The 72,089-nt window shown below is 31.6% G+C and overlaps 4 protein-coding genes across 4 annotated transcripts; 1 reads left to right on the top strand and 3 right to left on the bottom strand.

Annotated features, from left to right (window-relative positions):
- The first annotated feature begins 37,819 nt into the window (after nt 1-37,819).
- Nucleotides 37,820-41,944, top strand: LOC129891558 (shikimate O-hydroxycinnamoyltransferase-like). Its single transcript, XM_055966956.1, has 2 exons — nt 37,820-38,385; nt 40,700-41,944. Exons 1-2 carry the CDS (start codon nt 37,978-37,980, stop codon nt 41,579-41,581), a joined length of 1,290 nt encoding a protein of 429 aa, XP_055822931.1. The 5' UTR covers nt 37,820-37,977; the 3' UTR covers nt 41,582-41,944.
- A 3,512-nt stretch (nt 41,945-45,456) lies between these two features.
- LOC129891557 (F-box protein SKIP1) lies at nt 45,457-53,408 on the bottom strand. The gene is made up of 2 exons (XM_055966955.1): nt 53,026-53,408; nt 45,457-46,337 (listed from the first exon to the last, which is right to left on the bottom strand). The coding sequence occupies exons 1-2, from the start codon at nt 53,379-53,381 to the stop codon at nt 45,773-45,775; spliced, it is 921 nt and encodes a 306-aa protein (XP_055822930.1). The 5' UTR covers nt 53,382-53,408; the 3' UTR covers nt 45,457-45,772.
- A 908-nt stretch (nt 53,409-54,316) lies between these two features.
- On the bottom strand, nt 54,317-56,448 carry LOC129891556 (pentatricopeptide repeat-containing protein At1g50270-like). Its single transcript, XM_055966954.1, has one exon. The coding sequence runs from the start codon at nt 56,307-56,309 to the stop codon at nt 54,879-54,881; it is 1,431 nt and encodes a 476-aa protein (XP_055822929.1). The 5' UTR covers nt 56,310-56,448; the 3' UTR covers nt 54,317-54,878.
- Nucleotides 56,449-58,793: 2,345 nt separating this feature from the next.
- On the bottom strand, nt 58,794-64,389 carry LOC129891555 (translocase of chloroplast 120, chloroplastic-like). Its single transcript, XM_055966953.1, has 3 exons — nt 64,277-64,389; nt 59,837-63,949; nt 58,794-59,163 (listed from the first exon to the last, which is right to left on the bottom strand). The coding sequence occupies exon 2, from the start codon at nt 63,936-63,938 to the stop codon at nt 59,928-59,930; it is 4,011 nt and encodes a 1,336-aa protein (XP_055822928.1). The 5' UTR covers nt 63,939-63,949; nt 64,277-64,389; the 3' UTR covers nt 58,794-59,163; nt 59,837-59,927.
- Nucleotides 64,390-72,089: the final 7,700 nt, after the last annotated feature.

Raw genomic sequence — 72,089 nt, 5'->3', positions numbered from 1 at the left:
CCTTCTGAAAAAGCTTCAAGAAAAAAGGAAAATAACTTGTTTCTGTAACTACACGCCCAAAGCTTCAAAAGGTTCAATTTTTTATTATGTATTTTTTTATTGTTGTTTTAAATACGATGTGAAATAAATAATAGATTTATTTTGTTATTATGAGTCTTAATCCAATGTATCATCATCAAATCAATGTATCAGTACCTGTTTTTTTTATCACGCATCTTATTAATTTTGTTTTAAATATAAAGTATTAAGACTTATGCAGATGTATCAAAAACAATCCAATGTGTCATTCTATATCCAATGTATCAGTCTTAAACTATTGTATCAATACATATTTAGTATATCAATCATATTGTCTTTTATCAAAATATATATAATGTATCAATTGTATTCAAATTTATCATTCTCATATTAATATATGTATCAGTATATTATTATGTATCAATTACACTTAAGATGATTTTTAGTATTCAATATTTTTTCTCCTGTTTTTATGTATTTATAATTTGTTAAGTATTTATTCTTGTGTTGTTAATGAAGGGTATGAAATATGGTATCAAAAAAATTTCCACTCATTCATTAAGGTTTGGTATAGGTTATAACCCAAATTTTTTGATTGATTTTTTATTGTCGATCAGAGAGGAAGGTATTGAATTATTAAGCAAATCATATTAGGTCCCTACCTCAACATCCTTCAATGTAATTTTCAAGGCCAAATCACAAAGTGCATATTGCTTCTTCAGTTGGAGCACAACTACCCCAATGAAATGCTCATTCGTCACATAGGGGAGAATGTCTTGCATTTTTTCATCAAGAAATTTGCCATCATTATCGGGTTGAGATGCACGGATAATATTTCAGAATTTGTATATCCAAACTCTCCTCCTAGTAGGCTACTAGAGAAGTAGTTTCCAGATGCAAAATTCGATATTAATAAATCTCGTTTGGTTCAACGCTTTGTGTTGGGTAACTGAAAAAGTAATGAAGATGCAGTTCAAATGGCTATTCTATACTTCATTCATACTTTTCTTTTTTTTAACGCAGGTGATACAACCATTTCAATAGATGATTTTAGAATGGTTGAGGATGGGCATTATCAACAGTTTTCATGGGGACAATTGGTATTCTCTAAGTTAATGAAAAGTATGAGACAAGAATTTACAACAGTAAAACAGTTATATCATTTAGGAGGCATGCCATACGCACTAAATGTTTGGATATATGAATGTGTTTCGATGGTGGATCCCGTTATTGCGGTTAGGGAGCAAAATCAGATTTCAAGAATAGTCAATTGGAGAGTTGTGGGTCTAAAGCCTAAGTATGAGATATTTATGGCTAGCATTTTTAGCGAGGTAAATTTCGAATACACACTGATTTTATACACTCATTATCCAAATGAATTATTTTCATTATGTTTCAAGTTTTCATCAAAAGTATTTACAACATATTATTACATTTTCTTGTTTTGGCTGTTTAATGATCATCTTAATATTTTCAGAACGATGCACCAACATAGTGCCAACTCCTAAAGAATTGGTGGCACTTGATCTGCCAGTTAGTGATGTTGGTGCAGCTACCAATCCGATCACATCTTTTATCCCAACCACATCGACTGCCAAGTCTAATCAAGATGTACCTCGAGATCTGTCAGGATTTGATGATTTTACTACAGAACCTCCTGAAGAGTTGTTAAGGAAATCAACCTGTGTTGTTGAGAGATCATCTCCACCCCCACCCAAATGGAGGAGGAATATTCAAGGAAAGAAAAAAGTTCTTAAAAAGCCACTGCACAACAGCAACAAGATCAAAATCCAAAAATTGTTGAAAATCTATGTCACAATTCTGAAATTCCATCAGCTTCAAAAGTTGTACCTGATACATTACCTAAAAAAATGTTAGTTCCAACTCTACATGGAAACACATCGGAGTTTGAATCACTGAAGAATTTTATGAAGGATTATGTAAGTTTTTGATATTCAATTTTATATTGCCTATGTATCTAACTTAAGTTATACACTAATTATAGTTGTTTTTTTATTAAGGTTGACCTCAAGCTTGATGATCTTGAGAATTATGTAAGTTTTTGATACTCAAATTTATATTGCCTATGTATCTAACTTAAGTTGTACACTAATGGTAGTTTTTTTAAAATTAAGGTTGACCTCAATTTTGATGTTCTTGAGAATCTAATCAAATCAAATCATTGTGTGTTGTTAAAAGCCCTTGGAAAGAAAAATGAACCATGTTTGAAGGTAGTTGCTTATTCTTTTTCATCAATAAACTTTGTTTTATGAAAGCTTATTAGTTTTTATTGTATCTACCTTTGTAAATGCAGGATATGACCATGCCGGTAGGACAACAAATTCTGGGAACTACAATCCTCATCCACTGTAATGGAAGTGTTACACAATGATCCAATATCTTCAAATGTTGGTAAAACTCAAGAATCAATTCATGTTCAAAAGACATTGAGGTATTTAGTATTATATAGACTGATACAATAAAAATATATGTATCATGTTCAATTATTACTTCTCTGATAAATATAGCTGTGAAGTAACAAATACAAATTATTGGCTGAATTTCCTTAACAACTGAATCATGCAAATTGTATAATGCAACTTGTTGGCTGAATCTTTTTCAAATTGTTAGCTAAATATAGTTGTCATGTATCAAGACATGTGTATCATGTAAATTGGTGGTTGATTCTTATTTGCAAGAACAATAATTGTCTGATTAGAGTTTAAGTATCATTAATTTCTGGTTTTTTTATGATACATATGGATTTGGATTGATGCATTATCAAAGAACCAACAAGTCATGGAGGATAGGGAAGATTAATCTTTTTTATATGATGCAACTGAAATTCACACAGCAGTAAAAGATTTATTGAGTAATGTTAAGGTATTTTGCAGTATATAATTATTGATACATCACTAGTTGAATGTATCATATTAACATGTTACATGTCCTCTAAGGATGATACATCAAAAATTCTGCCGACCATCAGTGTTCATGTATCTGTTGAACCACAAATAGTTGATACAATTGTAGTTGATCCTCGGCCTGGTGATACAACAACACATGCAATTGAATTATGTGAGAATGCAGGAGGTTCAATGAGCAAAAAGAAGGTTTTGTGCAATTTTAGAGTTTAATGATACATTAGTATTTGTATGTACTAGTCTAACATTTTTATTGTATTATAGTGCCCTTCATTAAATATTCTGTCGAATACAGAGAAGGATGTATCAGTTCAACAAGGAATAGATGCTATAAGCGAATTGAATTTTGTACATGATGATACATATTCATTAAAGTGCGATACATTGGTAATTCTTATAGATATTGATATGATTCTTATTATTATTACTTCAATAATGTGTACATCACACATTATAAAATAATAATTGATTTTAACGTCCACATTTTCATACAGAAGTTCAGTCATTCAACTTCAATTTCATCATCAACTGGAGACCATATACATTACAAATCTTCATCAAATCCCAATTTCATAGATGTTCAACCTTTAAATATTGTTATTCCTTGGAAACCATCCGAAGCAGATTGTCTTCTCCGTAACAGTCAGTTTCCAACAACTCTTCCATCTAAGCAGACTGTTCTCCATGATGATACAAAGATTTCAGCTCCACGTAGCACAATGCTTTCGATGATTTTCCAATCGCCTTACTTGACATTCTTTGGTTCAAGAGATAAAGGCAAGGAGAAAATGTCTCTTGATAATCGCCAGAAATATCCATTCGAAGGATTTGGTATATGTTATGAACCTCCAAATGACATAATATCAGATTATTGTCAATGGATAGATAAAGGCCTCTTAAAAACTCATGCTTTGAAGTAAGTCACATATTTTCATGTTCAACTTTTTTTTATCTATCCTTTATAATTAATAAGTTGATTAGTAAAAATCATACAGGAAGCCAAAAGATGATCATTACTGAGCGAGATGTGCTTCTCTTAGAATTGGAAAAATTGATTTTGTTGTTGCATATCCTAAGGATAAAAATTAATTTTATTTAATGTCTCAGCCAAGTAGGTGCTGGAATGATGAGGTTAGTGATAGAACTACATGTTATACATATTCGTGATAATTTTATTATTGTAACTGATACACAAATATAATGTATCAGATTCATAATTACAAAGCAATGTTATAGGTTGAATATATAATTATGTACAACTATTATATCATTTAAATTTTTGATACATTTGTGCAGCACATCGATGTCATATTCTACCTTCGCAAAAAATTCAAGCATCAATTTGATAACAATTACAAATACACCATAGAAAATTATGTCTTCAAAGATTATGTCAATACTACACATTCAAGGTACTATAGTCATGATGATATCAGTACACAGGAAGACATGGCATGCGGTGATGTTGTAGCTAGGCTTGAGAGGTCAGTCACAAACATAATAAAAGGAATTTCTATCCCTGCTGATTTGTCATGACATTTAGTAAACGATGTTTATATTCCTGTTAATTGCGATGGAGATTACCATTGGGTGTTGATTGTAATTGTGATAAAAGAGAAGCTTATTCGCGTGTACGATTCAACAATGGGATCAAGAAAAAAAGAACCATCTGTAGAGATAAGAAAGATGGCTTTAATGTTGCCTACCTATATTGAGGACATTGGCTTTCTTGAAGAAAACGATCGCACTGATTGGTCTCTATGTGATAATTAAAAGGACAAGTCAACGGGCATGTCTTTGGGATCACAAATTCCGTTCAATGTTGAATATGTTCAAGGCATCGCTCAACAAGAAAGTGACAGCTTGTAAGTGATTTATCGCTTTCTTTTTATTTGTATGTATCATTTTCTTTATTTGACTGATCTTATATGATATTCAGGTGTTTATATAATTGGTTAACTGAAAAATAATTTGGTTAACTGATGTTCATATGTTTTTAGGCTAGTTCATCAGAATAAAGATTTTTTTTCTAGTTGACGCATGACCTTGTAGTTTAAGTATTTATCTGTTGTTTGGTGTTTTGTTTCAATTAAACTATATTGTTGTTATATATGTATCAATGTGTATCACGTCTGTTTATTAATGTTATATATGCTTAAAATATTACAGGAACTGTAGTGTTTTTGTAGCTATGTTTGACGAATATCTTAGTGATGAAATTTCAATTCCTTCTCAAGGAATCCCAGTTGATTATCTCCGTGCAAGATATGCTGCACTTTTATGAAATTATGATTGTGAAAAAGCCAAAGGAGGCTATGCCAATGAAAACGATGATCCACCAAAGTCCAAGGGTGATTATGTACCGCCTACTGAGAAAAATTTGATTGATTTAGAGTAATTCTGTGTCAACTATCTACATTTTAACTAGTATCTTTTGTGTTTTATGACTTTGTTTTTTGCTATAGAGTAGTTGTGTCTTAAATACTCAAACTTAACTACTAGTGTTTGGCTTTAAGTCAATGATATAGTTATTTTCTGACAATACTCTTGTCAACACATATATATTTCTAATGTTTTCATTATGTTATGTTACTTACCATATTTTTTAATTGTGTAATTTCTTACACTATTTAAAAGATTGAAAATAAAATCTACTATGATAGATTGTACCAGATTCAGCAGATTAATAATGATACATTACTTTAAAATTTCTTCAATAAAGTAAATAAAGTAATACGAATTATATTTACTAGTTATGATATGTTATATTTAAATCAAAAAAAAATGAAGATACATAATAAAAATTAAAAGTGATATATTGGGTTGAATTTGATACATTTGATTAATACTCATAATAACATAATAACATCATCATTAATGATACATAATATTTAAATCGCAATTACATAATTGTAGAATATGATACATGGCATTTATACTTAAATTAACTAGATACATAAAACATATGTACCTGTAGTACTATTGATCGTTTAATGTTTGATACATAGTAAACTTTGATACATGATTAACGATACATTTAAAAATTTATGTGAAATCTAATGTAATAAAGCAGGAATGAAACATTAAATAATTTTTATTGAGTTCACTGATTTTTATACATTTTCAACTGAAACCTCCCATTAAAAGTTTCGTGAGAAGTTATTTCAATATTATATTATAGATACATGTCATTATCTGAAACACCTGGACACCAAATATAATTAAATATTGAAGTTCAATAGTAAAAAAACAAAACTAATATATTATTTCGTGTAAATTATTTTTAAAATGAAAGACACATCAATAAAAAATTATTCAAAGTAAACATGAATTTATCCTAAAAAGGTTCTTCTCGCTACTCTTTTGGAAAGAAATTACAGATTCATCGGTTGTGATCCTCTTGTCCACAACGTCCGCAACTGTTTGTGTTTGATGTTAGTTTTTCATCCGGATTCTATTTCCTTCGGGCAGCATCAAAATTTCATTTAAAACCTCTTCAGGAACTAACCAATCTTCCTTGTCAGGAATTGGAACCATTGGAACTTCATATGTGTTTTCCAACGCAGCTGATTTGTAGTAATCAGAGTAGTAGGGATGCATGTCTATAACATTCTTGTTCTTTAAAACGACAATCGCATGTGCACAAGGTATCTCATCAAATTGAAATCTCCTACAATTGCATATTTTTCAATCAAGACAAACGATGTATCTTCTTCCAAATTCATCAACTGAAAAAATAATTTCAGACGATGAAACAACCTGCCAATATTCTAAAAGTTAGTGATTTATTAGACAAAATATATTACTTTTTAGGATTTTTAATAAAACATATAAAACTTAACACTGATAGATCAGTTGAGATACATAATATATTTATAATATCATACATACCTTCATCCTAGAAGATTTAGATGTGTTTACCGTCAGAATCTCTTCGAATCTTTTGCTTAATGTTTCCTTCGTATATGAGGCTATTTCCCTATTTTTACAGTTTCAAAAACTAATTAGGATCCTAACCTCTTCCAAGAAATCTAATATAGGTAGTTGTCGCGCCTCAACAAGGCAAGCATTGATACATTCTACTATATTAGAAGTCACCATTCTTCCTCTGTTGATTGTTGCATGAACTCTTGGCCAATTTTCATACCGGAAGCTTCAAGGTACTCTTTAACCCTGTGATCAACTTTTTCCACTTTGGCCATCAATTTTTCAAAATCTTCCTTCCTATAAGACTTTGCCATTGAATAGTACAAATCACTTAAGGTGGTTTTGCTCCTCCTGAAATTTGTAAAAACATTTTTCCAAAGATGCCATATACATGCATTATGAGGAACTTTTGGAAACACAATTCTTACTCTCTTCATTATACTTTCATTTCTATCTGATACAACACATTTTTTTACGTTCACCGAATGCACTTTTGAATTGCTAGAAGAACCATGTCCATGAACAATCATTTTCAGTATCGACGATATCATAAGCTAATGGCATTATGCATCCTAATCACAAAACAATCCATAATAAGGTAACCTACATAGAATATTATTTTTAAATTCATAATAAATAAAACAAAAACCACATACATGCACCATCTAGTGTGCTTGCCGATACAAAGGTACCTTTGTAAGCCCACCAAGATGTGTTCCATCAACAACAACCCCCGGTCAGCAGAACTCAAATCCCCTTATCAATGGCCTTAAAGCTATGAATAAATACATAAATTTATTTTTTCTAACTTGTGCATTCTTATATATGAATTTGGATACACAGAATTTACCATATATATGTATCGGGGCAGCTTTCTATACCCATCAGAAGATTTGCCTCTTAACATCTCCAATGCACGTTCCTTAGCACACCATGCTTGATGGTAAGAAATATCAATCCCGTAGAGTTCTCTAACATCATCAATTATATCATTTGGGGTGTAAATTCTTTTATGATTGACCAATTTGGGAGCTGTCACACCACTGACAAATTCAACTTTGGCCTGACCTTGATTAGTATCCTATCTCTCAATGGACATATATGTTCATCATTGAAGTACCTCACCTTGAATATATCTAAATTTTTCGTACAAGATACCTTCATACAACAATCACATTCTTTCGTAAATCAAACAATACATAGTTATGCCAGGTATATCAGATACATCATCAATTAGCAAAGGAACAAGTAAGTGTGGCAGCAGTACAGAAATCGGGACAATTGGATCAGAATCGGCCATGAAAATAGTGGTTCCGTCCGAAACCGGACCGGGACCGGTACGGACCGGTAATTCCTCTAATTGTCGTCCCAGTCCGGTACATACTGGGAAGGACCGGATCGATATTCTGAAATTTATTTTTTTTATTTTTTTAATTAGTTAAATTAACTTAATAAATGAATAAAAAAATCTAAAATACATTATTAATTTAAGATTTCTTTCAAAATACATTTTTAAAGTTTAAAATTTGAAGTTTAAACTATGAAAATTTTAAATTTTAAAAGTTTAAAATTCAACTTTTAAACTTTGAAAATTTAAAAATTTTAAAGTTTAAATTTGAAATTTGAAATTTTAAACTTTTAAATTTTTAAATTTTTAAAGTTTGAAATATTTGAGAATTAAAATATATAAAAAATACTTGAATTAAATTGAAGACAATAATAAATAAAAAAAATTAAGGCGAATAGCCTATCATTTTATTTATAAAAAAGTAATTAGTATAATTTATTTTACAATTTACAACTATTAGAAGAGTACATAATCGACGCAGCCACCTTCTAGAAAGGGTTCTGTTTTAATTAGGCCTCAAATTATCTAATAGTTGTACTCTCTAAAATAGTCTCGTCTTAATTCTTCTAACATTTGTCTAGTTACTTGTTCCGAAAGTGGTTGTATAGCTTGTTCCTCCAATGCATCCATTCCGTCTTCACTTGAATCTACCAAAATATTGTCAACATCATATTCAAATTGGGCAGGTAGTGGCGGACGTCCAAAATTTTTATGCTCCGCATTAATCCAATCCTTAAATAATACTGATATCTCTAAACTGTCAGATGCCAACGAATACCTATGTTCTCCTATTTGAAATCAAGCTGCGCTAAAAACTCCCTTCGAAGCTACTGAAGATGTCTGAATAGCAAACAAATCTCGAACAACCCATTGAAGCTTTGGAAATGCCTTGTCGCGGTTCCTCCACCAATTCAAAAGGTCGGATTTGCCTTCTGCATTCTTAATGTTTTCCGTTCCCTGATTACGAAATTCATCAAAATTATTTTTTTTGTTAGAAATAATTCCTAGATAACTTTCTAACATATCATCAATATTATCTTCAAAATATTTACATTTACATGTTTGGGGTTCTTCTTGACGTACTTCTTCATTTAAAATAGTAGAATATACAAATCATATAATTTTCTACCTTCATTTTTAATACTATATTTAACCGCGGATAAATTAGGTACTTCATCATCTTTAATACCTAAATTTAAATAATTTTTTTCAACCATTAGTGATGCACCAACATTTTTGTACGTTGAATTTAATAAACAAGTAGTTAAATAAATTTGAGGAATAGGGAAAAACTTTTTTAAAATTTTTTTCAATCATCTTAGCAATAGAATCTTTAAATTTTTGTTTATTTCGATAATTATAAAATTTATTCGAAATTGCACAAATATTTGATAAAATGGAACAAATAGTAGGGTAATAAAGTCCAAAATTTTATTTTGTAGCTAAGAAAAAAAATTTTAAAAACTCCACAAGTTGTTTTACGTCATCCCAGTCTGTTTCTGAAAGTCTATAATCCATATCTGCGTTATGAGCATTCCAAACCATTTGCAAAGGTTTTCTATATTCATAAGCTACCTTAAGCATTTTATATAAAGAATTCCACCTAGTAGCAACAATTTTTGGAATTTTTTCTATAAGGGAGATTAAATTTATAGCACCTATTTTCAAATTCTTTACGTCTAGATTTTACTTGACATTTAAAAATAAAATGACATGCAGCTTCACATTTAAAGCAACCATTATTATACATTGTTATACCATCTCTAACGATTAAATTATATATATGTGTAGCACATATAATATGAAAACCATCATCATAAATAGGGCTACGTACACCTTTTAAAATATCACTAGCATATGTATTATTAGAAAAGTTGTCTAAAGTGACACTCATTATTGTATTAGTTATTCCAAAAAAATTTGTAACTCCTAAAATAGTTTGAGCAAAATAAGCACCGGATTTTGAAACTTCACAACTTTTGTAACACAAAATACAATTTTGTAAATTTAAATTTTTATCAATTCAATGACCGACAATTATAAAATAATCATTATCATTTATACTACGGCCCATATCAACAGTTACAGCTATTCCGCAAGTATTATAATTAAATAAACAACGAATATAATGAAAAAGTTGGTCTTGGTAATCAAAAATGGCCTTTTAATAGTGTTTTTTGAAAAATTATTAAACGATGGATTATACACTAATATAATATAATGAATAAAATTAAGATTTTCACCAAAACTAAAAGGCAATCCAGTAACAACAATCATTTTAGCCAATTCTTCTAAATCTTTTTCTCTACTATATGATCGTTGTGTACTAGGGTCAGAAATATTAGAAGGGTTTAATGTCGATTGTACCATGTTAGAGCCCTCTACTCCAAGAGATGCATCAGGAAGGGGCGTACCATTTTTTATTGCATCTGCTATCGCGTTAGCTTTCAAAAATTCTCTTTTACAACAACCCACCAAATGATTTCATAAATGCCCTGTACCACCAGCCTTTTTCACAGTTTTATGGTTCATGACATGCTTATATTTATTACAAATTGCTTTTATTTTATCTTCACTTTGAGTCATAAATTGCCAAACAACGAATTTTTTTTACGTTCAGGCTTAGACTTAGCTCTACTAGGATGTACCGGGGAGTGAGAGCGGGAGTAAGAAAAGGACTAATAGCCGTAGGTGGCTCAGTTTCATCATCATCAAAAGTATCAATATCATCATTATCTACATCATCATCATCATCATCTAGTGATTCATCAAAAATATTATATCTGCTATCTAAATATTCATGGTCTAATTGAGTATTTCTATCAATATCAAAACAAGTATCATTTACATGCATATAATCATTCGTGTCAATACGTAATGATGGATGTCTAGTTTTAGATTTAGAAGAAATGCCACCAAATTTAGTTTTTCCGGTTAAAACATTAGCAACACTATCCAAAATTGATTTTTTACCCTTTCTAGAAATATTTTTGTCTCCGGAATTCATATTAAAATTTTACAAATATGCAAATTAAATATAATACAAATATTAAAAACAAACAAATAAATAAGTAAATCAGTGAAGACTAAATAAGTGAACTATTAAAATCTTACAAATATGCAAATTAAATATATTACGTTAATTAAACACAAACAAATAAATAAGTAAACTAATAAAGTCTAAATAGATGAAAATTGTAAGTTGAAACGAATGTACCCAACGTCTGCATAAAAGCAGACGTAAAAGCCAAAAATTGATGAACGTGAAGCTTGAAGATGCTCCAAAAATTTCCAACTAATATAATTTAAGAACACTTAATAAAGTATTTTAGAAATAACGAAACTTGAAAGAGTTGAGAGTTGAGAGTTGAGAGAGTAGAAAGTAGTGTGAAAAAATTGTAAAGGGGTTGGGGGTTTCTATAGTTAAAAATAGGACCTAATTGTATTTTTTAATAAACATTAGGGTATCATAAAAAATTAGGGGATAGAGGGGTGTTTAGGGGGCTGGTGTGTTGATGTAGCCGTTGGGGTGGCCCTCAAAAAAATTTAAATTTTTCTGGCGGAAAAATCCGGATCAGACCGGACCGATACCGGCACAAACCGAACCGGGACGGACTGATAAACCACCACCCTCCCGTCCCGTTCCCCCTATCGGACCCCCCATACCCCTACCCCTATCGGAACTTACCGGACCGGGATGGAATCAAACCACGAATCGGGATGGACCGATACCAGTATTGGTAAGTCCAGATTCCGCTGCCAGCCATAGGATCAAGTATTGATATGAAATAAATTTGTCAAATAGTTATGCCATGTGTATCAGATACATTATCAAATAAATATACCATGTGTATCAGATACATTATCAATTAACTAACATGTATTTAATATCATTTGTTTTCATACCAATAAAACACTAAAGATGGACCATGATACATTATATTGTCAGTTTAATTAATATATTAAAACAACAATGCATCATTAATTATGTATTTAAAGAAAACAAAATTTGAAATATACAATACATTACAAATATTTACATACCTTTTTTTATCAGACCTCTTGATCCTAAAATTGAAATTATGCACAATTTTGTATTTTGCCATTATGGAGACCAGTGTTGCTTTATCCTTATACAATTGTTTCTCTTTCACATCAACATTGTTTGCATCTTTAATTTAATTTATTATTTCTAATTCCGGTATATAGTTGTAATCACTAATTCTTCATTCAACCACAGCAAGAGCACGAGTATCCATGTCTGAACCTTCATCACAAACAATTTCACCGAAAGTACCATCAAAACTACGTATCTCTCCAGCCAATTGTTCAGTTGTATCAATGCAAAGTGGATACATTAAGAATCCAGCCACAGATTTTTTCATTTCAAAATACAATTTTACTCTCATATCATTCCTAATTTTTAATGGAGATGAATGACCATCTACTATGCATCGGATTTTAAGATTTCTCCTTCCATCTTCGATATCCAATTCAGCTGCAATGGCAGATTTGAGATTTATAAAAGAAATATTCTGAGCAACTACTATTCCATCACTCTTGTATTTTTCATATTTCACCTCTTTTTTCGAGATCCCTGAATGTCTCAACAATATGGATATATTCATCACGTAGCTTGAACTCAATTTCGTGGTTTCTTTGATTTTATGATTTTAGGAGAGAACAACAATTTGAATTTTCAAATTTTTCTGCAATTCATACAGTTTACAGCTTGAATTGGAACCAATTGCCTTGATTAGTGGGTTATTATAATCTCATTTACGTTTCTTTCCATAAAAAACGTAACTAAAAATTAATAGTTGATGTATCATAACTATGTATCTGTTTTTTCACTATGTATCCGGATGGTTAAAAAAATGAGATTCTTGTAATTATTGAAAGGGTGGGGATAGGATGTAATTTTATAATCACACTATGGGATTCCTTTAATTTTTATAAAATGAAAAATTTCATATATGGCAAATTTTTAAAGCATAATTACTCTATATGAGTATAGTTTTCCTAATTACTTATAATGGCAAACATATGTTTGACATTATACAAATGTTGTAGTGAATTATACAAACACTATAGCGAATTATATAAATGTTATACCCCAAATTATTTGTATATCAAAATTTATAAATACCGCGAATTATATAAATGTTGTACACGAATTGTATAGCGAAATATACAAACTTTATACTAAAATTGTGAATTGTATACCAAATTATACAAACGTTATACAAAAACTGCGAATTGTATAACGAATTATACAAACGTTATTGTCACGACCCAAAATGAGCCATGAGTGGCACCCACACTTAACCTCTAGGTGTGAGAACCAACGATACAAACTCCAACTAATAAATATGACACTAATGCGGAAGCTCAAATAAATACGTTTTTCCCAAAACCTGAAAGTCATCACATGAAGGACATCTAAATTCTAAAACTAAGTCTCGAATTATCAAACACCAAATAAATAAATAACATAATGTGTCCGAAAACTAAGGACACCATGCCATGACAAGAGATTTCATCGCCAGCTAGAAGGATAGCTCACCCTGAAAACTTATGAACCGGAGACTGACTAGAGCTGAGATCGAGTCGAAGTCGGTGGAACACTCGCTACACTCCACAAAATAAAACAAAAAAAGATACAAGTAGGGATCAGTACAGGACAACATGTACTGAGTAGGTATCATCGGCCGACTCTAAATAGAAATCAATATACATAAAGTAATAGCAGGAAATCAACAATAACACTTAATAGGTGGAAACCAATGAACAATTACATAACCAATCAACAATATCAAGATCACACATGAGAACTCAAGCCTCCACATCACACTTTTTTTTGGAGAATGAGTTATTGGAGATTGGGTAGCATTAAGTCATTTTAATTTTGTTTTCCTTTAATATTATCGTGCCGAAACGTGACACCCGATCCAAATATACCGTGTCGGAGCGTGACACCCGATCCAAATATACTGTGTCAGAACGTGACACCCGATCCAAATATACCGTGTCAAAATATGACACTCGATCCAAATATATCGTGTCGGAATGTGACACCCGATCCAGATATAATTACTTTATCATTCTTTATTATTACATTCCACTTCATTAATAATATTTCATCAAGCCTTCTATATTCAAGGCACCATTTTTGATAGGGCAAGTTCAAGATTATGGATTTCATGACCTCGGGATTTCAGACCAATTACAACAGCATATCAACCATCCAAACCACAACAATTAAATGTGTAGTAAACTTCACACATTACTCAATGAATATCAATCACTATTAAGAGTCTATATATGATATAGAATAAAATCATAACCTACCTCAACCGAAGAACCGAACTCAAGCAAGCTAATTCACCAACACTTTTCCTTTCTTCAATGCCTCAGACCATTTCCAATCTATCAAATATATAATATTTATAAGTAAACTAGCCCGTAGACACCAATATTATTTATATGTTTAACCTAGACCCCACAACAAACCCAATTCTAAAATCAATTCCCTAAAACTCAAGCCTAGGGTTAAGTCTTAATTACTCCAATATTATAACTCTAATGGTATTTAGGTAATACAATACACCTAATATTTAATTATCTATCTCAATTCATCAAAACTTAAATTATCATGCAATAATTATGTGGAAATAAAGACCGAAGTCACATTTTACCATTGGCCGTGATGTTACTGTATAAGAAACCAATATTATACTTTAATTAAGAACCCAATATTATGCCTCCTGCAATTACATCATATATGTATATAATAATATATAACCTCTAATGAATAGTTAATAATTTCCTCACAACGCTTACTTTTGAAATTTCCAATTGCCTTCCTTCTAACTATTAAAATAATCAATTGTATAAACAACAATAAAACAAATAACAACTACTTGCTAAACCAATTTTTTTCCTTCTTTCTAATGTATGGCACTGTAGTACTATTTACACTAAAGTGACCTCTACCATATACATATAATATAGATTTAAGGCATAGGTACCTGATGCAGTCGGCGTTCTCTTCTCTTTTTCATATTTTTGTCTCTTCCTTCATTTCTTTTCTTTTACAAACTAGGGTAATTAAATATGAACCAATAAATAAATAATAGTTCAATTTCATAACTTATTTTAATAAATATGGATAAGTGGTATAATATATTAACTAAATTATCAATTTAGTCCACTAATTAACTTAATTATCTAAACTTATCCCTCAACTAAATAACTGTAGTTATCGACTAGTCCAAATACCCATTAAAAATTTACGGGATGAGTCTTTTATGAAATAAAAAGTTATAGTTCTCAAAATGACCTAATGGGTCGTTACAGTTATTGTATAGCGAATTATACAAACGCAGTACACGAATTGTATAGCGAAATATACAAATAGCAAATCTTAGCAAAATATACACATGCATGGTAATAAAATGAAACTCTACCCATATGGAGTAATAAACTAGTAATGTTTGTCATCTCATATAATTTTTCCTTTTTAAATAGGCTCAAAAACCTTAGAGAAAATTACGCTGATTGACAAATATTCCTATTATACTATGCGATAAGGGTATAATTTTAATTAATTACGCGAATTGGTTACAGTTTAATGAAATTTGCTATTATACAAATCTGGAGGCTCATATACAAATCTGAAAACGAATATACAAATCTCTAAAGTAAATCCGGAAGCGAATATATACAATCTCTTTGAAAGCCCAATTTATATAATACAGCGAGATATACAAACAGAAAAGCCCAATTTGTATAATGCAATAAGATATACAAATGAAAATTGGCATAACAACTAAAACTATAGTTATGAAACGTAATTAAGCAAACTGTAGCTAAAAAACCTAATTATATTTCAAATTTTTGCTATTTTTGAAAGTTCCTCAAAACGTTATCACCCTACTCGAGTGACAGGTTGGATAGGGCCAACTTTACGGGTCAAGCCCATTTGAACGACCCATATTAATAGATATAAGGACAGAAATTGTGACAAAAATACCTTGGACTTTTAAGAACGGAAATATTTTACCGGAATGACAGCCTTGTCTTTAGTCAACATATGTTCTCAAATTTTGGCAAGTTGTCCCGAGATAGTTGTTGAGTAAATGACTCTCTTTTTATCTTTTTAATAATTGATGGACATTTTAGAACGTAGTTAAATAATATATTATTCAATCTTACGGACAAAACAACCTAAAGGTTGCTTAAAGTATCAAACTTTTAGCATATATATATATATATATATATTCAAGCTGAAAATGTGAAAAGGGGAAAAAATGTTTATTTTTTTGTTATTAAAACTGTTGTATTCTCACATTCACATGGACAATATTTTGAATCTTTATCACATGCTTACCAACTAATAAATCTACACACATAAAAATATATAAATGTTTATGTAGATCCAAACAACAAGTAGCCAAAATATAATAAAGAGACCATCATATAATTTATTTAATCTAAAGTTCAACTGAGGGGCTAAGAGATTTTTAAATGTTGATAATTTTTTTATTCCCATTTGATATCTTATTGACATGCTTGAATACATGACGATATATGTGTTTAAGAGAATATGATCCATTCTATTTGAAACTAAAGTACAAGTAAATCTTTATGATAAAATTTATTAGTAATCTAATAAATTAAGAGATAAATGTCAAAAACATACATAAACTATCCTTTTTTTTTAGTTTCATACCTAAATTATTGAGAGTGTGAGTTTCATATCTAAATTATCACTAATATGAATACAAGTTAAATTATATCTATATAGCATAAAAATAAAATAACTCCGGAACTTTGTTTAAAAATCAAAATCCCTCCTCTATTATTGAAAATCTATTACATAGATGAAAATATAAAAATTCATGATTTTAAAGAAGTAAAACGAGAAGAGAAAGGTTGATAATGTAAAGGGTGAAATGGGCATTTTAAAAATTCAATTAGATTAAAGGAGGAAGAATGTTTATTGTTCATAGTTGAGAGAGGAATTTGATTTTTAAAGAAAAATCTGGCGGGGAGGAGGAATATTCCTATCTTATAAAGATAAACAAATTATTTTCGAAATTCGATAGATTCTCGTTTGATCAAGTTGAGCATATTAGAAAAACAATTATGTTAAACAAGTACAGTAACAAAAAGTCACGTCCAAAACAATGAGAATAAACAATAATTAGTATTAACGGGGGCAGAACTATGGTGGCAGAAAGAATTCATCCAAATCCTCTTCGTCGAAAAAGTACATTATATAAATAAGATTAAATCTAATATTTATGTGTATATATTACATATTAATCCTCTTAACACAATTTGAAAAATTATTTTGAATTATTTTAGCAAAAATTTTGCTCCTCTCACAAGGATTAATAGTGCAAATAATCCCAAGATATAGTAATCTTCATCATTTTAATAGTACAAATAATTCCAAGATATAATAATCATATCATTTCCCAGTATCATGTTCAAGATTGATCTTGCGACTTCTTTTTCATCTTAATTAGGTTCAAAGTCACTAGATTCAAGATAAACTTTAATTTATATACTATAATGATATTTAAATTATATAATTTAAAAATTCATGTCTCTTAAAATAAAAAGAGGCAGAATTGTCATGTCTTGGCTGTCAAACTGTTGATGACCACTAGTTAATTTTTTTTATACTAACTAAGCACGTGATTATGCTTAATTAAAGAGATTCATTCAGTCTCTAATTGATCATAATGATTAATTTAAAAAGCTTAGCCACCTTTAATTTATTTCTATTGGAATGATTAACTAAAAACATTCACATTCTTTATGCAATATTAATTGATTATTATAAATCTGATTATTGTAGCACATAAGATAGTATTATACTTGATTTATTACTATAATCAAATCAATACTGAAGAAAACTGAAGCATCAATTAATTAATAATGAAATGTAGCACTTAGGGATCTTTTGGTCGGAGGTATTAGAAAAAATAGTCCATGTATTATGTATGATAGGAAAAATTACTTAAATACACAACTTATTTTATCATATTTTTTAAAATTTTCTACTATTTGAAAAAATTACAAAAATTCTTACTCTTTCCTTTTCTCTGATACATCACTGTACGCGAAGTATCAGGACGTCAGATACATTACTATACGCGATGTATTGGTCGGATACATCATATACGTGATGTATCAAGACATCGGATACATCACTTTACGCGTGAATCGGTCGGATACAAAGTGCAGAATGTACGCGATGTATCCGAATTCCACCAAAAAGAAGGGATTTCGGATAGTTTTTAAAAGAGGAGGAATAGAGTGTAATTTGAAAGAATCACTACGGGATTTAGGTAAAGTTTACTATTATTTATTACTATGTTTGGTAGATATTTTGGGCCTATGATTAGTTATATATCCTACATGGTATTAAATGATGGATAGCTAATATTTTCTATTTGGTGGTATTAGTAATACATAGGTTTAATAACTTGTGATTAAGCTATGTAAAGACAAAAATATCCCTCAAGTCCTTTTAATCATTTTATTTATTTATTTCATTTTATGTTTTATATTTGTACTAATAAATTTATTTAATTAAATTAGCTTACAAATTTTATTATTCAAAGAGAGTTGTTTAAATTAAATACAAGTCAATATAATATTTGAAATGTGAGTTGTTGATATTTACTAATTGAAAAGACAAATATATCTCCACAAGACGTTTGTGATTTTAATTGAATATATTATTTGTTGATATATATGTGGTTTTCTAATTATTTATATTTTGAAACAAATTACAAAATTGCATACATATTAAACTTGCAATTTTTATGTGTAAATGTAGATAGTTTATTTGATTTTACAATCGTTTCTCATTTTTTCGGTTCTAAAAGTAGATGGTCTATTTTTTAAAAAATTAAAAATTGATATTTTGTGAGTGATCAATTTATTAAGATGATAATTATTTACTCTCAAATTATTCAAGTGAGAGAATAGCAAACATTATTTTTGTTATAGATCAAACACCTGAAAATTATTTTTGATAATGCGTGAGCGTGAACCATTGAGTGTTAATCTCAAAATCCCTCTGTTAATTCTGATATCATCACGTTGAAGTGTGTGATCATCTTATCAGTCTAAAAACTTATGTTATTAAAAAAAACATACTTTTATCCACATAATTAAATTTTAATAATTTGATTATTAAAATGCAAGCATATGGTTAAATTTGACGATACGCTAGATATTACAATTATTAAAATTATAATGAAGTAAATAAAATTTTAACTCGCCACCAAAATGTTGTTTTTTTGTAATTTTATCAAAATTTGAGCCTCAAAATATCTATATATAATATATAAAAAAATATTATCAGTGTAATAGTACCAAATTATTAATTTTTTTTAACAAAGCCTCAAAATCATGAAAGACTTTAGTCCCTACACATAGTTGGAGGGAATATACTTTCACGATTAACGCATGTAATGGAATAAATAAAAATTTTCCTCATTTAATTAAATATTTTAATTTCAAATTTTGAAATGAAAAAACTTCGTATAGAAATACTTGCTTAACACATGAATTTTCGATAGAGATTTCTTAGTCGTTGGAAGCTTTTGTGACGTGTTGAAAATCCCAATTATTGATGGATCTCTCTTGGAAAATCACATGTTTTAAGTAATTACGTCATAAAATACTTGGTACTATGATCATTGGGAGAACAATATCTAATCCCAAAGATGCTCCAGAATTTTTTCAATTGCTCAATAAATCGTATACGACACGAATTATAATTAATTGAATTAGTAAGTTATAAATATTGAATAATTATATCTGATCAGTCATTTTCAATTTTTATCATACAAAACTTTTTACTTTTAAATAATTAAGTGGGAACCCACCTTGGTGTAATATTCAATGGGATACATTAATCTGTTTGTGCTAACACAAATAAAAGTCAAAAGATTATGTCCACACTTATAATCATGATAAAATTTCAAATATTACTTAATTGGTTTTGTATAATGTTCTTTTGCAGACATATTTTTCTTACAAATTGTTTTGAAAAAGTCAAATTACTATCGAAAATAATTTTTCTATCTTACAAATAAAAATAAAGTTTACGAATACTTTATTTTTCTTAAATTTTATTTGTAAAACTTATATTAAAATATATTATTATTGTTGTTATTATTCTCAATTATAAAGTGTTATTTGATTTATCATAATTAAGTAATAAATGAGATATTTTTAGCAATAAGAGAATTCATAATTACTATTCTTTCGATGCAAGGTAAATTCTATTTCAATACATGTAATGATCTGTAAATCACACGAGAGATGTAAACGAACATGACCAAGAACACATGCGGATGGTTTCGAACCTAGAATTTTTTATTTATTTATTTTCATTTTTCTCATTTTTTTTATTTTTAATAGAGAAGAAATTCATTATTTTTCTCAATTTTTTACTATTACTGTAGAAGATTCCTTCACATTTCTTTTTTTAAAGAATTTCAGCTGCCTAAATATAATTAAAAATTTCTTGTTCGTATTGCCCAGAAGATAAAAACAAAAATCTACCGACAATTTTGGAGTCAATCACGCTACAAAAAAAAAATGGCCAATAAATTATGGCCGTCAAAATATATACTATGTGTCGTTATTATGAGTACGTTTCCTCCGCGAGTTAATAATAAAGTCTATGTATAGATTATGTTTTTCAGATTTCACTTTCAAGATTTTCATTTGGTATGTTGTTGTATTATGAGTAGGTTTGTGTAACGACTCATTATGTCGTTTTGAGTACTAGGATCTTTTATTTCATAAAAGGTTCATCCCATAAATTTTTAATGGGTATATTGGATTTTTTGATAATTTCGGTTAATTAGTTAAGGGATAAATTTAAATAACTAATTTAATTAGTGGGCTAAGTTGATAATTTATTTAATATTCTATATCAATTATTAAAATAAAAGGATATGATTTATGAATCGTAATACATAAAGATTAGAAAAGAAAAGAAAAGAAAAGGGGAAAGAAACTCTGCGCGGCGGACAAGAAGGAACAACCGATCAGCTAAGAAATTGTAGCCAAATTTTGCTTTCTGTATGCACTCAGTAGTGGTAGTCATTTGAATAGGTAATAAATGTGTGTATTATGAGGTGAAAGGAGAAGGGAGAATATTGGGGTAAATTGTTTTGGTTGGAAATTGATTTAAAAAACTATTGTCATCATTAGCTAATGATTGACCCCAAATGATAACTTAGTCTTGCTTTTATATTAATATTCATTCATCACCATTACATCTGTAATGAATTTGGACCGTCTGCCTTATATATATATATTGGGTTCTGTATTGCCATCTTATTCTTATTTTTATTTTTATTCTTTTTTTTTCTTATTTTTAGCTCATGCAGATTACATCTTGATATATGAGACATGTAATTAAATATTAGGTATATTGTATTATATGATAATCATTAAAATTATGTTATTTGTAGAAATTAAGACTTAACTCTAGACTTGAAATTTAAGAATTTGATTATAGAATTGAATGAGTTGTTGGGTCTAGTTTAAACATATATATAATATTGGTGTCTATGAATTCGTTTGCTTACGAATATGATATACTTGATCTATTGGAAACATTCCGAGGAATTGAAGAAAGGAAAAACATTGGTGAATTAGCTTGTTTGACTTCGGTTCTTCGATTGAGGCAGGTTATGGTTTATTCTATATCATAGATAGACTCTTAATCGCTATTGATAGTTATTGAGTAATGTGTGAAGTTTACTATGCATTTAATTGTTATGGTTTGGATGGTTGGTGTGTTGTTGTGATTGATCTAAAATTCCAAGATTGTAAAATCCATAATCTTGAACTTACCCTATCAAAAATGGTGTCTTGAATAAAGAAGGTTTGATGAAATATTGTTAATAAAGTGGAATGTGATAACAAAGAATGATAAATTAATTATACTGGATCGGGTGTCATGTTCTAACACGGTATATTTGAATCGGGTGTCATATTCTGATACGGTATATTGGATCGGGTGTCACGTGCCGACACGATATTATTAGATCGGATGTCACATTCCAACACGGTAATATTAAAGGAAAACATATTAAAATGACTTTATACTACCCAATCTCAAATAACTCTTTTCTCAAAAGACCGTGGTGTGGAGGCTTGGGTCCTCGTGTATATTTTTGATATTGTTGACTGATTGTGTAATGGTACATTGTGTTGTTACTTTATCTTGAGCTTGTTGGTTGCCACATGTTAAGTGTTATGGTTGATTTTCCGTTATTACTTTATGCATATTAATTTCTATTTTGAGTCGGCCGATGATACCTACTCAGTACATGTTGTCATGTACTGACCCTACTTGTATTTTCTTTGTTTTATTTTGTGGAGAGCAGGGAGTGTTCCATCGACTTCGACTCGACCTCAGCTCTAGTCAGTCTCCAGTTCATTAGATTGCAGGGTGAGCTACCCTTCTAGCTCGTGATGGATTCTCTCGGTCATGGCATGGTGTCCTTAGTTTCCGGACACATTATGTTATTCATTTATTCTGGTATTTGATATTTTCAGACTTAGTTTTAGAATTTAGATGTCTTTTAGGGTGATGACTTTCAGGTTTTGGAAAACTTATCTAATAGACTGTAGTGGTTTAATTACTTTTTACTCTCATAAATTGAGCTTTCGAGTTATTGTCATATTTTATAAGTTGGGGTTTGTATCGTTGATTCTCCCACGTAGGATGTTAAGTGTGGGTGTCACTCATGGCCCCTTATGGGTCGTGACAGTTTGCGCATAAACCGAGTTCAATCAAGATTATTATATTACATATACTATTTGAAAATGAGGAATCAACGACGAATAAATTTTGTAAATTTTACTTAAATCTCATATTGATTCTTTTCAAATACATTTTATCCTTATTCTTTTAAAAATTACCCAAATTTTTTTTTTATATAGAATTTGGATATATCACGTATGTTCTGATATATCACGTAAAGTGATGTATCCGATCAATTCATCGTGTAAAGTGATGCATCCGACGTCCTGATACTATCATTATATATATATAATTAAATATTAGGATATTGCGTTGTATGAATACCATTAGAATTATGTTAATTGTAGAAGTTAAGACTTAACCCTAGGCTTGAGATTTAAGAAATTGATTATAGAATTTGGTAAGTTTTGGGTCTAGATTAGACATATAGTAATATGAGTGTGTACGGACTTGTTTGCTTACGAAATTGGGTGTCACATGCCGACACGATATTATTGGATCGGGTGTCACATTCCAACACGGTAATATTAAAGGAAAACATATTAAAACGACTTAATACTACCTAATCTCAAATAACTCATTTCTCAAAAGACCGTGGTGTGGAGGCTTGGGTCCTCATATATACATTTGATATTGTTGACTGATTGTGTAATGGTTCATTGTGTTGTTACTTTATCTTGAGCTTGTTGGTTGCCACATGTTAAGTGTTATGGTTGATTTCCCGTTATTACTTTATGCATATTAATTTCTATTTTGAGTCGGCCGATGATACCTACTCAGTACATGTTGTCATGTACTGACCCTACTTGTATTTTCTTTGTTTTATTTTGTGGAGTGCACCGAACATTCCAACGACTTCGACTCGACCTCAGCTCTAGCCAGTGTTCAGCACATCAGGTTTCAGCGTGAGCTATTCATTCTAGCTCGTGTTGGATTATCTCGGGCATGGCATGATGTCCATAGTTTTCGGACACATTAAGTTATTTATTTATTCTGGTGTTTGATATTTTCAGACTTAATATTTTAGAATTAAATGTCCTTGAAGTGATGACTTTCAGGTTTTGGAAAAACGTATCTAATAGACTGTAGTGGTTTAATTACTTTTTACTCTCATAAATTGAGCTTCCACGTTATTGTCATATTTTATAAGTTGAGATTTGTATCGTTGGTTTTTCCACATAGGAGATTAAGTGTGGGTGCCACTCATGGCCCATTTTGGATCGTGACACATACTTTTCACTATTTTCTTTTGTAAAATCATAAATATAACTTTACAAGTATTATGATTTATCTTCTAGAAAATATAAAACTTCAATAAATGAAATGTCAAATATGGAAAAAATTTCAAACATCTATCTTGAACTTTAAACAATTCATTTATTTTAAATAATGAAAAATCTCTCAAAAATTCGCTTAATATGAAATGGGAGGAATATAACTTAAATTTATTTTTTATTGCAAATCTAGACAAAAAAGCTTCGAGAAGAAAAAGCTTCTAGAATAATAAAAAAAATCTTCTCCTTTTACTCAATAATGTATTAAACTTTTGTAGAATTTTTTATTTACTTTTCTTTTCTTCTAGAATAGAGTACAATAATTGCTGAACAACTTTTATGTATCCCCAAATGGTACCCAAAAAAACAACTGTACTGATATATATATATACCAACTCTTCGAGTTGTAAAGCTAATGTTTCTTTTAGAATTTATTTTCTTTTACTCGATGTCTGTAGTTCGTGGTTCTCCGATAAAATTCGATTGGTGCACCACAATAAAATACACAATTTGAGAAAAGTTGGACCACAAAAATTTATTATATATAATATTATTTTGGTTTTTTAACAAAAGACTCAAATATATGATAATAATTTAATCAATTATATCAAAGACCCTCTTATACTAATCTTAATAATTTTACGTAAAATTTTTAGCTCCGCCACTAATTATTTATATGAGATATAGATGTAGGTATGTGAGATGCAATGAAATATATAATGTCAAGTATCATAGTACTGTACTATGTGTCTACTTATTATTGGATGTTCTGTCCATTTTCATCATAATAATTTTTTATGTTCTGCTACAGCTGGATATCAAAAGTTTTGTATTGTGATCTTACCATGTAATATAACAACAACAACAAACGACCCAATGAAATTCCACGACGTGAATTCTGAGTATGATAAAGTGTATGTAGACCTGACTCTAACTAAGGTAGGATCTTGCTATGTATTATATATTTATTTAATTAAAAAAGCTTAATATACACAATTTTAAACTTAGGGTAAATTTTATTTAGATATTTGAATTATGACTTATTTTAATATAACATCAAACACATGATAAAATATTTTTAATTCAAATTTTAAAAATACAAATATTTTCAATCATTTTTATTCAATACTAAAAGTAATATGAGAAAAATAATAATAAGACTTTCTTAATTGCTAAAATTGATAAGTAAAATAAAATATCTATATATAGTATAATTTTAACTTTTTTTTAATGAACAACTAAAGGTCTGAAATTCTTACACAATCATAATTTATGGCAATGCTCTTGATAAAACGTGATGATTATGACCCAATGAATCCAAGATCATGTTTGATTATCATTAATCACTGTTTGTTTAATCATCACATTTAATTTATGAGGCTCTACCACATTAATTCTTTAAATAAGTGTCGTTTTACCAATAAAATATTGTTGTTGTTATTATTATTATTGTTTGTAATTATTAAAAAAAAAAATCTATACTCATGAATCTTTGATAGTAGTTGGATACCATGTGAATTATTGATCTGTAATCACTTTCCAGAAACGAACAAAAATTTTGGGAGTTTAATAATATTTATTCAGTTTATATAATCAATGATTAATTTATCATGATATATCTATTTTATCCTTTTAATTAAATAATAGTATTTATTTTTCAATTTTTAGATGACTTTTATTTAATAATGGTGATTTAGTAAAATTATTTCTATGATTTACTGCTTATTAATATATGTACCAAGTCAATAATGGATAACTATTACTCCATTCATCCATCTTTACTTATCCACTACTCCCTTTATTTCATATTAATTGAATTTGTAAGGCAATGCACACATATTAAGAAAAACATTCAAAGACATAATTTAAATCATAATTTTCACTATTGTCCTTTGTGAAATCATAAATATAACTTTGTAAATAGTATAATTTATCTCCTAAAAAATATAAAATTTCAATAAATGAAAGGGCAAATATGAAAAAAAAATTCAAACATCCATCTTAAATTTTAAACAATGAAAAAAGACTCAAAAATTCAATTAATATGGATTAGAGGGAGTATTGATTTTGCACAATTATTAAGAAACTATAAAAAGGAGGATAATTTTACCATATTATCCTTTTTGAATATAATAAATATAATGTCTTAAAAAATATAATAGAAAAATAATTACTAATTAATAATAAAGATAAATTAAGAACTAAGTTAAAATTATCTCTTAATTTTATAAATTAGATAAATATTATTAGATATCTATTTTTAATATAATAAATAAGTAAAGATGGACGAAAAGAGTATGACACAGGGAAGTAATAAGTTGTTAAATCCATTGACAGAGGGAGTAATAAGTTGTTAAATCCATTCTTTTCTTTTCTAGTCAAACAAAGAAGATAAAAAGCATCTAACAAGCATTTCCTCCGTTTTATATTAGATGAGCATTTTTTATTTTTTATGGTGATTAAGAAATTATTAATATATTAGAAGATTTTATCATTTTGTTCTTTATTTATATCAATGCAATATATATAGAGTTTAAAAATAGCTAGTATTTAGAATTGTTTACATTCAAAAGGTCATATTAAAAATAGCTAGTATTTAGAATTGTTTACGTTCAAAGGGTCATATTAATTGTAGGGGTAAAATAAAAAAAATTTAATTAATTCTATTTTAATTTAGTAAGTAATCAAGTAATATGGACAAATATTTTTAATAAGATGCTTATCTAATATGGGAACAACAACCTATGATCCCATCACAAATAAAGGAAGATTAATTTAATGTATAATTTAATCACATTTTAAATATAACTACTAATTTAAATGATGGTATCAAAATAATAAGAGCCAATCGAGGCTTGGATCGAGCTCAATTATATTTTAATAAACCTCGATTAGTATTCAATTTGGGCTCAATTTCTATTACAAGAAAAATACTGTTGGTATTTTTTTGTTAATTTGTTGCTAAAATGCTTCTAACTAATTAAATTCTATTACAATCAACTGCTAATTCATAACTTAATGAAATTAGCATGAATGTTTTTGTTATTTAGCTCGAAATTTTATGAAAAAATTACATAAATACACAACTTATTTTACTATATTCTTCAAAATTCCCTACCATTTGATTTTTTTTTACAGAAATCCCTACTCTTTCCTATTCTCTGATACATCACTGTATGTAGGGGTGCTCACGGTTCGGTTTGGATCGGGTTTTATTTAAAAAATAACCAAACCAATTGAGTCGATTATTCAAATTGTCAAATCAAACCAAACCAAACTATATCGATTTTTACTATTCGGTTTTTGTCGGTTTTTATCGGTTTTTTCGGTTTTTGTCGGTTTTTAAATCACCTTGTAGACACTAGTCACTATTTGAATTTAAACTTATTTGAAATAGTATTGCCAAGAATAGTCACTCCTAAAACTAAACTCAGGAGCATAATTATTCTTAGCAATGATGATATGAAGTCCACATTTAGTTTACTTTTACTTTGGGTCCAATCATGCAAGATGGACTCATTTCATTAGAAGTCCATCAAAATATTTTGACCCAATCTAGTATAATTCAAAAGCATGGCCAAGATCAAGAATATAAAAATTCAATATAAATTGTATTTTTTCATAAAAAAATTAAAATACACACACATATATATACAAATTTAATTTTTAAAATATGTATATATAAAGTCGATTTGGTTCGGTTTTTTCGGTTTTTTTAGACTTGAAACCAAAACCAAACCAAATATAGTCGGTTTTTAAATTTAAAAACCAAACCAAATCAAACCATATAAATGTCGGTTTTTTTTTCCGGTTTGGTTTGGTTATCGGTTTGGTTCGGTTTTTCGATTTTTCGTGTTCAGCCCTAACTGTATGCGATAAATTGATCGAATACGTCACTTTATATGATGTATCAGGAATTCAGATATATCATTTTATGCGATATATCGATTGGATACATCATTTACGTGATGTATCAGGACTTCAGATGCATCACTTTACACGATGAATTGATCGGATATATCACTTTACGTGATATATGATATATCTGAATTCTACAAAAAAATTGAGTAATTTTTAAAAGAATAGGGATAAAATGTATTTGAAAAGAATCAGTATGAGATTTAAGTAAAATTTACAAATTTTATTCGTCATTGATTCCTCATTTTCAAATAGTATATGTAATGTAATATAAACTTGATTGAACTAGGTTTGATGCGCAAACTATCACGACCCAAAAGGGGTCATGAGTGGCATACACACTTAACCTCCTGTGTGGGAGAACCAACGATACAAACCCCAATTCATAAAATATGACAATAACGCGGAAGCTCAATTTATGAAAGTAAAAAGTAATTAAACCACTACAGTCTATTAGATACGTTTTCCCAAAACCTGAAAGTCATCACTTCAAGGACATTTAATTCTAAAATATTAAGTCTGAAAATATCAAACACCAGAATAAATAAATAACTTAATGTGTCCGAAAACTATGAACATCATATCATGCCCGAGAGAATCCAACACGAGCTAGAATGAATAGCTCATGCTGAAACCTGATGTGCTGAACACTGGCTAGAGCTGAGGTCGAGTCAAACTCAATGGAATATTCGGTGCACTCCACAAATAAAACAAAGAAAATACAAGTAGGGTCAGTACAGGACAATATGTACTGAGTAGGTATCATCGTCCGACTCAAAATAGAAATCAATATGCATAAAGTAATAACGGAAAATCAACCATAACACTTAACATGTGGCAACCAACAAGCTCAAGATCAAGTAACAACACAATGAACTATTACACAATCAGTCAACAATATCAAAAGTATACATGAGGACCCAAGCCTCTACACCACGGTCTTTTGAGAAATGAGTTATTTGAGATTAGGTAGTATTAAGTCATTTTAATATATTTTCCTTTAATATTACCGTGTCAAAATGTGACACCCGATTCAATAATATTGTGTCGGCACGTGACACCCGATCCATATATACCGTGTCGAAATGTGACACCTGATCCAAATGTAATTAATTTATCATTCTTTGTTATCACATTCCACTTTATTAACAATATTTCATCAAGCCTTCTTTATTCAAGACACTATTTTTGATAGGGCAAGTTCAAGATTATAGATTTCACGGTCGTGGGATTTTACACCAATCACAACAACATACCAACCATCCAAATCACAATAATTAAATGCATAGTAAACTTCACACATTACTCAATGACTAACAATCGCTATTAAGAGTCTATCTATGGTATAGAGTAAAGTCATAACCTACCTCAACGGAAAAAATCGAAGTAAAACAAGCTAATCCACCAATGCATTTTCTTTCTTCAATGCCTCACGTTTTCAATCTATCAAGTATACAATAGTCGTAAGCAAACAAGTCGATACACACCCATATTACTATATGTCTAGTCTAGACCAAAACTTATCAAATTATATAATCAATTTCTTAAATCTCAAGCCTAGGGTTAAGTCTTAACTTCTACAATTAAAATAATTCTAATGGTATTCATACAACACAATACCCTAATATTTAATTATATATATATGATGATAGTATCAAAACTTGAATCATAATATGATAGTTATATTTATTATAGGAAAATTTCAAAATTAAAATTAATTTAAGCAAATCAATACTTAAACACAACAATAAATATTTACTGGCGAATTATTTTATTTTATGCAGAATGTCAATTGTATGTCTATTCCATAATATAAAATTCCTTCAAATGATTGGACCAATCATTATCCCTAATTAACCACTAAGTTTTGTAAAAACATACAAACAGAAACACGATATTTGCCCCTTCAATTTGTAAGGCTAATATTGGAGCAAATTTAAAATCCACTATTTCCCCCACCAACACAAAATAATAGTTTATACATATTAGAAATCACCACATAAACTGGAGTATGTTTTACCTGAATAATTTTGTTTTTCTTGTCGGCATAGGCATCGTTCTACTTGTAATTTGGATGGAAATTCCGCAGTAATTTGTGTAATGTCAAAAAAATCTATATAAATAAATAAAAATAATAGAGTAAATGTTTTTTTTTAAAAATATGTAAACAAAAAAAATATAATAAATATTTTGAGGCGGTATGTGATGACATTTTCCAATACAATTTTTTTTTTTTTAAAAATAAAAAATAAAATTGAGCTGAACTTGTCAAAGTGATAAGCACTTCAATACGTTGTCTTTTATTTTTTTGGTCATGACTTTCACAAATTCTAAGAAATACAATCGCGTGCAAAATTTATGGCAAAATTTGTGGCCATGATCATATTCAGTATTTATATTAAAATTTGATCAATGTAGAATACACGTTACAAGATTTATTTTTAGAACGATACTTTTAATAAGATTTTTTTTAAAAAAAAATTAAGAGTTCAAATATATCCTATTACAATTCACATTAATATCATGTAATCATCTCACACATATATAACTCTTATTTATTTCAATTAACAAAATATTTCAATGTATTTTTAATACTATGTTTAATGATGATTAATTAAAAAATTGAACCTTTTCTTTTTTTTAGTACTATTTTTAATACTGTGAGTCATACAAATCTTAAGTTTTGGAAGTCAAGTCAAATAATTGAATTAGATTGAAAAATACAAAATGAGTTTGAATATATGATTTTGTAAGAACCACGCTCCTTCCATATTAAGAGAAGCAACTTTAATTAGGTTAGGAAAAAAAATACCAATAATAATACTCCATTCGTCCTATATTAGTCGTAAACTTTCTACTTTACACGACTTCTAAAAATCATAATTAAGAAGAATATTTTTTTTAATCTATCCTTTAAGAATTTTTTTTAGTTACTTACAAAATTATTTACACTTTCAAAAAAAACATTGTAATTGCAAGGATCAAATATGAAAAATTTAATTAATTATATTTTAATTTTATGAATTAATAAATAATTAAGAGAAATTATTTACAATAAGGTGGACAACTAATATATTATGATGGAAGGAATAGTAATCATATCTCCATAAAATGTACTAATATATTAAGTATTTTTTTGAATTGTCCTTGTTCATGATACTTTGAAAATCATTACTAATCCACAGTTAAATTGGAAAAAATTCTATAATAATCAGAGTGAGATTAAAAACAAAAGTTCTATATTAAAGTGAACGATAATAATTAAAAAAAATTGAAAGGAAGCTATTCGGATGGTAATTGTCCCTCACTTTCAATCTGAAGGTTGCGAGTTCAAGTCATCAAGGGAGCAAAAAAAGGATGAAAGCTCCTAAAGAGGAGTAAAAAACAAATCGCCCATTATCTTTGACAAGAGGGAATTGCTCAGATGGTAAGCACCCCTTCTCAACCTTAAGAAAGTTGAGTTATCAAAGACCAAAAAGGTTGAAGCTTCTAGGCAGGTGTAAAAACATATTAGACGATGGTAAACAATAAATTTTCGAGCCGAGAAAAATAAATAATCAAGAATGGAAAATTGGAGTAACAAAGAATAATATTTGATTTCAAAATGTAGTACGTGTTACAATCTCTATGATAATCCTCTGATTCTTCAAATAATATGGAATATGTTGAACTTGAATTTGATTTAGAGTCAAGGGCTTAAATAACTTGATCTTGAATCTTCGTCTTCAAATTTGGATTTGAATTATTCATCACGAACACTTGTATGGTTATGACGAATAATAAATATGAACAAGTAACTTGATCTTGAACTTCTTGATATTTTCCTTCGTTATTGATCTTGAACTTGAGCTTGAATTTGATTACTTGAACTTTGTAGCTTTGTAGAAAATTTGTGACATTTAATCCACGATCTCTCTTTTTGCTTATTGTTCTTTTAAAACTCCTCCCTCTGAGAATAATGAGGACCTCTATTTATAGTTGTAGGGAGTAGTATGCTGGTGTGATTTGATTGGTCGGTTTGAACTGACCAATCAGATTCTTTTGATGAAGAATTTTAATTTGATTGGTCAGAACATGTCACATATACACGTGACATTATTCTAGTGGCTCATTTAATTTGACTTAGATTGCCACATAACTTCGACACGTGGCATGATTTTAGTGACTTATTTAATTTGACTAGGATTGCCACATAATTTTGGCACATGACGTGATTCTAATGACTCATTTAATTTAACTTGGATTGCCATATAACTTTGATATTTGGTGTGATTTTAGTGGCTTATTTAATTTGACTTGGATTGCCACATAACTTTGACACGTGGTGTGCTTTTAGTGGCTCATTTAATTTGACTTGAATTGCCACATCATTTGAATTATTTTTTTGAATTTAATATAGTCTAAATTAATTTACGAATTTAAATCAAATATAATTCTAATGTTTACAACGACTTTAAACAAGAATGAGTTGCTCGGATGGTACGTACCCCTCACTTTGAAAGCTTTTGAGGAGGGGTGAAAAATAATAATAATAATAAAAAAAGAAAATCAATATACATGACAAATCAAAAGACAAGAGAGAGGACCTAACTTTAATTTTGTTCTAATTAGCTCAACAAAAGTTATTGCTTTGTTTTTTATATTTATAAATTACTCTCGTTGTCTTAAAATAGTTATTGTATTTATTAAAAATATACGTCCCAAATATTTATTAATTTAAAAATTCAAGATAAAATAGTTATTTTTTCTATTTTACTCTTACTAATAATTGCTTAAAAACTATAAACACTTCAATTTTGACATATAAATATAATAAATATTCAATAAAGACAAAGTGTATTATAAGACATAAAAAATAGTAAAATAATCAAATACCCTTTTACTTAATCATTTTTTTTAAAAAAATATGTAAATAAAAAATATGACATGTATTTTGAGACGAACGAAATATATTCTACTCACTCCATCATATATTAGTTGTCTTAAATTATTTGTCAATTTACCAATTTGAGTGAGAATTAGTTAAATTTTTTTCATTTTATTCTTCTAATTAATTCTTTTTGAAAGTTTTAACAAGTTTGTAAAATGTTTGATTTTTTTTTAAAGAAATAAACTAGCAAAATTATTCTCCTTACTTGCAATATATATATATATGTTAGTTTAGTATTTATATATAAAGGAATAACTTCAGCAGCTTTCGATCGTGCTACTTGCTTGAACAACTTCTGGTTGTCCTGCCTACTTCAGTTGCTTGAAGCAAGCAACTGGTCATTGATGTGTCTACTTATATTTATTTTTGTGTTTTTTTTTTTTACTTTTTTGGAATATGTTATATATTAAAAAATTAAGTATAAAGTATTATAAATTACAATGATTAGCACTTTCAAAATTTTATGTAAAGAGTACTATAAATCACAATAATTAGCAATATAAATTGAGACAGAGGAAGTAACATATATTACTTAAAATGATGTAAAAGGTATAATAAATTACAATAATTACTAACTTAAAAATTTAAAAGACATAGACAAAATTTAAATGGTTCTTTAAATTTTATCAGTGCCACATAAATTAGGATAGAGAGAGTAACATACATTATTTAAAATTTATGTAAAAGATATTATAAACCACAATAATGAATAATCTAAAATATTTAAAGACAAATAAAATTTTGATGCGATATAAAATGGAACAAAGTAAATAATATGTGTTAATTAAAATGACATAAAATGTATAAGTCATAATAATTATCAATTTACAAATTTTAAAAACATAAAAAAATAATTTTCAATATCATATAAATCAAGAAAAAAAACATATATTGAGTCCGTACTAACACAATTTTTTATGACTATTATATATATGTATATGACAATGTCACGACCCAAAATGGGTCGTGAGTGGCACCCACACTTAACCTCCTAGGTGGGAGAACCAACGATACAAACCCCAACTAATAAATATAACAATAATGCGGAAGCTCAAATAAATACATTTTTCCCAAAACCTGAAAGTCATCACATGAAGGACATCTAAATTCTAAAACTAAGTCTCGAATTATCAAACACCAAATAAATAAATAACATAACGTATCCGAAAACTAAGAACACCATGCCATGACAAGAGATTCCATCGCCAGCTAGAAGGATAGCTCATCCTGAAATCTTATGAACTGGAGACTGACTAGAGCTGAGATCGAGTCGAAATCGGTGGAACACTCGCTGCACCCCACAAAATAAAACAAGAAAAGATACAAGTAGGGGTCAGTACAGGACAACATGTACTGAGTAGGTATCATCGGCCGACTCAAAATAGGAATCAATATGCAATAAGGAATAGCGGAAAATCAACCGTAGCACTTAATATGTGGCAACCAACAAGATCAAGATCAAGTGACAACACAATGAACAATTTCATAACCAATCAACAATATCAAGATCACACAGGAGGACTCATGCCTCCACATCACACTCTTTTGGAAAATGAGTTATTAGAGATTGGGTAGCATTAAGTCATTTTAAATTGTTCTCCTTTTATATTACCGTGCCGGAACGTGACACCCGATCCAATAATACCGTGTCGGAACGTGACACCCGATCTAAATATATCGTGTCGGAACGTGACACTCGATCCAAATATACCGTGCCGGAACGTGACACCCGATCCAAATATACCGTGTCGGAACGTGACACCCGATCCAAATTAATTTATCATTCTTCATGATTACATTCCCCTTCATTAACAATATTTTATCAAGCCTTCTTTATTCAAGGCACCATATTTGATAGGGCAAGTTCAAGATTATGGATTTCATGGCCTCGGGATTTCAGACCAATCACAACAACATATCAACCATCCAAACCACAATAATTAAATGCGTAGTAAACTTCGCACATTACTCAATGAATATCAATCACTATTAAGAGTCTATCTATGATATAGAATAAAAACCATAACCTACCTCAACCGAAGAACCGAAGTAAAGCAAGTTAATCCACCAATGTCTTTCCTTTCTTCAATGCCTCAGACCAATTTCAATCTATCAAATATATAATATTTATAAGTAAACTAATCCGTAAACATCAATATTATATATATGTTTAACCTAGACCCAATAACTCACCTAATTCTATAAATACGTCCTAATCTTGATGCCACTTAATATGTCCACTCCCATATTTTCTGAATTTCAAAACTAGGGTTAAACCTCAATTAAATTAAATAATTACTTTAAAACTTGAGCCTTTCGTAACGCTTTCGAATGATCAAAATCTGTTCAAATACATAATCTTCATAAGAATACGAATCCAATGACACCCATATAGCTATATTTATTTTCGGATAAAAAATTGGATCAAAAAGTCGTCCCGAGTCATTGAAGTCAAATCTGAAATTTTCTTTTCGATTATGTTCACTCATGATAAAATAAATTCACATGTCAAATTTCAGCTAAAACGGATCGTTATTCGACCCCCAAATCAAGATTTTATGTGAAGAACCCTAGGGTCATATTTCCTTATTTTAGCATTATTTCTCCACCAATATACCCTAAAAATATGTTCATAATCACATAAAAATTTAATGGAAAGGATGAGAATAATTACCTTGACGCTTTGGAATGAAAATTTCTATTTTTCTCTTCTCCTTTATTTTTCTTTCTTCCTCCGTATTTTTTTTCTTCTTCTAGTTTCTGCGTTTCCTCGTTTTCTCGTTACATCTGATGGCATTCCATCAGATTTTATATATATAATATATCTATTTTTTTCTTTTCTTTTTCTATTTTTCTCTTCTTCTTTTTCTTTTCTGAATCAAAATTAATAAACCCTATCCTTTTTCTTTAATAATTGATATAAAATATTAAGTAAAATACCAACTTAACCCACTAATTAAATTAGTTATTTAAATTTATCCCTCAACTAAATAAATATGGTTATCGAATAGTCTAAAGTACTCATAAAAATATACGGAATGCGTCTTTTATGAAATAAAAAACTTTATTTCTTAAAACGACATAATGGGTCGTTACAGACAACTAACTAGAACGGATAGCAAGAGTAATTAGATCTAGTTGACTATAGACTTTAATGGTCCCAACTAAAAATTTAAGAGAAAAAAAAGAATTAAAAAGTATATTTTTTAAATTTATAAGTAGGAATTATTTAATGCTCTCTTTAATTATGGAAGTAACAAGAAAATTTCCAACTACTCATAGGAACCATACAAACTCATATAGTTCGTCTACTTCCAACAAATTAAAAATTCAAATGGTGTCAATTTTACAATTTTTGTTTATTGGAAGTCTAAACAGGATTTTTTTTCATTTAAATATATAATAAATAAATAAATAAATACTGACAGATTAATTTTAATTCTGAGAAAAGGGCATCTCTCTCAAATTTCCATAACTTTTTTTTTGGTCTTGTTTGCCCTTTTCTTCACCAAATTAAACTCCAAACAAAGTACCTAATTTTCCTCAAACATTTGTGCCCACAAATAAAATTTAAATGAAAGAATAATCTTAAAATGTAGATAAATCCATTCAACTTGTTTGTCTAGTTGATATCCAAAGAAACGTGAATGAGTTTTTAACTTTTATCTAGTGAAAAAATAATTTATAATAATAAATCACTTAAAATATAACTACAAATAATCGTTGGTAATTTTTAAAATTATATTACATAGATAATATAATTTTTTAAATAATAATGCCCATATAATAAAGTTATAGACAAAATGATATTTAAAAAAATTGGTGTCAATATTTTAAAAAATCTCAATTTATCTATGAAAGTTATAATGATACAAATTAGTACATTTTAAATATAATATAGTTAACCAAAAAAGGTGAAAAGGCTTCACACAACACCATCTGTATTGTTTGGTAAGGGCGGGCCATCATGACCAACAAGGGTTGTTAAAAATTTCTAATTCAAGTCTTATTAGATATAAAATCATTTTTATTAGAAGTTGTTTAGTTTTTTAATGTAAAACTTTTTGATGCATGTGAATTTAGATGAATCTCAATATATATATATATATATATATATATATATATATATATATATATATATATATATATATATAGTTATCAAAACAATAATAATAATAATATATTAATATAATTTTACAAATAAACTTTTAAAAAAATAATATGTAAGCAATCCTACCTTTATCTTACAAAGGTAAAAAAATTTCTAATAAACCATCAACTTGACGATATAACTACCCCACACATAGGATGAAGAATCAAAAAAAAAGGGGGGGGGGGCTGCCATGATGAATTTTTCTTTTTAATTTTTTATTTGGTGTTCGCAGCTTGTAGAGCCCCGATTGAATTTGAATTATGTACTATAGGATTCATTTGGGGTGACGCTTCTAACATAATTTTTTTCATTCTTCGAACTTAAACTTAAGACCTTTAATTAAGGATGAAACAATTCTACTGTTACACTTCAATCCATATTGGTGATGAAATTAATACAATAACTTGTACTTTTTTTAAAAAACAAACTTATTGGTTCCAATAAACTAGCATGGATGCATTACCCTATACTTTTTAGGCTATAAATAATGATTCCCAAACTCACTATCTTTCTTGTACCACAACAGTCTTTAGCCCCTCCTTCCTTCTCTCTTTAGCTCTTTCTTTCTTTCACATTGTACACATAAACAAAATATATTTTTTTAAACACCCTTTTCTCTCCTTAACCTAAATTTGTTCTTTTTTTTTTGAAGAACAAAAAAAAAATCATGAAAATTAGTATCAAAGCATCAACACTTGTGAAGCCATCAAAGCCAACACCAACAAAAAGACTTTGGAGTTCTAATTTGGATTTAATTGTTGGAAGAATACATCTTTTGACAGTTTATTTTTATAAACCAAATGGATCTTCAAATTTCTTTGATAATAAAATACTGAAAGAAGCTTTAAGCAATGTTTTAGTTTCATTTTATCCAATGGCTGGTAGATTAGCTAGGGATGAACAAGGAAGAATTGAAGTTAATTGTAATGATGAAGGTGTTTTATTTGTTGAAGCTGAAAGTGATTCATATGTTGATGATTTTGGTGATTTTACACCAAGTATGGAACTTAGGAAACTCATTCCTAGTGTTGAAACTAATGGAGATATCTCAACTTTCCCACTCGTCATATTTCAGGTAAATGATTTTTACGCTATCGATATTTATATATATATATTGATAGTATAAAGATATTTTAGTGTCTTCTTACCCTTGAAAAAGAATTTTTTATCTACATATATATAATTAATTATATGTGTTCAGTAGTGAAGCCATCTTGTGGTTAGAGGGTTCGGATAAACATCTTCCACAGAAATTATATTGTTTATATATAATTAAAATAATTTTTTTTATATATATAATATGTCAAAACTCGTTCGACTAATTCGTGTGTCTACTTTTTTAGATTTTGAATCTTTTAATCAAAATCCTGATTCCGACACTATGTGTTTGATAGTATATAAAGAATTTTTATGCGATTAGTGAATTTTTACATGTCTTAGGTTGTTTGAATTGTTTTCAAGGTTATTATTTTCACTTATTAAGAACTTAATAGATACTTATTGAAGGGGTGTATGTAGAGACGTCGTAAGTTAAAGGTTCATCTGAACTTAATAGCTTGAGTTTAGATCTCGAATGTTAATTTATATTTTTTTTATATATAATACTTATATGCAATTGATTAGGTAGAAATTCAAGCTCAACTTTCTAAAATTTGAATTTTGAATTAATCACTGCTTATAATTCCTGTATGTTCTTTTTAAAATTTATATAGTCAGTATATATATAAAACTTAATGATCTAAGGAAAAGGTAATACATTTTACTAGAAATGTAGAATAAGATTTTACTTAAAATGAAGAGAAACTATAGGGACAAAAATTTAATTTTAGAGCAAGTGAGTCTTTAACTTTTTATTCTTTCATTTTAAAAATAAGTCCAAATAGAAAGGGGTAAGAAAAGTGCCATTTAAAGAAAATTCAGTAATAAATATTTTTCTTTTTCCTTACCATTTCTAATAAACTCTGATTTAATATTTTCCCCCCTCTTTTTCATCACTAACCAAACAAAGGAAAGAAAATATTTAACTTTCATTTCCTTTGTGGGGTGAAAATTCAAGATTGGGGCAAATAACAAAGAAAAAGTAACAGAAATTATTAAGAATAGAAAATTGCATAATTAATGTCTCTAATTAAGTGCTTTGTAGAATTTAATAGAAGAGAACTTAGAATGAATAGTGAAGTATTTAAGAATAACATACTTTTTAAGTAATAATTTCTAAGTCTTTATAACTATTAATTTAAGCAACAATAGCTAGGTGGCCACTTGGAAGATTAGGTCATAAATTATGTGTTTGGTTTACAATGTATTGTGAAATAATTTTCTTTTAAAAATTTCCCGCAAAATAGGAGGGTTCATTTATATAGATTCAAAATTTAAATTTAATATACGTCTTTAAGATTTTTCAATACTGTACATTTAAAATTATGAATTCAAAATTTATAATTATTAAAATGTTTGTAATTATTTTTATATTTATTTATATTTTGTGTGGGGTACTAGGCATTGTGGAATATGGAACGTACATTTTTCCCTTTGAAAATTTCAAGAAAATTAAATAGGAGAATATATCCAATCATAGGTGTCAATTAATTTTTGACAGCTATCAGTTAATCAAGATTATGATGGTTCCAGTCTTCTATAAACCTACACAAAATAGTATTTTCTGTGTCTTAAATTATTTCTCATATTTTTCTTTTCAAATGTTAATTTGACTCATTTTAAAAAATTATATTAAATTAGATTAACTTAATATATTATATTTAAAGTATCGATATTCAAAATACATGTGAAAAGTATAATTATAAGTTGTATCGTTAGTAGTGTCAATTTTAAAAAAAATATATTTTAAAATATTAATCAAAATTTATATAGTAATTTTCGAAAAGAGAAATGTTACAGCTGTTTCGAGAATAAAGGATTATTTAATCTTACTCTTTTTACAATTTGCTTAACCAATTTTTTTGAGCTTAAAAGAAAAAAATCATTATCTGATTTAAGTATCGGATGAACTAATTAAGTCAGGCAAATGACTTGAATATCATTTTTTTTTAAAAAAATAGAATAATTTCCTCTTTTTAAATTATTTTTCTCTCTCCCAACAACAAGTGGTCTAGTTGGTTGGCCATACTTTGTTTTAACTTTTAATAGATATGAAAGCATTGTGTTTGGCTTGGCTAGCTATTGCTGTCTGCTATTTTTCAGAAAGTGTGCATGTGAATGCATTTAGATAAAATTTGAAGTTCACAAGTCACACTTCCCTAGCAAGTTGGTCAATAAATGATTTTTTTTTCCTTCTAGATAGTGCAAGTCTTTTGTAAATGATCCATTTCAACTTTAATGTCTATATATGTTTTTTTAAAATATACTGATAGTGTAAAAATTATTTATAGGTTACTCATTTCAAGTGTGGGGGAGTTGCTCTTGGTGGTGGAGTATTCCACACGTTATCCGATGGTCTCTCATCCCTCCACTTCATCAACACGTGGTCGGACATAGCCCGTGGCCTCTCCGTTGCCATCCCGCCGTTCATCGACCGAACGCTCCTCCGTGCACGGGACCCACCAACATCTTCTTTTGAGCATGTCGAGTACCATTCTCCTCCTACCCTCAACTCATCAAAAAACCATGTGTCTATAGGCCCAAAGCCTAGTACCACGGCCATGTTGAAATTCTCAAGTGAACAACTCGGGCTACTCAAGTCCAAGTCAAAACATGAGGGTAGCACTTATGAAATCCTCGCGGCCCATATCTGGCGATGCACATGTAAGGCACGTGGATTGTCAGACGATCAATTGACCAAATTACATGTGGCCACTGACGGTAGGTCAAGGCTTTGCCCTCCGTTGCCACCTGGTTACCTAGGAAATGTGGTGTTCACGGCCACACCAATGGCTAAATCATCTGAGCTTCAATCAGAGCCGTTGACGAATTCCGCCAAGAGAATTCACAACGAATTGTCGAAAATGGACGACAATTACCTAAGATCAGCACTCGATTACCTGGAATTACAACCTGATTTATCGACCCTGATCAGAGGGCCAACTTACTTTGCTAGCCCTAATCTTAATATTAATAGTTGGACTAGGTTGCCTGTCCATGACTCTGATTTTGGATGGGGTAGGCCAATTCATATGGGACCAGCTTGCATTTTATATGAAGGGACAGTCTATATTATACCAAGTCCAAACACTAAGGATAGGAACTTGCGTTTGGCTGTTTGTTTAGATGCTGCACACATGCCACTATTTGAAAAGTATTTGTATGAATTTTGAGATATTTTTTTCCTTTTGGAAAAAAAAATCAAGAAACCAACATGGTAGATAAAACATCAGTTAATAACGTGTTTGTTGTTTTATGGGATGCTTATCGCATGTCAATGTCTGAGAATTATCACATGTTCTATTGACATGCCAATGTTTGAGAATTTACTTTTATGAATTATTGAGAGGTTGAAAAATCAAGAATGTTCAACACAATAGGTCTTGGTGTGATCAAATTGTGGTTTGATTTAGTATAAGGCACTTTGTAACTTGTTCTCTAGTGTATGAGGATAAGTCTTTTTCTTCCCATTTCAAATTCTTTGTAATGAATTTGATTGTGTATTTGCTAATGTCTAATTAAGCTTAATTACTCCATATTTATTTCTTTTGTGATTATAGTTTTCAATTGATAGACTACAGTGGCAATTATCTATGGAGGATTTTTCTTTATTGGAGTTATCTTCTATACATTCCTATTGAATTTTGTTTTATACAATCAGATTACTTAAAATGTAATTATCGATAAAGAATTAATTTACTAACCTAAAAGATATAATACAAGTAATTTACTATGGTAGGTTAAATTGCAATTTGACAAAATTTATTCACATTGTTAACATATATAAATTAAATAATAAGAGATAAAGTTATTTGATTCTTTGTATTAATTTATTCTTTGATATAAATGGAGTTTATTTGAGTAGAACATTTTTAGAAACATTTTTTTATTTCTATTCTTTTTAAATCTCACTTACAAAATTATTATTGAATGTATTGTTGCTATTATTTAAAATGGAGTATTTTTTTTGTTTGGAGAAATAAAAATAGAACTTTGATATATCACTTCCAAATAATGCCCCACATATAACAACTAGGTGTCTTGGCACAATAATGTAGTAGATCATATCACAAGTCTGGCTAGGTTCACTGTCAATATTAATAGCAATGGAAAAAAAAAAATACTTCAATAGTCAGACCTTTCTTTGATAATATATTCTTTATTTCTAATTGTTATTTTTTGAAAAATATTAAAAAGAATTATAGTGAGATAAATATAATTTTTTTCATCTTTGATTTATGAATTTAGGTTCGAGTTCTGCCTATTGGGTATGAAATAATTTTGATAGGAAACATTTTCCTGTGTTAATAGGCCTAACACAATATAAATACGATTTTAATGAGACTTATATCACATAGAGGCCGTTTGAATTGACTTATAAGCTGATTATAAGTTGTTTTTAATTTTTGGAAGTTCATTACCGAAAGCTATAGTGTGATGAATAACATCTTTTCAATTTTACTAGAGAAGTATTTTCTCTTTTAATGAATCTTAGTTGATTTAGAGTCCTTTTCGATTGATTTATAAATTACTCATAAGTTGTTTTTAATTTTTTTTGAGTGTTTGACTGATTATTTTATGCTTAAGATAAACTTCAATAAATAATTGAATTTGTTTGAATAAATTTATTTTAAATAGCTTATAAATAAATAAAAAATTACACTGCACTTACTTTTTAAAAATTTATAAATAATTTTTAATTTATAAGTTATTTAAAATAAATTTATTTAAAGGGGATTTTAGCCCCTCTTTCCTCTGCGCAATTTTCTCTGATTAGCTTTTGTCAAATCAGACATAAAAGATGATGATTTTCCTTACTTTCCTTTTCTTGAAATGAATGTGTTTCCCACTTAGTACTTTTGTGCAATAATTGATTATAATAACATTAGTTAGTCTGTTTTTAGTCGTGTGAGATGAAATAATATTTAAAATTATGATATAAAATTATATGAGATGAAATTAAAATTTTGTTTGTATATATAATTTAAATTTTTAAGTTGTATTTTTTTTGCATAAATATAAAAAATTCATAAATTCTGAAAACTATCAAAATTGCTCCAATTCTTTATACAATCTTACCAAAATAAGTAAAAGTTCATAACAAAATTATAATACACTATCACAAAATTATTTTATAAAAAAAAATATTTATTGATTGAATGTCAGTTCAATAAAAATATAAAATTGAACATGAGTTGTATTGTACCATATTTATTGAGTCATTTGTTGATCAATATCATTAGTAACTATATCATCATGTTTATATCCATAAATATTTTATCACTCCTTTGGTCTAGCAAAAAACTATGTAAATATAAAATGATGGATTTTATTTTTTTTACAAAATACAAACTTGTGGATCAACTTTTGTATTTAAAAAAAGTATGAAATTGTGATATAAAATTTCCAAATCAAACTTTTTGGATGATTTGAGATTTTATCTCGCAATTTCAAATCACGAGATAAAATTACATCTCCAAACACCTACTTAGAGTCCGTTTGAATAAACTTATAGCTTTTGGCTAATAAACCGTGTAAATTAAAAATTTTAATTTATTTTGCCTTTTTGACTTAAAAATAAGCTATTAGTATAGTCATATAATTGAAATTTGAGAAGAGTAAAATTTACATAAATTTTACTTTTATTTTTTATGAAGTAAAAAGATCATTTTCAATAAATATTAAGTCAATGAAAAATATCTCTTAAGTGAAAGTCAATTTTCACTAATTAAAAATTCCAAAGTGAGGTTTCATAATTTGTCTATTGACATTAGTTGACTTTGGAATGTCTTGGAGGTGTGTTGTCCATTCAATTTCATCAACATTGCATGTGGTGGAGATGTCTCTCACAACAACCACTGCATCTCAATTCATCATCATCCATCATTTAATTTTAATAAAACGGTAGAATCAGACACTTCTTTATCGACATATTTATTTATACTAAAAGTATTTTTGAAATTTCAAATATCTTCGTCAAAGTTTTTTCTTTAGGTCGAGGGCATTTTAAAATTTTTAATGTCTATACTTTAAAAGTGCTTTACAAATATTTTTCTATTAATAGTTTGGTCTCACATTAATAATTTTTTTTGGTCAAATAAGTAAAACCCAACATAAAATGTTGATAATGCCATTAACATTTACTCCCTCTATTTCTATTAACTTATCAAATATTTTCTAATTTGATTTTCCTTTTTTACTTGTCAATTTTGACAATTCAAGAAAAAATAATTTTTTTTCTTATTATTATACCTTCAATTTATTAATATTGAGTTAATGTCTTTGAAAAATGTAGTAAGTAAATATATTTAAAATTCTAATTAATAGAGGTAAAATGATAAACTTACTATGTAAAATTTTGACAATTAAAAAAAAACATAGAGAGTATTAGATAAGGGAGTGTGTCTTTTCGTTTTAGACTGACCAAAAAGAAAATATATCACATTTATTAGTTAATGGAATGATTTGTTGAACCAGTACTGGCACGGGGCTTTGCATCTAATCTAATAATATTTATCACTTTCGATTCAAACTATAAAAACATAAATTAAGAATATTTAAAACTATATAGTAATACCAAGTTTATACTCTCGTTACATACGATTGATTCATCTTTTGTTTCAAACTACATATACATGTTGCCCACTTTCATATTATGGCAAGGGAAGACCTTCAATTTTTTAGTTTATTTTTATTTAGTTTTTATGAGAAGGGAAATTCATAGCCGCTATCCGTCGGGTGCGCACAAAATAAAATTCCAGTCCTATGCAATAGATCGCAAGCCACATGTGAAAGGTAACCCGCACTAAGCAAGCTCGGTGCAACGAGCTCAACCCAGAAGGCAAACCCCCTTGATTTCGCTGACAAGGAATTTCAGACTTGAAATCCAACATCTTGGCCACCCTGAAGGATAGGGAAGGCATTCATTTTGTATAGTAGAACATTTAATATAATAGAAATAGCGTGCACTGACCACTTTTCGAAAAAATGAGAAAACACCAAGTAAATTGCAGGTGACAATAGGAAACCAGAAAGAACTCCAGACAAATCACAGACGACAACAACAACGATAATGTATCCAGTATAACCCCACAAGTGGATCTGCTCTGCTGAGGCAAGGATGAAGACAACCCCTACCTTTGTGGGAGTAGAGAGGTTGCTCCGATAGGCCCTCAACTCAAAAGGAAAGTTTTCGAAGTAGAATAGCGAGAACAAGTCACAGTTAACAGGAAATCAAAATATATGAACACAACTAAAGTCTGTTGATAAACTGGAGCATCTTCTACTTTTTACTATAGCCCCTCATTTAGTAAACAATATATACAGGCAGTTGAATAACGACGTACCACTCATTTTTCGCCTGATTAAATTCGGAAGAAATCCATCTGGAAACGATCATCATACAGCTGCCAGTGCCCGTACCTCTGTGTTTGTGCTTCTAAGCAGAAGTGAGGCTTCTTCAAGGTTTTCAACTGCTTCAGATTCGACGAGGCATTTGCAATACCCCGGCTAGTAACATTTGTACACCCAAAGAGATCCAGATGCTCGAGGTTTACACATCCTTCAGATATCAAAGCTAGACCTTTATTAGTCAACTTGGAAAACCGTAATTCAAGTTGCATGAGCTGAGGTATAAATTTCCCTATTGCAGCAGCTTCTATATCGCCATCTTGAGGACAGGTATCTAGATACTCCCTCGGGACAAATCGTTCTTGTTGGGAAGAATTAAATCGAGTCATGAGATTTCGCCTCAGAATCCGTAAATTAGGACAATGCTGTCCTATAAGAGCTAGAGACTTGTGAGATATTTGATAGCAGAAACTGATGTCAAGTTCCCTAAGCAAAGGGCACCTAGAGGCTAGCTTAGACATTGTTTCATCGGTTACATTTGGACAGCACTGGATTGAGAGAACTTGAAGATTTGGCGACCTGTAAAGAATATATTCAGAGCAAATAACTTATCTGATCGTCTTTCTGAAGCAGCATAGTTATCTCTATAAGACTAGAACAACTAACGGAATCAAATATGATCAACATCAGTAACAGCAAATTTAGGAGCAAAACCAAATTATGATGTCAAATCCTTCTATGGTTAGTGGAAGCAAGTAGAATTTCATCTAATTGTTCAGAACAATGAATCCAACAAGTTGGAAGGCGAATCAAGCGATACCTAACATGAATCTCAGAAACCATCATCCTGTATTTTCCTTGATTCTCATTTCACCAGACTAGGAAAGTGAAAGCCAGCATCATTCTCCGTCTCAACAAAACAATAATACAGATAAAAGCAAAGTACAAGCTGAAATAGAACTCCCATCATTTTCAAAAGATTGGCACTTTTTTAGTTGATAGATCAAAAAAATAGGTAAATCGTTGATCAAATATATCAGATCCCAACCCATTACTATTGAATTATTCAAACAAATTAAGCTTTAACCTCCATTCTAAGCCACAAGGAGGAAATGTAAAGCTCCAACTGCATTAAGTCCACTTCTAGAGAGGAGTCTTAACGTGTGAATTTTCACTATACTCCTCTTATATATGGCTACTCTGATGATCACACATAAACCCCAACTCCTACCCATAAACATAAAGAACTTAAGAATCCTAAGAAGAGAAGAGACAAAACGGATAGCGCCAGCAATGCCACTGTCTTCAGTCTCAACGTTTTACTACTAGTTGTTGTGCACTATAAGTGAATTCCTCCTTTTTTCAATCTTAAGGGTAGTATCTGGTCCAATTTTGCCCACCCTGGCTAATCCACTGGGTACCTGTTATATCTCACCAGTACAAGTAATGAGTAACTTTGTCCTCTAAGGCTTGCACAAATGCAAAAGAAATTACCTAGCCTTTTCCTAAATCAGTATTTCAAGACTGATGTCAAAATACTTTGTACTTGTTTTAGTTTCTTGAATTCAAATGGAAGAAATAAAACCTCACAGGGTTTTTAGTACTGCAAATACATAGCACAACCATAAGACTCTTAAGCAACATTTCCATTTTCAGTCAACCTTTTCAAAAATTTTCTTTTCCTGCTTACACCTCAATTCAGAAAAATTTACAAACAAATTTTCAGCCATTAATGTCATTCTTCTCATGATTTCATTTTCACCCACCAAAATTTCAAAAATACACACAAATTCTCAGCCAAAATGCATTCTTTCTTTTTCCAAGACTAGTCTCTCTGCACAGACGTTGCATGAATATTTCATATTATAGAATATATATAATTATATACTAAAAATATTTAATGCATGCATACTTGAAAATCATTGATTAGTTAGAAATTATAAATTGAAATATTGTATAATCTTAAGACCCTTTATTGAATGAAGTCAAAAGGCATACTGTTCAACTAACTGTATCTGTATTCTATCCATCACACAATAAATTAATATTTGATATATCTCCAAATAAATTATGAGATTACTCTTTTTATAGAATTTTATAACATCATTTTCCCATTTTAATATATATGTCATGTATATCTGCACCTTCACCTTATACACCTATAAATGGTATTTATTTAGATAAGTGTCAGAGTTCAAAAGTCAAAGTTAGATATGAAAGGTTGAATTGCATAATAAACCCTTTTATCTTCATTTCTACCTCGGTGACCTCAATCCTTTCTTCATGTTGGTATCATTCTCTTTTCTTAATCACTTCGTAAACAAACATATATATAACTATAAAAAATATATACTAACAGATGTTGGAGGAAAGACGGTCGACTTAGGAATCAATGCCTGCTTTAACATCAGAGATGTCTTCAATATCTGCTGTATTTAAGGAAGAAATTCATGCTGCGATCATTGATGGACAAGATATAAAAGTTTCATTTGATGACTTCCCTTACTACTTAAGGTACATCACACAACCATATAGCATAATTATATTAGCATTGTAAATTTGGAGTTCTACTTAATTTCCTTTATTTTTTGCTCGTGATTTGATCTTTTGGGCATTTGCTGCTTGTTACTTGATATGTCTTATATTCTAGAAAAAAAAGGGCGGCCCGGTGCACTTAAGCTCCCGCTATGCGCAGGGTCCGGGGAAGGGCCCGACCACAAGGGTCTATTGTATGCAGCCTTACCTTGCATTTCTGCCAGAGGCTGTTTCCAAGGCTTGAACCCGTGACCTCCTGGTCACATGGCAGCAACTTTACCAGTTACTCCAAGGCTCCCCTTCAACTTATATTCTAGAATTTAGTTAAGAATAACTAGGGATGGCAATAGAGCGGGCGGGGCGAGTTGAGCTTAATCTGTATAAAATTTAATCTGCCCGTCCCGCATAGTGTTTTTCCAAAATCGCCCCCGCTCCGCCCTGCATAAACTTGCCCCACCCTGTCCCCCCATATGTAAAATTTAGTGGGTGTGTTTTAAATGTCCAGAGATTTTAAGAGCAAAGATTTAATTTTTGCATTGCACGTTATCCCAAAAAATATCATATAAATTTTACATTGTAAATAGCATATTTTATCCCCTTCAAATCTATTGGTATTTACTAAAAAAAAATTCATCATTTTTAGGATAGAATATACATATATCTTTCTAATAAAAAGAATACATCCTTAATTATAAAATCGACTAACAGTGCATAAAGTAAAAATAACTAACTATGGTACAACTACAATATTTAAATGAGGATACTAAAATACAACATGCTAGACTAATGTATACAAAGCAATAAACCACTGTAAATTCTCAATAATAATAACAAAAGAAAAGAAAATCGTACAATAACAACAAAGAAAGAAACATTAACATAAAACAAATCAAATTAAAAGAGACAAGAAAAGAGAGCATAGAGATTTTCTTATTGTTTTTTTCAACTGTTTTAAGTATGTACAATATTGTGTCAAATGTCACTATTTATAGGATAGGATTGAGGAACACAAAGAGTTGTCACGAATATGACATTAAACCATTTTAGATCATGGATGAGAGGTGGGAATATGTAATACCCTATACTAAAATAAGGTCATATATGTCATTTATTTTTTTTAAAAAAAAAAGAAGAAAGAAAATAAAAAAGGAGCCAGATTGTTTTATTGACCACAAAGGTGTTTAAAAAAAAAGAATAACAATGTGCCCTAGCCCATTAACCTCACGTAACAAGAAAAGAGGGGAAAGGGGCATCTTTTAGAAGTTCTTCTTTAGATTTTTTTTTTTTGTATCTGCTACTTTGGAAAGTCAGAAGAAAAAAAACTATGGGTCTGCCTCCATTCCAGTGAAACTAAAGTATTGGAAAATTTAAGAAGAGAAGTAGAAGAGGAAGGTAAATTTTTTGAACTTAGTTTAAAGATTTAAATTTGTAGATTCCATGGTTATAGAATTGGGGTTGTAAGTTTAGGAAAATAAGGATAGAGGACTCTGTTAAATTCTTATGATTTGAGTGAGTACGTTAAATGTTTGGACTAAACTTTTGTATTTTGGCCTATACCAAAGGAGAGTAGATGGACAGTAAGGTTAGTTTTGTTTATTATAGTGTGAAATAATTAACAGTAGGGCTGTTTTGCGTGATTTGAAGCACCAATTAGATATAATTTGATAGATTGAGAGTCGATCATTGAACCTTGAGGGTTGAGTATTTAATGTAGTATGAATTATCCTAAACGAAGAAATTAACACGAGATCGATATGATGTGAATTTAGATGGATCAAAGGAAGTCATATGGATTGCTTGAGGTGAGGAGTTTGGTGATTCGACATGAGTACCGTGAGTAGTAATCTTACCACAATTTGTGTTTTATAACTCTCATGATTTATACATGGTTTATAAAGTGAATGTATTACCGAATGTTTAAATTTGCATATGGAACAAGTCTTTTACTTGATTTGATACCGAAATAGTTATTTGAGATGATCTCACTTTTATAAGACAAGTTTATTGATAATTGAGGTGTGAGGGTTTGACACTTGGGAAATAGTATTTTGACATGTGTTTTTGTTAAAGTTTGACATAATATGATTTCATAATACTTAAATGCCTTGTACTATTTTCAAAAAATGCTTCTCCTATTTATAAAGAGAAAAGTATAGATGGGAGTAGACCTTGATGGATCCCGTAGCTAACGGCGAGTTCGTTAGACCTGGTGCACCTTGTATTTATCGATTACCGATAGAGCCCTCGCTAGTGGAAAGGTAGAACTAGCATACCGTTACTGATATCCCTAGAGTAGAGACCTACTGATATGAATATGACTCCTTTATGAGGGGTCCATTGTTATGGGCTACTATTTAAAGAAGAAAGCCGCATTGATTACATGATTCATCCTTGGAAACCTCCCGATTATTAGAAGATTTGATATGAAAGTGGTTTTACTGAGTTTATTTTTGAATGGTTAAGTTGACATTGTTTATATAAGACAAGCAAGATTGATTATGGTTATTGTTTTCTGAAAAGAGCATTTATTTTATGATTTTGATTATCATACTAACATATTTTCTGACTTGTCCCTTATTAAAACGGTTGTGGTTAAGTGTTATTACTCACTGAGCTAACGTCTCAGTCCTCACTAATTTTTTCCAGAGAATACAGGTGATATTGGCGTGGATTCGTTAGTTAGAGCTAGCAAGTTGATTCCATGGTGAGCCCCACACTTGTTCGAGCGGGAACAAGTTATCTACTTACTTGGACTTTTCTTTGAATTCTTAGAGTCGCTCCATAATCATTTCCTTTATAAGGGTCATGAGTATTCTTTTGTGTTGTAGCCTGTGATTAGTTTTAGACTTTTTTTCGTATTTGGAGATGTATTGGTATTATTGTGTTGCGACTAGATTGTCGATGGATATTGTGGCTTATTGTGAAGAGGTTGTTAGTTGTGTTGTGGATATTTGAGACAGGAAAAATTTGGATAGGCCCAAAAATAGAGGAAACTCTGCCCGATTTTTTGTAGATTTCTAGAAAGACTTGCTTTGGGATTCTCCCCCTTGGCGCTGGTCGCGGTCTTAAATTGATTCGTGACAGAGTAAAAATCATAATGTGGGAGTTGCATATATCAATAAATCTAAATGTAATTAAACATCTAATTAAATAATAAATAGTACAATAATATATTCATGATATCTATCTATTTAAACAATACTACTATAATTTTAAACCACAATACAACGAACATACCCTCCAAATTACTGCATCATCATTAATGTATGAAACATTATTGTAAATTCAACAATTGATATAAAAAATAGACTATATTAGCTGAATTGTGTTATGTTATAAATAATTGAGGAGTTATCTGTATGGTTTTTTTTTTTTTTGAAGGACAAACATAACCATTCATAATTTCAATTGAAAGATGAACAAAACAAAAAAATCCATGAATTAATTACTCTAGCATGAAATTATATTCAAGAGATTTTATAGTGGTTGATTCATGTACTAATATGAGATGATTTACTATTTAATATTTAATTTATTAAATCATTTATAACATTTAAATTTAATGTAGGAGTAAAATCGTAATCTAACTTTTGCCAACATTCTTCCCACTTTTAATATAATGTGATATATATATACACACACTCTCAATTATAAATATCACCATCAAATTTTAAGAAATAATATAAGTGAAACAAACAAACATACACATACTCAATGCAACATGTATATGCATATATACAAATTCAAGAGTTCATGTTTTTAAGGAGATTGTTAGTTTAAACATGTATTCAATAAAATATGAAGAGTAAATACTATTCAAAGCTAATAGTAAAACAAGACGAAAGAATGAAAAATTGAGTCCACTGAATTCACAGTGTGTCCTTAAATAAATTATTTCTCTCAACTATCCGAGGTTATGAAAAATATATCTTTCCTAGGATAAAATGATTTATTTTAACATAATAGTTGTACCTCAAATTCCATTGAATTTCGAACTCACTCAAAACGACACTAAATCACACGAGAATTTTAAAGTGCAAGAAGAAGAAGAGTAAAAGATCAGGAAACTTTTGTGGTTGAAAAATGACAGGAGCTAATTCCACGGATACCTACTGCTTCCTTACCCGCACTATTATCTAGTGATTTATATATAAAAATAAATTAAAATTGAACTTTTCATTTTAGGCTTAATAAGAGGATATATAGTTACACAAATGTCTAGTTAATCAGGCATGCCCTGCGCCATCCCCTACTAAAAATAAAGACTTTTTTCACCGCGAATAAATGGAAAATCTGTGTTAGAAAACATGATTTTTCCACCAATTTCTCATCGAATCAACTTAATGAAAAATGTATAGTGAGAAATAAATTTTCACGGAAACAATCGAAGACAAATTCTCACTAGAAATCTAGAATAGTGAAAAACTTTCAAATTTTTTCATATGAAAAACACTACTACTATTTTTTCTTTCCTAACTAATTTAATCAAAATATAGCTATAAATAATCACCGAACATTTTCAATAGAAAAATAGTGATTTTATGGACAGAATTAACTCAGGACCAGTCATATGGCTACTCCATGATTCGATTTTCATCAATCATACAAATTTCTATAACTTATTTTAAAACACGAGTTTCAATTTCATGCTCAATCAAACAAGGTCATATAAATCGAAACATAACGACTAAAAATCTCTTTTTTCAAAACAAAATTGGAAAATCGGTTTTACCTTTCAGCGATCAAAGCTACGGAACGATCAGAGCAGTGCCTAACTCGAACAATATTCAGAGATCCATTACTCCAAATTACAACAGATCGAAGCATAGAATCAATTTTGCGCTCGAAGTCGAGATTCCAGCGACGAGTCGACGACGACTCAGTGACCGATTCGATGAACTGAGTTTCGAGATCGATTACCGAGTTGACATTTGGATCCTTACAAGCTTGTAACCATAGCTTGCAGACAAACATGGCAGATCGCCATCGATCTTCAATGGAGAGACGAGAGAGAATGTTAACGAGGCATAACTGAGTTAACTCGGCCCAGTTAGGCAGTGACTCGGTTTTCCCTTCTTCCTCAACCATTTTGGGTAAATAACAATTATTGAAAATTTATCCTCTTTTATGTTTTTTAGTAGGTTAGGTAGGATGTTGTGTTTACCATCCGATAACTCAATTGGAAAAGCTCAAAATTATTGAGAAAATTATTTTTAAAAAATGATAAAGAGTTTTGATAAGGGCACGTGGCAAAAACGGATAGTTGTAGGGTGATGTTAGTGTATGTGTTAAGGTAAAAAAAGTTATGCATATTTGAGCCTTTTCCATTATTTGTGTTGTAGTTTTGGTCTTTAATAACTTGTTTGGATGGTTGGTGACCCATAGTTTATAATGTATCATTTTGTACTATATTGTCTAGTAATGTATTATTTTGTAAATACAATGGTAGGATAAATTGTGTAAGTTGTCGTGATTTAAGAACAATTATCATTATTTGATTTGATCATATTGTACTGTTCAATAATTGATAGATATCTTTAACATGTGAACAAGTATAAGAGCCCGTTTGAATGGGCTTTAAGTTGCTCAAAACCCTTTTTTAGCTTTTGAATGTGTTTGCCTAATGTAAATTTTAAGCCATAAAATTCTTAAAGTCAGTCAAAAATGAAAAGTTAGGTTTCCTAACTTTTTTTTCTAAGTGTTTAAAATCATTTTCTTTGATTATAGAAATTACTTTTATATCCCTTATATTTTAACTAAATTTCCAAACTACCCTTTTTTATTCTTTTAACCCTAAAATTCACATCATTTTCTTCATTTAAGCACTTTTATCCAAACACTCAACTGCCTATTTATAAAAATAACTTTCACCACTTCAAAGTTCTAAAAGCACTTCATACATAAAAGTTACTTTTTTTTAAGCTCATCCAAACTGGCTCTAAATCTTCGAAAGAGAACGTTTGTTTGGAATGGGTTTAGATTATCCTAAATTGCGTGGAAAGAAACGAAAGCGACAAAATTAGGCAAGTGGTACGTATAGATGCAACTTGTTCAACAAAATAGTAAGTTGCCCTCTATGTCGGGTGGAGGGCTAACTCGCTTGATGAGCCCCCTAACTTTCACAGTTGAGGTGGAGAGTTCTAACTACATTTGTAGCCCTAAATTTCTTAGGCATAAAACACAAATTTGGCAACTTTGAGAGTGCACAATATCTAGACACCTTAACTGGCAATTAAACACTCCAATTGATGTTGTCGTGGCACATAAATATTGAAGGTGTCTAAATAATTATTTTGTAAGTTAAAGTGTTTTACTGACACAAACTGAGGTGTCTAGACCTGCATACTCAAAGTTGATGTGTTAACCTACTAAATTTGAGTGTCTATTTATGTATTACATGTCTCATTGATGCTTGGTCACCACAAAATCATGGTAGGAATGATCAAACAGGAGTCCAATGAACACATCAACTTCCCTCTTTTGCAAATGAAAAGTATTTTGACATTTGAACACCACTGAGGAGCACAACAAACTTTGATCCTTTTTAACTTCTTTGAAACATCACCAAAATTTACTTCTTGTCTGTCACCTTAACAACTCTAGTAGATCCTTTTGATCCTCAAGTTCAACTGAACTACTACCCAAGTCCTTTGATAGTTCCCTCTCTTTCATCAACGCTCGAATTTTCTCCGTATCGTTCCACCTTCCCATTTCACCATATAAATTAGCCAACACGACGTAATAGGCTGAGTTTCTTGGCGCCAATCCTATAAGTTTCCAAGCTGCAAACTCGCTCAATTCTTGATCCCCATGAAATCTGCAGCCAGCAAGCAATGCCCCCCAAACACTTTTTGTAGGTTCTACCGGCATCTCTTTGATCATCCTTAACGCGTCTTCTAAATGACCTGAACGTGCAAATAGATTAACCATACACGCATAGTGTTTCACACCAGGTGGAAATCCATACTTCCCACTCATCAACCAAGAAAAGATTTCTCTGCCCTGTTCAACCATCCCAGAATACGCACAAGCACAAAGCACGGCTACTAAAGTCACTTCATCAGGTTTGACATTTTCGCGCTCCATAATGAAGAACCATCGCATTGTCTCCTCTCCGCTTTTAGTCAACGCCAACCCCCTGATCACAGCATTCCAAGTATACACATTCCTGTGTTTCATTTCTTGAAATATCCAAAAACCGTATTCGATTTTCCCACACTTCCCATACATATCTATCAATGAAGTACCTAAAATCACATCCATTTCCCATCCATTCCTCCTTATTTCATCATGTATCAACACCCCCATATCTAAACCACCACAATTAGCACAAGCAGACAATGCATTCACCATCGTCACCCGATTAGGCGCCACACCGGAATCTCTCATTTTCTCAAACACAACAAGCGCATCACCAAACTTCCCACAATCTCTATAACCCATAATCAAAACCGTCCACGAAACAACATCTCTCTGAGGCATTTCATCAAACAGTTGCTGACAAAACCCAATTTCATCACAAGAAGCATACAAATTCAACAACGAATTCTGCACATAAATATCACAAACATAACCCCATTTCACAACATGGGTATGAACAGATTGGCCTAATTTTAACTTCTTAAGGTCAGAGAAAGACTTTAGAACAAAAGGGTATGTGTAATTGTTCGGAAAAATACCTTCTTTATGCATATAGGCGTACATGGAAATCGAATTCTGTTTCAGAACTGGGATTTCGGAATGTGAACATTCTTGAATCAGTTTGTTGCAAATGAAGATGTGGGGTTTCTTGATGAGTTTAGTGTAAAGGGTGAAAGCAGAGTTTAAGAGACCTAACGATTTGGATACAGAGATGAAGTTATGGGCTATGGTGGTGTTGAAATGGAGTTTGTGGTGGATGATTTGAGCTTGGATTTGGGAGATTTGAGAAGGTGAAATGCTGGATTTGTTCAAGAGATGGAGGATTTTTGTGGATATATTGTTGAGCTGTGAATAGGAATTTGATGTCAATGGCATGATTGAGCTTCAGCTCTTTCATTTCATTTCCTTCATTTCTTCATGCAGAGGGATTTGAAAGAGCTTTTACATAGTTGTCCCGGACATACACTCCACATAAGTATTTGTGCGGCACTCCACAATTTATTCATTAATTTTTCACGATTTTGTAATTTCAAGTAAGCCTTTTTAAACTAAATCGCTAAAAGAATGTTTGATTAAAGAAAGATGCAAAAAAGTTTTAAGAAGCTTTTTGTATAGCTTGGAAGATTGCTTGCTTTTCTTGATGAAGTGGCCCACCTAATGTAGCGACGACCGTGGTGCACTGCTGTTGTATAAACTCTCGGATTTTGTCTTTAAATTGCCACAAATCTTCATATCATTCCCATGTGGCTTCTTTCGGAGATTGTCCCTTCCAATGGACGAAAAAAGTGGCAGAGGCCTTTTGCCCTTGTTTCTGCCTGGCTTGATAGTTAATGATGACCTCGATTTCTCAATCATGCGAGGTAGTGATGATAATCGATGCCCGATTCGATTGACCTCGACTAGGATCATCCTTGCCTTCAATGGATTGGTGTGTACTTATTCGAACGTCATTACTTGACTTAGAAAGATGAACATCTATTGATCAAACCTTGGAGCCATTGACAACTTATTATGAAGTTCTTGCCTTCAATGAGTCATTATTACTTAACTTAGAAAGACGGACATCTAGACAAGGAAAAGTGCAGTGCTTAGTGCCAATGACTTACTTTCTTCATAATATATCAATTAGAATGGGGAATCCAACCTACATACCAGATTGATAGAGTCACTATGAAAGAGATGATCAACTTAATATGAGCGAGTGCAATTCAATCCTCACCTATTTTAGAATATATTTAAGTTATATTCATTAACACTGTGAATAATTTGTACATATCAATGTGGTTTAATATGTGGTAACAGATTACTTACTACCATCTTCATTTACTCAAACATGTAATAGGGTTTATAAAAAATTTAAAATTTGTGGCATCAAACATGCTACAATGTTTGTATCGAAATAAAAGGTATTAAGAATAAAGTAAGAAGTATAAAATTATTTTCAAATATAAAAGTATGTCATTTTTTTAAAACAACATAATACGGAAATAATGTCTAAACGTGATCAAAGTGAATACTTTTATTATGTTACCGGTTATTGTGAGTAATTGCTTTTCGTACATATGTTTAAAGATGACAAAATTAGCTCATGAGAAAAACATCACCTACCCAATGACCCACTCAGTTATTAATTCAGCTTATTTTAATCCATTTAATAATCAATCGGTCGCTAATTCAATTGAGAAGACTTGTGTTTGCCAATAAAATTTAGATGGGTACTTCCAAGGGTAGAAACTTCAATTTTTTATACTTCCCACCCATTGTTCGATGCTTGTATTGAAGCCCCGATTAATTCAGATTTCCTCGCGCAAGTATTGAGACTTCATTGGACAAGCTAATTATACCTCATAAAAGGATTATCCAGAACAAAATGGAGCAGGAGAAATGAAGTGATGATATTCCGACCACCCCTCCTCCCCGGATTTAAGCTAGATGGAGCTAGAGTATCAGTTACGAGTCGACCAAACTCAATAGGTTAGTTTAAACTCTATATTTTGTCTTTAAAATCTATCAAATATGTACACATTATCACTTTAGAACCTATTAACTTTACAAAATTAAATCCCATTAACTTCAAATCTTGGCACCTCTGGATTATTGGGAGGATTATAGACAGGCAAAATATACAATTTGGACTAAGCAAATCACTTCCACAACTAGCTTGCCAGCACACAAACTAATCTCAATTACATCAACATGTGAATGAGGGTGTGTTATCAGTATCTCTACATGTGATTCGACGAGACCTAAAATTTCTTCAAATTATTTTCCTTCAAGAAACAAAGATAATTCTTCGAGATAATGAATCATTGATATACACATACAAGATCGCCAAAACCTCTTATGCATAAGAGAAATTATAACAATAACATATTCCGTATAATTCTACAGATAGGATCTAATGTATGCAGACCTTACCCCTACCTTGTGGAGGTAGAGAGGTTGTTTCAGAAAAATCCTTCGACTCAGGTAAAATGCATAACAGACACTGGACCTAGAAAACAGGATAATTTCATTCTCCTCGTGATGACCTGTTTGAATAACCATAAATCAAAGCTAAGTTTAGCACAAAAGATCTTGCCTACCAAGTTCTTTCATCAATATGTTCTTTATACGTTGTTTCATCAAATTCTTTCATCATCTTTAAGGGCATGCCAATACTAGCATATCTCTAAGTTGAAGCCTTACTAGTAATATTGAATAGACCAACAACATATCAATATAATCTTACAAGTAGAGCTTGGAAAGGGTAGTGTGTATGCAACCTTATCCCTACCTTGTGAAGGAAGATAGGTTGTTTCCGATAGACTCAAATAAGAATCAACACATTGAGAAATTAAACACCTCAGAACAAAAGGCTATAAATTACCAAATCCATAATCTTAAACTGCAAGAGTTGATTGAGAACAAGTGACATAGGGTACAACACATCCATAATTGGAGTCAAAAGGACCCTCAAAAATGCCTACAAGTGCTTGTCAAATCCTTCAAAAATAGTGCATTTTTTGGAAGATCCGACATGGCGACTGCAACATTTTTGGAGAGTCCGAACAACATAGGTATAAATTACAAGCACACAATCTGAAATAGTATATTCAACAAAGATCAAGCAAGAGTGTCATAATGATCATTTCGTGGTTCACCTTCAACACATGATTGCATAGAGAGCATAGATAATTCCAGGAACATAGCCCAAGATAGTCAACACCAAGCAAATCAAGAACTCCACCTGCAAAAATTTCAAAAAAGAAATCACTAAATCTCCTAAAACAATTCAGTCAATTCTCAAACACCCTTTTCAGTTCATCCCCCAAAACAATCACCCAAGTAAAAATTTTAAACAAAAATTTCAAAAAGAATGAATCTTTTTGCAATTTCAAGAAAAAGAAAAAACAACATCACAAAATTACCCAGAACAATTAACCCTATTCTCAAAACACCCTTTTCAGTTCATCCCCAAAAACAATTACCCAAGTCAAAATTTTAAACAAAAATCTCAAAATATTGAATCTTTTTTGCAATTTCAAGAAGAAAAAACACCCAAATCACTAAAAAAAAAAACAATCAACCTATTCTCAAACACCCTTTTCCGTTCATCCCCAAATACAATCACCCAAATCAAAGATTTAAAACAAAAATGACAATAAATTGAATCTTTTTTGCAATTTCAAGAAGAAGAAAAAACACTCACATCATTAAATCTCTAAAACAATCAACCTATTCTCAAACACCCTTTTCAGTTCATCCCCAAAAACAATTACCCAAGTTTAAACTAAAATTTCAAAAAAAAAATTAAATCTTTTTAGCAATTTCAAGAAGAAAAAACACCCACATCACTAAATCCCCTAAAACAATCAACCTATTCTCAAACACCCTTTTCAGTTCATCCCCAATATACTCACGTCTAGCAATACTGATGAAATGATTGTCAGTATATGAGTAATTTTTCATTTACTGTATGGCTTGCTATCGAATATGGCCTCGTTTTCATCATTATCCAAATTGCACTGGTTGAGTGTAGCTAATCAGCTTTCTGACCAGAGGAAGCAAGCTAATCAAGGCAATTTGAAGCTGTTCTGAGCTGTTCAGGCGAATACTGACTTGTCCAGACCCTTTATTATTAATGTTGACACGTCCAATCAAGTTTGTGTATCGTCCAACAGGTATTTGGGTTTGTGAATTGCATCCAATAGCAAGATCTCCATGCCAGTCCATGACCGAGAGCCCCAACGTTGATAGGAAACGACCAAGAGGATGATCTTTGTCTCTTAATGTTGCTTCCAAGCTACCCCCATAAGCAACATCACCACGACCAAACATAGCCCCCCCAGATATGACCAGCAGTCCTCGTTTGTTAACAATCAATTTGTCCTCAACTTTCACCCCACCTGTCATGACATCACCTAAGAGAGTTACTGAAAGACCAGCTGTTGCCTTATTTTTTCTGTAATTGCTGAATCTTGTCTCACCGCGTAGAGTGTAAGCAAGGTCTTTACCAACCGACTGCAGATCAAAACCTAAAGAAGTTGCTTTCCCATTCCCATGCTTCACTGAACTTGCAATTTCCATTTGAAGATTGGTGTCCTTTTTGTCTTTAGAAAGCTGACTGGAAAAAGACAGAGGTATCTTGTCTTTGATAACAAACAACCTTTCTACATTAATGCCCTCATAACCAACATCATGGTCCCAACCATTAGGCTCTAGAACAGGCCTCATAAGCCACTGATTTGAAGAATCAAGATAACGGTATCTATGAGTTGGGTTATCAGAATCAAATGAAGCAGGTAAGGCCAAGTCTGGCATTGGTACTGGAACAGAAGCTGCACTGCCATTCTCCTCTTCCACTGTTTCGTTGGTATCAGTAGGCAAATCCTTAGCTGCAGCCTGAATTTTCTTCATCATTCTCCATCTCTTTCTCTCCTCCTTCAATTGCTTTTTCATAAAAAGCTTTTCCCTGTATTCTAGTTCATCATTGTATGCCTTCTTTTGCTCTTGGGTCAATTTTGCTAGCTGGGCTTTGGTCAACCGTTTGAAAGCTGGCAGTTGATCATATTCTGATTCATCTTCAGAATCCGAAGACTCATCCAGATCATCATCTAAAATCTCATTATCATCACTAAACTGGTCTGCTGGTAGCTTAACCTGTGGTCTTGACTGGAGAAGGGATGAAAGCAGGAAAGGTAAAGGAGGTGATCTTGATCGAGTGGCATAAGTATGACCTGGTGGACTATCTTGTAACTTCAGCAATGTATTTGCTTCAGCCAAAATTTTGGATGCAAATGACAGAAGCAACAAGTGAGGCTTCCAAACCTGACCATTCGGTAACACTCTCTGCCCAACCCTGTTTGTCCTACATGCCAAGTGATTTTCGACCAGAGAAACAGGATTCATAAGCCGCATATCTCCAGCTGCCTGCCGTATTGCTTGCTGAACAACATGAGACCGCTGAGTTACAAACATGTCATAACTTGTTGTAGTACCATTGGGGCCTTCAGGAGGAGCAGATGCAGCATGCGTAAGAACAACTATTGCATTGAACCATATTGATGGGCCAAAAACTTCAGTAATTGTCCGCAACAATGGCGTGTCACCATAATCTCTACTTTGCATATCTAACCTGTCGAGATACAGTACAATATCTGGTGACGTTTTCTTAATAAATCTTTTAACAGAACGAAGGATTTTCTCATTCCGTCGCTGGTCTGCCCAGGAAGGCAGAAGCCCAGGAGTGTCAATTACCCGAACCTTAATTCCCTGCACAGTCCCAATAACATCCTGAACCTTCTTTGTCCCTATCTGAAATGCATCAGTATCAAACTTAGCTTCATCAAATATCGAATTTATGGTCGCACTTTTACCAACACCTGTTTTCCCAAGAACCATAATTGTGCACGAGAAGTCCAAGGCTTCTTGTCCAGCTGCCTCAAGTTGCTCGGCCATGGCACTTGCACGATCAAAGCTAAAAGCAGCAACACGACTTCCATTTCTCCCCCTCAGCTGTTCAGCCAACCCCAATCTATAAAGGACCTGGGCAACAACCACATTATGTGGATTCTGACCAAGCCTATGAGCAAGACGCAAAAACTTAACTCTTATCATCTGGAGTTTCTCACGTGTCTCATCATATTCCTCAGATTCTCCATTTGTGGGTTCTCCAACAAGTTGGTTTTGTACTGAAGACGCCGCTCCATTCACTCGAGCCTGCTGAACCACTCGGGGAGCAGGTTCCAATAGTGGGGCAGCACGACCAAGGCCAGCCGGTCGAGCAGGTGGTGGTGTACGAGTGATGGATGAACCAGAGGATGAGAGATCTCTTGCAGATCCAGCTTCTGGTTCTCTCACTCCAGTAACATTTTGCTTCAGTTCTTTTATATCACGCTTTTCTGACTCCTGCGCTACAGCTTTTTTTACTCCAACAATTGCATCGCCTAGTGGAGGTTGAGAAACCTTGGAACTTACTGACACAAACTCAGGTGTGCTAACACCAACCTTTTCATTGTTGTTGGATACTGAACCTTCTGATGATTTCCAGTTCTCATCCTCTGCAGTCACCGTCTCTCCTGAAGAATTTTCTGTATGGCCTTCAGAAGCTGAAGTGCAAGATACAGAAACATCTTTCTGCTCATCAACCTTGTCATTTGAAATCACTAGCCCCACGGCAGGTGTCTCTTTAACATTTAGGATTTGATCATCAGTAGCATCACTACTCAGAACATCCTTTTGCTGCTCCGCGTATAGCTGAACCTTGTCCTTCACAGCAGGTGAGTCTTTTCCTGTTAATACTTGATGATCAGTAGCATCATTCTGCCCCTCCGCGTACTCCTGAACCTTGTCATTTGAATTCACTAAAGCCACAGCAGGTGACTCTTCTCCAATCAGATCTTGAGGATCAGTAGCATCACAGTTCAGAACATCCTTTTGCTCCTTAGTGTACTCCTGAACCTTGTCATTCAAATTTACAAGTTCCACACCAGGTGACTCTGTTTCGTTTGGTCCTTGATGAGTCGTAACATCATCACTCACAATGTCCTGCTCGTCCAGGCACTCCTTACTTATCAGCACTGCACCAGTTAATTCTTCTTCTTTCACTTTGGCATTTACGCAGGGCCTGCCTATTTGGGCAATAGGAGCAGCAGTATCAATTGGACAATCCATTTGCTCTTCATTCTTATTACTACCGTTAATGGGTTCTGTACTAATTACTGACTTTTCTTTCTCATCACTTGGGTTCAAGCTTTCTCCGAGGTGACCATTTGTTGAATTATCATTAGGGGAAAGATCTTTCTGTTCTTTATCCTTAACATCAGTTTTTAAAAGTTTGAAATGATGTGACTGCGCTTCCTCCAGTTGAATATCCCTTTCATCTTTCAGTATAGAGCCAGAACTAACTGAAACATCCTTGTGAACATTAACAAAGTCTTGATGCTCAGCGGGCTGAATATTAGATGTTCCAATCACTTCAGCATTCACTTCATCCCCGAGTAAAGCATCTCTGTATGAATGAACCTGCTTCTGAACAAAATCATTACCTCCTTTTGCCTCATTAGCATCCTGAGTAGCTAAAATTGTATGCACCTCTCCATCCTGCCAATCCTTAATTGTTTCCTGTGCATCATCATGACTTTGAGTGTTACCCAAATTCAAATGATGTAAAGTTCCATTCTCAGACTTTGCAACTGAAGGCTCTTGATCTCCCTTAGCTTCCGTTGTCTCATCATCAGTTTGTTGTATCTCGTGGGAGGCTTCAACCGATTCCTCAAAGTTATCAACTTCATCTGAGTTCACATTCCCAAAATATCCAGCATTTCCACCCTCACTTACAACTCCATCGTCAATACCAAACCCAGGAGTCTCCGGCTCTATTTCCTCCTCAAACACTTTATCCCCTTCTGATTCTTTTACTTCCACTAACCCCACTGCTTCCTTATTCTTTACAATCCCATCTTGTGCACCCTTTCTCTCCCCCACGCCAGCGTCATCAAATACTTCCACCCCATTTTCCATCAGAAACCAACCTAGATTCACATAACATCCAGAAAACAAAATCAGTAACACACGTTAAAGTCTAATCTCAACAAACAACTGTTCCTGAAACCAAAACCCAATATATGAATCATGCTGTACTCGGATTCCATTTTAATCCCAAACCATATATTCATTAAAACTAACAATCAATTAACTCAATTTGGTTACATTCATCTATATCCATTAACAAGCTCCGTAAAATCAGATCTTGATTAAACTTTTTTTTATAAAAAAACAATGAATATTAGGGTTTTGGGACAATTAAGAAAGATTCAGTGATTAGAAAAATAAATAAGGAAGAGTAGAAGAAGACTTACCCCAGCTTGTGTGTCGCTGCTGCAGTGAAAAAGGAAGATAAGGGTTTATGGATGGAAGGGTGAGTTGCAGGTTTTAAGATTGCAACCTCGGATTAAATTGGTAACTTTCCAATTGAAATAGAATAGGTTTAAAATAAAATATGTTCTTAAACAAACATAGATATTTAATTATTATATATAAATTTAATAACAATGACTAATTATTCAACTAACTAATTTTTATTCTAAAACTACCACATGTTTTTATCATGAGTTGTCACTTGAATAATCTGTAATGTCTCTGAAGGTCATTTTTGAATTTTTTTTTGTAAAAAGACCATTTTATTACTCTCGATAGTTTTTTCGAATGATATTTGATTGATATCCAGTGTTGGTTTTCGTGGTTTAACTTAAAAAGTTGAGATTTTTGGTAAACTTTGAGTTTTAGAGGTTCTAATAACTCAAAGTTATTTTTGAGGTCATTTGGAGTTTCGAATCTCGGAACGAAATTCAGTCTATTCCATCAGTTCTGAAATGTTGAAATTGGTCATGGAGAGTTGACAGAATTAGATTCGGGGTTATATCGTGGATTTGAGATTTTGAGTTGAAAATATTTGAGTTTTTGGGCATAGGATTGACTTTGGTCAACGTTTGGGGATCGAATGCTCGAAATTGAATTTTTGTGTATTTTTCGAAAGTTCCGAGGGCATTTTGAATTTTTTGATGTTTAGATTGGTCTAGTTGCAACTTTTTGGAATCCGGGTCAAGAAAACCTCAAAATCGAATTTTGATGGTTCCGTTGAATCCGAAACGTCGAATTTAGTGAGTTGCATATATGATTTGTGTATACGGGGTTCCGATCGAATCCCGAGGGTCATTCAAAGACTTTGAGGCTTGGTGAATTTTGGAGATTTTGCTGTGTTTTGGTGGAGGCCTCACTTTAGTGAGGGGAGTGTCGCTAAAGCAACCTCCATTTTTGTGACAAGGATCACTTAGGCGGGGTTCGCTGAGGCGGGGTAGCAAAAGCGACCCATTTCTCGCAAAAGCGAACCCCAGTCACTTCAGCAACATTTGAGAGAGTTTTGGCAGGGTTTATGTTATTTTTATCATTTTTGAATTTTGGAGTTCGGTAAGGGCAATTTGGAGAAGGATTTCTTGTGGATTTCATTGAGTAAGTTATTTTGATTCCACTTCGTCATTTCCTAATGATTAATTGTTGATTTTAACATGAATTTGAAGTTTTCAATCGGTAAAAATGACCCTTTTTCAAGAACCTTGAGAAATTCCTTAAATGGTGATTGTGACCTGAATTGAGCTTGTTTTTCGAAACGGTTTTCGCCATTGAGTTCATAAGATTATGAGGAACGATTTCATCCAAAAATTTCCGGACTTAAACCTCCATTTTTAGAAACACAATTTGAGCCTTCTGATTCTTTTTCCCCGAATTTCAAGTTCTTAGTGTTGTTGGACTTAGTTTCTAATTGTGAAACGCTAATTAATTACATTGTGGCGATTCAGAGTATATTTGGAAGGGAAAAGCTCGCGTGGATTGATTAATCGTGTATTGGTAAGGCAAGTGGACTCTTAAAACTCTGTAAATTTATTAGAATCCCGAATTTTCCTTTTGTATATGTGTTGGGGAGTAATAGGGATGAGTTATGGGTTGAATTGTGATATGAACTAATCTAAATTGATTGATGGGTTAATAAAAGACGATGTGTGGTATTGTAGAGATTTGAATATTATATACCGTGATCTAGATATCTATATGTATTTGATGAAATACTTGATATTCTAAATATGATTGCAGATTGATTGAATTGATTATTCTTCATTACTTGTATGAGCATGTCGATTGCATTGGTTCCACAACACTGTGATGAGAGGTACATAATTTTTAAGACTGCGGTCATTTCCGACGAGATTATATTGCCGAGGTCATTTCTGGCGGGATCATAATTTGTTAAGAAGATTTTAGTTGAATTTTGTAAAATAATAAGAGAAAAGTGAATTTGTTATTAGACATGAAAGTATCAATGTATTCCACTATATATAAATATCTTATTTTAGTCACGTTGTATGCAAACAAAAAAAATATTTAGTATACAAATATTTAAAATCAACAACCTTAGTAAGAATGAGTATTATGGACATTAAACAACTAAATGTTTGTCACAACAATATTACTTGAATTAAAAAGTTATACCAGTTCTTCTTGTATTTTTAGATTCGAATGTATTCATATATCTTGAGAATTGCATCATTTAAGTTTTTTTACATGTTTATTGTCAAAAATTATACTAAGTTAACAATTAAATTTCTAATTTAATAAACAAGAAAACAAAACAAGTGATTGCTAACAGAAAAACGATTCTTATTCAAACATTCAACATTATCAATAAAAATGAAGTTTCTTCATGTAGATTGAAGAAATAAAAAGAAATTTCTTCACGTAAATTGAAGAAACAAAAATGAAGAAGAAGATTTGTATCCCACTTTTTTTTTAGCTTTTCTGATATAATTCCAATTGAATGTGTCGTATATTTCTATAATTGTAGTTGTTATTAACAATGGAAAGTTGAGGAATTTGTAACTGATATTATCTTATTTAATGCATAATATATTAATATTGTATATCTGTATAAATTAATCAAATATATATACACTTCATTGGGCACATCCTCAATGACGTTCCTTTTTAGTTTAATGCATCAAAAAGTATTATCTATTGCAAGTTCAACTGATAGTGAGTATTCTTATCACTTGAGGATTTGTAATCTTTGTAAATTTGCTGACAACAGTTAGTATTGCTTTCTTGTGGGAATAAATTTCTGCAGTTGTTGAGTCTTTGTAAGCAAAGAGTCTATCTTACTTGGATGAAATTGTAATACTAGTCCTGCAAGCCTTGAAAGAATAGACGTGTGCATCTTGGATCATCCAAGTATTAATAAACATGGACACATGTACAACGCACATGTCCAGACACTAGTATAAGGAGAAATAGGATATTCCCTCAACCTTGGGACATTATAACAATATTTTTGGAATAGAAGCAACAAAGGTTTCTTTTTCCAAACTCATTTTTTTGTTCTAGTAATTTGTTCCTTCTCTGTGCATATGTTGTTTCTGTGTGTGCCTATGATTTTTCACAAAGTTCAAGAATAGAGGGTGCCAGATGTGTTAGGTCCGAAATAATTAGGTGTCATGCGGAAGCTAGCAAAGCAAACCTTGAATGACCATGAGTAAGAAGACAAACGAGAAATATACCATAAGAGACAAACATTTAACGTGGTTCGGTCAACTGACCTACGTCCACAAGAGGAGATGAGCAATCCACTATAAAATATGAGAGTACAAATAATCGAGAAAAATAACCTCACACAATTCACTCGGAATAAAAAGAGGTTCACACAAGTGTTAACGTAACACTTGTGTCTCACCGTTTCTTCCCCTACACAAAACTCTCAAAGCCCCTAAGACTACATTGTGAATGCTACCAAGTTAGAAGGAATAAGCCTCTATTTATAAAGTCATAAACCTTTTTGTTAACCTTGCAAGCTATCAAGGTTGAAGAGTAGTTATAATATTGTTATAAGTTGGTAAAAGTAGTTAAGAGTTTGTTAGCAAGTTGTTATGGTTAGTTAAAATGTAGTTACGAACCAACTTGTATAAAGGTATAAATACAGTACATATACAGTGTGTATGAAAATATAAAAGGATAGGTACTGATGAATATACAGATTATCTTTTCATCTTCTCTACATAGATATTTCTCTCTCTCTCTCTAAAACTCTCTGCTCTCTCTTCTCTCTATAACTCTACTTGTTTACTGTTCATCTTCTTCCTCTCGTCTTCTTCACCATCTTCATCTAGCATCTTGCATGCTTGTTCTAACTCCTTTGATGGAGTTATCATGGTATCAGAGCCTACAAAGATCGTAGGGTAGAAGAAGAAGACTAAAATCGGTGGTCTAGACTCGAGTAGAAGAAATCAACCTGTGAGCTAGGGCTTCAGCTGTCAATAGATATGTACACAGCTGAGAATACGTCCGGATCGATGGAAATGGGTGATGCAAACCTAAATGGAGCTCGTGCAACTGCTGGTTCAACCGGCTTTGAATCTCCAACTGTAGGACACAATCATCCTCTATATCTTCATCCGAATGATACTCCAGGTAGTTCTCTAATCTCGCTTCAGCTCATAGGTTCAGAAAACTATGCGGTTTGGAGTAGATCTATGCGCATTGGATTGTTAGGGAAAGGCAAATTAGGCTTTGTTGATGGAAGGTTTCCTAAGTCTCAATTTGCGCCTGAGTTGTTTGATGTCTGGGAAAAGTGTAATGCTGTGGTGTTGTCCTGGATAATGAATGCTGTTACACCTGGACTTTTGAGTAGTATTGTTTATGCCGGTGATGCATACAAGGTCTGGAGTGATCTGAAAGAAAGGTTTGACAAAATTAATGGTGCGCATGTGTTTCAATTGCACAAGGAAATTCATAGTTTTACTCAAGGAACTATGACTATTACAGAATACTACACACATCTAAGAGGGCTGTGGAATGAGTTTGACTCTATCATGCCATGCCCTGGGTGTTCGTGTGCTGAATCAAAGAGGTTCCAAGAACACTTTGAATACCAGAGACTGCTTGAGTTTCTTATGGGACTGAATGAGTCCTATTCAGCTGCACGAGGTCAGATACTGATGCAAAGTCCAATTCCCAACCTAAACAAAGCTTATTCACTAATAGTAGATCATGAAAGCCAAAGGAACCTAGCAAGTTCATGTCATGAAAGTGTTACTTCTAAAATGGTTGAAAGCACTGCTCTATTCAGTAAAAATAGGGGAAATGGCACAAATCAGAGTGGAAACTTTGGACATCAACCAGGTGGTGATGGCAACCCAGGAAGAGGGCACTATGACAACCAATACAAGCCACAAAAGTTCCAGAAGTCAACTATTGTATGTGAAGTCTGTGGCTACAGGGGACACTCTAAGGAACAATGTTTTAAAGTGAAAGGCTATCCAGCTGGATGGAAGTCAAAGAAGAAGAGGGAAACATTTAATTCAAACTCATATGCTAATCAAGCTGAGGTTACTCAATGTAGAGGTCAAAATTCCACAGATGACACATCTTCACCTGCAGCCTTCTTCACACAGGATCAGTACAATTAGATTTTGCAGATGCTGGCCAGAGGAGGTGAGAATGGAGGAGAACACTCAGCTAAAGCAGCTACAGCAGGTAGTGCTCTATCTGCTTTAGTCTCAAAATATGTAGATAAAAGCTGGATAGTTGATACTGGAGCAACAAATCATATGACATCTAAGACTGAACTTCTAAATGACCTTCATACTATGTCATCATCTGAAAGGAGACAAGTAATGTTGCCCACTGGAAATGTTGTGTCAGTCTCCCATGTTGGTAGCACAAAAATTCTTGGGAATCAATCTATTGGAAATGTTCTGTTTGTACCTGATTTTAAGTGTAATCTTCTTTCTGTATCACAGCTCACCAAAGAACTCAAATGTATGGCAGCTTTCTTCCCTGACTTCTGTGTTTTCCAGGATCTCTTCAGTGGTCAGGTCAAGGGGATTGGTAAAGAGGATCAAGGGCTTTACATTCTGAAGGAAGATGCTTCAAATGCACAAGTCAATTGTTGTGCAACTCAGTTCAAGGGTGTAGCTCCTGCAAAATCCACAAGTAGCAGTGTCATCCCAACTAGCAGACCTGCCACAACTTCTCTATGGCATCTAAGACTAGGCCACATTCCTGTAGATATAATAAAGAAATCATCCAGTATTGAGATACTAGACACTGAACACTCTACTTGTACAGTTTGCCCACTTGCTAAGCAAACTAAACTTCCTTTTCCTTTAAGCTCTCATGTGTCAAATGCTGTGTTTGACCTTGTTCATTGTGACATTTGGGGTCCCTACAGGGTACCCACTCATGATGGAAAGAAATACTTTGTAACTGTAGTTGATGATTACTCCAGGTTTACTTGGATTTTTCTTATAACCTCTAAATCTGATACTATTGTAGTGTTAAGAAATTTTTTCACACAGGTTCACAACTTGTTCTCTACAACTGTGAAGACACTGAGAACTGATAATGGATGTGAGTTTATGAGTGCTGCATTCCAGAATATGCTGTCTACACTTGGCATCCTTCATCAGACCACCTGTGTGTATACTCCTCAACAAAATGGTGTTGCTGAGAGGAAGCATAGAACTATCCTGGAGATGGCCAGGGCACTAAGGTTCCAATCCTATGTCCCTCTGAAGTTCTGGGGTGAGTGTGTCACTACTGCAGTTTATCTTCTTAACAGAATTCCCTCCAAGCTCCTTCAGTTCAAAACCCCTTTTGAAATGCTTCATTCACACCCTCCTTCCTTAGCCCACATTAAAGTCTTTGGCTGTCTTTGCTATGCCACAGTCCCACACATTCATGACAAATTCTCTCCTAGAGCCATACCAGCTGTTCTTATGGGCTACTCCTCATCAAAAAAGGGGTACCTCCTGTATGATCTTCACTCCAAATCCTTCTTTGTAAATAGACATGCTGTGTTCAAAGAAGATATTTTCCCTTTTAAGGATGCCCAAGTCTCATCTAATCCTTTATTCCCAGTCCTCACACTTCTAGACACATCTTACTTCCCTCCACAGCCACACTCAGATCCCATCCAATCTCCTCTATCTCCTGCATCACCTCCTGAGCTACCATCTCAGTCTCCTTCCCTTCCTGTTCCACCCAGAAAATCCTCCAGACCCAGTAAGCCACCATCTTGGCTTCAAGACTTTATCACCACCTCTACAGGCAACACTTGTTCCTATCCTATTGCAGCACACATATCCTACTCTCATGTCTCCCCTGCTTACAGCTCTTGTCTAGCCTCTTACTCAGCCATCACTGAACCTATATCCTATAAAACTGCCTCTCTTGATCCTCAATGGGTTCAGGCAATGCAGTTGGAGATTGATGCTCTGGAGGCTAATCATACCTGGTCTCTGGTTGATCTACCCCCTGGCAAGAGACCTATTGGATGTAAATGGGTTTACAAAATCAAGTATAAATCCACAGGTGAGGTTGAAAGGCTGAAAGCTAGACTGGTGGCCAAAGGGTTCAACCAACAAGAAGGCCTAGACTACAGTGAAACCTTCAGTCCTGTTGCCAAAATGGTTACTGTCAGAGCTGTTGTGGCTCTTGCTGCATCTAGAGGATGGTTCATTCACCAAATGGATGTTCACAATGCATTTCTAAATGGGGACCTGCTGGAAGAGGTCTATATGACCATCCCTGATGGGTTTGCTAGACAGGGGGAGTCTACTACCAAGGTCTGCAAACTCCACAAGTCCTTGTATGGACTCAAACAAGCTCCTAGGCAGTGGAACTTGAAGCTGACTGAGGCCTTACTGAAGCTGGGATTTCATCAAAGCCACTATGACTATTCCTTGTTTACCAGGCAAGTTGACAGTGAAATACTTATTGTACTGGTATATGTGGATGACTTACTGATTACAGGTAGCAACACTGGTCTAGTGGAGGACACAAAAAAGGGTCTACAAAAGCAATTCAAAATGAAAGACTTAGGTGAGTTGAAGTTCTTTCTAGGCATTGAATGTGCTAGATCCAGTCAAGGAATTCACATGTCTCAGAGAAAATATGCACTGGAACTGATTGCTGAATGTGGGCTAGGAGGAGCTAAACCTGCAGGAACACCATTAGAACAAAACAAGAAGCTGACATCAGTGAAATATGATGAACTCCTATCACATGAAGGCACAATTGATGATAAACAACTGCAGCACCCTGAAAGGTACCAGAGACTTGTGGGAA

This window comes from Solanum dulcamara, chromosome 6 (assembly GCF_947179165.1).
Source record: "Solanum dulcamara chromosome 6, daSolDulc1.2, whole genome shotgun sequence".
Classification (NCBI taxonomy): Eukaryota; Viridiplantae; Streptophyta; class Magnoliopsida; order Solanales; family Solanaceae; genus Solanum; species Solanum dulcamara.
This window is presented reverse-complemented; position numbering and strand designations above follow the sequence as displayed.

What these genes read in the sequence shown, in the direction of transcription:
- LOC129891558 (XM_055966956.1), top strand. Translation starts at nt 37,978, where the DNA reads ATGAAAATTAGTATCAAAGCATCAACACTTGTGAAGCCATCAAAGCCA. An exon ending in TCCCACTCGTCATATTTCAG is followed by an intron (nt 38,386 to 40,699) that starts GTAAATGATTTT and finishes AATTATTTATAG; the next exon opens with GTTACTCATTTCAAGTGTGG.
- LOC129891557 (XM_055966955.1), bottom strand. Translation starts at nt 53,381, where the DNA reads ATGGTTGAGGAAGAAGGGAAAACCGAGTCACTGCCTAACTGGGCCGAG. An exon ending in GTAGCTTTGATCGCTGAAAG is followed by an intron (nt 46,338 to 53,025) that starts GTAAAACCGATT and finishes TATTCTTTACAG; the next exon opens with GTCGCCAAATCTTCAAGTTC.
- LOC129891556 (XM_055966954.1), bottom strand. Translation starts at nt 56,309, where the DNA reads ATGCCATTGACATCAAATTCCTATTCACAGCTCAACAATATATCCACA.
- LOC129891555 (XM_055966953.1), bottom strand. Translation starts at nt 63,938, where the DNA reads ATGGAAAATGGGGTGGAAGTATTTGATGACGCTGGCGTGGGGGAGAGA.